General features: G+C 47.0%; 1 protein-coding gene across 1 annotated transcript; it reads right to left on the minus strand.

Annotated features, from left to right (window-relative positions):
• Window positions 1-12,905: 12,905 nt before the first annotated feature.
• LOC132763775 (carboxyl-terminal PDZ ligand of neuronal nitric oxide synthase protein-like) lies at window positions 12,906-54,115 on the minus strand. The gene is made up of 11 exons (XM_060757588.2): window positions 53,931-54,115; window positions 46,038-46,109; window positions 31,465-31,557; window positions 28,232-28,290; window positions 25,398-25,506; window positions 23,427-23,568; window positions 22,662-22,822; window positions 21,701-21,874; window positions 20,017-20,182; window positions 19,499-19,841; window positions 12,906-17,825 (listed from the first exon to the last, which is right to left on the minus strand). Exons 1-11 carry the CDS (start codon window positions 54,042-54,044, stop codon window positions 17,411-17,413), a joined length of 1,848 nt encoding a protein of 615 aa, XP_060613571.2. The 5' UTR covers window positions 54,045-54,115; the 3' UTR covers window positions 12,906-17,410.
• Between the last annotated feature and the right edge of the window lie 6,978 nt (window positions 54,116-61,093).

The raw sequence follows: 61,093 nt of genomic DNA on the forward strand, positions 1-61,093 counted from the left end.
AGAGATTCTCACTCCCTGGAGATGATTGGCAGACTGGAGAGCCGAGAAAAACCAAATTGTTTATACCCTAATGAATAGGATCTTGATTGCAACATCCCGTTTGGAAAATTACGGTGCCTGAATGGGAGCCGCACAATTACATCCCTCCAACGCTGCATATTCATTTCATCTGCTTTGCATAGAGATTAACAAGCGTGCCCCCGAAAGCAGACTCTGAAATTAAAGCCAGCGCCGATTGGAGTCGCAGGTTACAAACTAAGTGGCATTGTTGGGTGGGCAGGAATCTGGGTACCACCTGCGCACCAGATGATTGCCGGCCCAAAAAGGGAGGGAAGGCGGCGGCCGTGGAGGAAAACATCCCCCTCCAAGGATCCTCTCCGTCGCCAACGAAAGACGGATCGGGGCCAGTCGCATCAAGTAGAGTGTCTCGATCAGGCATGTTAGGAATTGTGGGAGTTGGAGTCCAAAACACCTGGAGGGAGGGCCAACGTTGGCCCATGCCCAGCCTAGACTGAAAGAAGTCATAGTCCCACGCTCCAATATGCTGATGATAACATAGCCTGTGCACATTCAGAAGAAGACCAACATCTATTATAGAACTCCAATATTATAGAACTCCAAGGAATTGTGGGAGTTGGAGTCCAAAACACCTGGAGGGAGGGCCAACGTTGGCCCATGCCCAGCCTAGATTGAAAGAAGTCATAGTCCCACGCTCCAATATGCTGATGATAACATAGTCTGTGCACATTCAGAAGATGACCAACATCTATTATAGAACTCTAATATTATAGAATTCCAAGGAATTGTGGGAGTTGAAGTCCAAAACACCTGGAGGGAGGGCCAACGTTGGCCCATGCCCAGCTTAGATTGAAAGAAGTCATAGTCCCACGCTCCAATATGCTGATGATAACATAGTCTGTGCACATTCAGAAGAAGACCAACATCTATTATAGAACTCCAATACTATAGAACTCCAAGGAATTGTGGGAGTTGAAGTCCAAAACACCTGGAGGGAGGGCCAACGTTGGCCCATGCCCAGCCTAGATTGAAAGAAGTCACACGCTCCAATATGCTGATGATAACATAGTCTGTGCACATTCAGAAGAAGACCAACATCTATTATAGAACTCCAATATGCTGATGATAATGTAGTCTGGGCTCATTCAGAGGAAGACCTACATTTGTTATAGAACTCCAATATGCTAATGATAACATACTCTGTCCACATTCAGAAGAAGTCCTACAACATCTGTTGTAAAACTCTGATATGCTAATGATAACGTAGGAAAAGGGCACCAAAACTCACGCCAAAATGGCCTTGGAGACCAGGGCCAAAAGGAGCCCAATGGACCTCAGCAGGCAGAAAGGTATAGTACGACACAATCAAAACACAGTGCAGAGATACAGGATGGGTGGCACACAAAGGGGATCTAGACCGCAAGCTGATACAGGATGGGTGGCACACCAAAGGGATCTAGACCACAAGCTGATTCGGGATGGGTGGCACGCAAAAGGGATCTAGACCACAAGCTGAACAGCATGATATGGCAGCTAAGAAAACCAACACAATAACGGGCAGCATCAAGTATAGTGTCTAGATCAGGCATGGGCCAATATGCTGATGATAACATAGTCTGTGCACATTAGGAGGAAGACCTACAACATCTGTTATAGAACTCCAATATGCTAATGATAATGTAGTCTGGGCTCATTCAGAATAAGACCTACAACATCTGTTATAGAACTCTGATATGCTGATGATAATGTAGTCAGGGCTCAGTCAGAAGATCTACAAAATCTGTTATAGAACTCCAATATGCTAATGATAATGTAGTCTGGGCTCATTCAGAAGAAGGCCTACAACATCTGTTATAGAACTCTGATATGCTGATGATAATGTAGTCAGGGCTCATTCAGAAGATCTACAAAATCTGTTATAGAACTCTGATATGCTGATGATAATGTAGTCTGGGCTCATTCAGAAGAAGGCCTACAACATCTGTTATAGAACTCTGATATGCTGATGATAATGTAGTCAGGGCTCAGTCAGAAGATCTACAAAATCTGTTATAGAACTCCAATATGCTAATGATAATGTAGTCTGGGCTCATTCAGAAGAAGGCCTACAACATCTGTTATAGAACTCTGATATGCTGATGATAATGTAGTCAGGGCTCATTCAGAAGATCTACAAAATCTGTTATAGAACTCTGATATGCTGATGATAATGTAGTCTGGGCTCATTCAGAAGAAGGCCTACAACATCTGTTATAGAACTCTGATATGCTGATGATAATGTAGTCTGGGCTCATTCAGAAGAAGATCTACAAAATCTGTTATAGAACTCTGATATGCTGATGATAATCTATTCTGGGCTCATTCAGAAGAAGACCTACAACATCTGTTATAGAACTCTGATATGCTGATGATAATGTAGTCTGGGCTCAGTCAGAAGAAGGCCTACAACATCGGCCAATAGGCCAATCAATAAAACGTATCTATCTTGCCTACAACATCTGTTGTACCCCTGGTTTTTGTTGCATGTTTCAGCACTATCTGATCCCTCTGGAATCCCTCTCCCATGGTACCCCATTTTGATCCCACTGAGAAAGATCTTGGAAAGAGCTGGATCTTGGCAGTTGTAGTTTTACAAGGTCTGTGGCCTTCTCTGCCAAAGAGGGATTGTGCCTCGCTAAACTACAATGCCCAGATTTCTATACCTTTTAGCCTCAGGGGTTGAGGTGGTGTCAACTTGAGATGTGTGTGTGCATGTGTGTGTGCACGTGTGCGCACGTGCTCATACACACAAAACAAAGGAGAAAGAAAGGAATGGAGAAGGAAGGAGGAAAGGAAGGAATTGAAAGGAAAGGAGAAAAGGTATGAGGGGAGAGAAGTGAAAAAAAGAAAAGGGAAGGAAGGAAGGAAGAAGGGAAATGGTATGAGAGCAGAGAAGGAAAGAATGAGAAAGAAGGGAAGGAAGAAGAAAGAGAAAGGAAACGGAGAAGGAAGGAGCGAAGGAAAAGGAAGGAAAGGAGAAAAAGTATGAGAGAAGGGAAGGGAAGACGAAGAGAGGAAAAAAGGGAAAAGAAAGGAAGGAAAGAAGGGATGAAGGAAGGGAGGGAAGAGAAGAAAAGAAGGGAGGAAGGGTTGCAGATATGAGGGAAGGGAAGGAAAGGAAGAGAAGGGATGAAGAAGGAGGGAAGAAAGATGGGAAAGAAAAGAAGGGAAGGAAAAAAGGAAGAGGTGAAGTGTATGAGTGAAAGCAAAGAAGGAAAGGAAGAAAAGGGAGAAGATGTATGAGGGAAACAGAAGAAGGAAAGGGAGAAGGAAGATGAAGGAAAGGAGAAAAAGTATGAGAGTAGGGAAGGGAAAAGAAAGGAAGGAAAGAAGGGATGAAGGGAGGGAGGGAAGAGAGGAAAAAAGGGAGTAGAAAGGAAGGAAGGAAGGAAGGAAGGAAGGAAGGAAGGAAGAGGAAGGGTTGCAGATATGAAGTGAGGAAAGGAAAGGAAGAGAAAAGGGATAAAGAAGGAAGGAAGAGAGATGGGAAAGAAAAGAAGAGAAGAAGGAAGAGGGGAAGTCTATGAGGGAAAGCAAAGAAGGAAAGGAAGAAAAGGGAGAAGATGTATGAGGGAAATAGAAGGAAAGGGAGAAGGAAGAGGAAGGAAAGGAGAAAAAGTATGATAGCAGGGAAGGAAAGAATGAGAAAGAAGGGAAGAGAAAGGAAGAGAGGAAGGAAGAGAGGAAAAGATGGGAGGAGAGAGGAAGGAAGGGGAAGGAATGCAGATATGAGGGGAGAAAAGGAAAGGAAGAGAAAGAAGGGAGGGAAAGAAAAGAAGGGAAGAAGGAAGAGGGGAAGTGTATGAGGGAAAGCAAAGAAGGAAAGGAAGAAAAGAGAGGGAGAAGATGTACGAGGGAAACAGAAGAAGGAAGAATGATCCAGGGATCTTGAGATCTGAGCGGTCAGCCTTCGCAGCGGGTTCTTCTCGTTGGGCACCCAATCTGTTTTTGCTCAGAATAAGAATCTTTGGGACAAAAGGGACGTGGTTCTGGATGTCACCAGACTTCGGTTCCTAGCGTTCTTCATCACCAACACCACTGGCTGGGGATTGTGGGCTTTGGAGTCCCAGGCTACCTATAGGAAGCCCTGACTCTCCTTCCCATTCAACCCAGAGCTTGGGAAAGGCCTTTCCTACTGAAGGCATGGAGAAAGATGGAGCAGCATTGCCCTCTCCTGGTTTTAGGAGAGAAGAGCCAGAGACTCCAGTATTTTGAACAGAACTCAAAAACCACTGGTTGAATTGACACCAAATTTGGACACAAGACACCCAACAACCCAATGCATGTCCTTCACTCAAAAAAAAAAAAGATTTTGTGATTTGGGAGTTGTAGTTGCTGGGATTTATAGTTCACCTACAATCAAAGAGCATTCTGAATTCCACCAATGACAAAATTGGGCCAAATTTAGCACAAAGGACTCCGATGACCAACAGAAAACACCGGAAGGGTTTGGTTGGCATTGACCTTGAGTTTGGGAGTTGTAGTTCACCTACATCCAGAGAGGACTGTGGACTCAAACAAGGATGGATCTGGACCAAACTTGGCACGAATATTCCATATGTCTAAATATAAACACAGATGGAGTTTGGGGGAAATAGACCTTGACATTTGGGAGTTGCAGTTACTGGGATTTATAGTTCACCTACAATCAAAGAGCATTTGGAATGCCACCAACAATGGAATTGAACCAAACTTGGCACACAGAACCTTGATGACCAACAGAAAATACTTAAGGCCATCCAGTCCAACTCCTTTCACCAGGGCAAGAAAACGTCATCAAAGCCCTCCTGACAAAGGGCCATCCAGCCATAGATATAGATAGTTATATATGATTCACACACAGATATACTATCATAGATTTGAAATGGACCCCTAAAAAAGGACAATAATATGTTCCATGTTCCAGAGTGGGCAAACCAGACACTCTCCACATCAACACTGGCAAAGAAACAGCAAGAAATATTGTTGACCCACAAGCAGAAAGAAATTACATATATTAGAAACCAACACTTTCTCATTACCTTATTTTCCAGATAACCAGACTGGGCCACAGCAACGCGTGGCAGGGGACGGCTAGTCATAGAATAATTGGAAGAGACCACATGGGGCATCTGGTCCAACCCGCTGCTGTCTTCATGCGGGAAAATCACAACCAAAGCACCCACGACAGATGGTCACCCAGCCTCTGTTTAAAAGCTTCCAAAACCGGAGCTTCCACCACATTCCAAGGCAGAGAGTTCCACTGATGAACAGTTCTTCTTACAGTCAAGAAGTTCTTCCTAATGGGTTGTTGTAGGTTTTTTTTGGGCTATGTGGCCATGATCTAGACTAGTTCTTCCTAATGTTCAGGTGGAATCTCCTTTCTTCTCATTTGAACCTATGGCTCTGTTGAGTCCCAGTCTCCAGGGCAGGAGAAAGGAACCTATTTATCCATGGCTCTCATGTCTCCTCACAACCTTCTCTTCTGAGGCTAAACAGACCCAGCTCTTTAAGACACTCCTCAGAGGGATCATTCATGGTCTCCAGACCTTTGATCCTTCGAATCTCTCTCTTCCTCTGGACGTCTTCCAGCTTAGAGTCCATCTCTCTTTTGAACTGTAGGGTCCAGAATTGGATTCCAGGTCAAGAGGCTTGACCAAAGCAGAAGAGTGAAGCACCAGGACTTCTTCCCTCGATCTGCACACTAGACTCCTTTGGATGCAGCCCAACATCCCATTGGCTTTTGGAGCTGCTGCGTCATATCCTTGGCTCATGTTCAACTTGTTCTCCACGAAGACTCCACGATCTTTCTCACATGGACTGTTGTCAAGCCAGGCATCACGCATCCTGTATCTTCTGCCTAAGTGTCGTATCTTACATTTGTCTTTGTTGAAATCCATGTTGTCGGTTTTGTTCAATCATCTCTCTAATCTGCAGAGGTCCTTTTGCATTCTGATCATGTCCTCTGGAGATCTAGCTCTCCCTCCCAATGGGGCCCCATCTACAACCTTGATAAGAAGCATCCAAGTGTCCAACTCTGGCAAGTGGTGCTCATTTCCATGTCTAAGCTGAAGAACCAGCGTTTTCCGCAGACATCTCCAAGGTCATGTGGCCATGGCCATGACTACATGGAGCGTCGTTACCTTCCCACCAGAGTGGTACCAAGTGTCCAACTCTGGCAGGTGGTGCTCATCTCCATGTCTAAGCTGAAGAACCAGCGTTGTCTGCAGACATCTCCAAGGTCATGTGGCCATGGGCATGACTACATGGAGCACCGTTACCTTCCCACTCTGGCAGGTGGTGCTCATCTCCATGTCTAAGCTGAAGAACCACCGTTGTCCACAGACATCTCCAAGGTCATGTGGCCATGGTCACGACTACATGGAGTGCCGTTACCTTCCCACCAGAGTGGTACCAAGTGACCAACTCTGGCAGGTGGTGCTCATCTCCATGTCTAAGCTGAACAACCAGTGTTGTCTACAGATATCTCCAAGGTCATGTAGCCATGGTCATGACTACATGGAGCGCCGTTACCTTCCCACCAGAGTGGTACCAAGTGTCCAACTCTGGCAGGTGGTGCTCATCTCCATGTCTAAGCTGAAGAACCAGTGTTGTCCGCAGACATCTCCAAGGTCATGTGGCCATGGGCATGACTACATGGAGCGCCATTACCTTCCCACCAGAGTGGTACCAATTGTCCAACTCTGGCAGGTGGTGCTCATCTCCATGTCTAAGCTGAAGAACCACCGTTGTCCACAGACATCTCCAAGGTCATGTGGCCATGGGCATGACTACATGGAGCGCCGTTACCTTCCCACCAGAGTGGTACCAATTGTCCAACTCTGGCAGGTGGTGTTCATCTCCATGTGTAAGCTGAAGAACCACTGTTGTCCACAGACATCTCCAAGGTCATGTGGCCATGGACATGACTACATGGAGCGCCATTACCTTCCCACCAGATTGGTACTAAGTGTCCAACTCTGGCAGGTGGTGCTCATCTCCATGTCTAAGCTGAAGAATCAGCGTTGTCCGCAGACATCTCCAAGGTCATGTGGCCATGGGCATGACTACATGGAGCGCCGTTACCTTCCCGCCAGAGCGGTACCAATTGATCTACTCACATCCAAGTCATGTTGAACAGAACTGAGACCCTCTTGATGGCACTCTACTGGTTACTTCTTCCCAGGATGAAGAAGAGGAACCAGTGGGGTTCAGTCGGTCAACCCATTATTGATCCACCTAAGAGTAGCCTTGCCTAGCCCACATTGGACTAGTTTGCTTGCAAGAAGGTCATGGGGGACTTTGTTGAAGGCCTTGCTGAAATCAAGATCTACTCCATTCACAGCATTCCCTGCATCTACTAAGCTTGTAACTCTATCAAAAAAAGAGATAATTTGGTCTGGCATGACTTGGTCGGTCATCCATGTTGACTTCATTGACAACAGCATTCCTTTCTAAGTGACTGCAGGCTGCCTCCAGCATCTTTCCTGGTTTTGATGTCAGGTGGACTGGACACTGGTAATTGTTTGGATCTTCTTTTCCCCCCTTCTTGAAGATAGATCAAGACAGCATTGACCCTCCTCTAGTCTTCTGCTGGGACTTCTCCTGTTCTCCAAGAATTCTCCAAGGATGGAGAAAGTTCTGAGAGTGCCTTGGACCGCCAGAAGATCCAACCAGTCCATCCTCCAGGAAAGAAAGCCTGACTGCTCATTGGAGGGAAGGAGATGAGAGGCCAAGATGAAGTCCTTTGGCCACGTCATGAGAAGAAAGGAAACCTTGGAGAAGACAGTGATGCTGGGGAATATGGAAGGAAAAAGGAAGAGGGGCCGACCCAGGGCAAGATGGGTGGATGGCATCCTTGAAGTGACTGGATTGACCTTGAAGGAGTTGGGGGTGGTGACGGCCGACAGGGAGCTCTGGTGTGGGCTGGTGCATGAGGTCACAAAGAGTTGGAAATGACTGAACGAATGAACAACAACAACAAAGCCCACTTCTTTGTGGACTGGTCAGTGAGGTCACAAAGAGTCGGAAACGACTGAACGAATGAACAACAACAACAAAGCCCACATCTTTACATCCAGTACAGAACAAAGTGGATTTATGTTCATAGGATGTAGTTACTTACTTAGGTGATCCCCTTTTTGAAGAGGGTGATGATGGTGGCATCCTTGAAATCTGCTAGGATTTTCTCGGTCACCCACACTTTTTCTATGAGCTGGTGGGATTTTTGTGTCAGCTCAGGTCCTCCCTCTTTAAAAATTTCAGCAGGGATCCCATCAGGTCCGCTGGCTTTGTAATTTCATGTTCATAGGGGTGGGTTTATATCAGGCATGAGCAAACTGTGGCCTTCCAGGTGTTTAGGAATTGTGGGAGTTGAAGTACAAAACACCTGGCGGGAGGGCTGAAGTTTGCCCATGCCTACGCTAGAGTCATTGTTTTAATGATTATTCCACCGTTTCTCTCTTGAAGAGAGGTAAAAATAATACATTCTTTAAAACCTAAAGGGTGGAATCAAAGCCAGCTCTATCTACAAATGAATAACTAAAACCCATTTATTTGGAGTGTATAATAGGGACCAAGGCCAGGGATTGGGCAGCCCTTCTGTTCCTGCCGCCAGAGGGCAGGGTAAGACTAAGCAAAAATACAGTCGGTTTTCTGAACACCCACCCCACCCTGCTCCAAATTTTTTTGGGGGGAGTGTGGATAAAACAATATTAATTTGACGGTATCTAATGCATTGTATGGCAGTGCAGATGGAGCCATTAGGCCAATCATTCAGTTTGATCAATTGGAGAAAGAAAAGTAGAACGTAGAAGTTTTAAATGTGTTTTGTGCTATTGTTCAATGTTTATGCTATTTGTGTATGAGATTTATTTTAATTGCTTTGTATTAGTATTTTGCTTCATATTGTAGTTGTTATTGCTTGTATTGATGTATTGTGGGCTCGGCCTCATGTAAGCCGCACCGAGTCCCTTGGGAGATGGTAGCAGGGTATAAATAAAGATTTATTATTATTATTATTATTATTACTTGCCGATTGGTATGTATGTATTTTAATTAATTTTCAATTATGTAACGGTTTTAACTATATTTATTTATTTATTTAGCACTCCTATGTTTAATTCTATTTCAGTGTTTACGTATTTTCAGATTTTTGTTTTATATTTTTGTATTTTTTATATTTTAACATTGTTAAAAGGTGGGATAATATATATTCCAACTATACACACACACACTCACACACGTGTGTGTGTATGTATATGTGTGTGTGTGTGTGTGTGTGTGTGTGTATATATATATATATATATATATATATATATATATATATGGAGCCCCTGGTGGCGCAATGGGTTAAACCGCTGAGCTGCCAAACTTGCTGACCAAAAGGTCAGCAGTTTGAATCTGGGTAGCAGGGTGAGCTCCCGCTGTTAGCCCCAGCTCATGCCAACTAGCAGTTCAAAAACATGCAAATGCAAGTAGATCAATAGGTACCGCTCTTGCGGGAAGGTAACAGCACTCCATGCAGTCATGCCCATGGCCACATGACCTTGGAAATGTCTGCGGACAACGCTGGTTCTTCAGCTTAGACATGGAGATGAGCACCACTTGCCAGAGTTGGACACAACTAGACTTAATGTCAAGGGGAAAGCCTTTACATTTACTAGATCAGTGGTTCCCAACCTGTGGGTCCCCAGGTGTTTTGGCCTACAACTCCCAGAAATCCCAGCCAGTTTATCAGCTGTTAGGATTTCTGGGAGTTGAAGGCCAAAACATCTGGAGACCCACAGGTTGAGAACCATTGTACTAGATAGATAGTTGTTGTTGTTTATTCGTTCAGTCTCTTCCAATTCTTGTGACCTCCTGGACCATTCCAGGCCAGTGCTCCCTGTCGGCCGTGGCCACCCGCAGCTCCTTCAAGGTCAAGCCAGTCCTTTCAAGGATACCATCCATCCATCTTGCCCTTGGCAGCCCCTTTTCCTTCCATTTATTTATAAATACAATATTTATTGACTCAATGCCATAGGCCACGGTATCCTTCTGGGCTGCCTCGCGAGGATGGATCTTGGAAACACTGTTCTGTAGTGACTCCGGTCCTTCCTGGTGGGTCATTCCCTGAAAGTATGATACTGAGGGACACCTGCTCGGCCCTGTAGACGTTGCTTTGTAGGGTCTTGCAAGGCTCAGTATTGTCCCCCATGCTGTTTAATATCTGCACGAAGCCGTTGGGAGAGACCCTCCTGCGTTTTGGAGTTCAGTGCCATCTGCATGCAGATGACATCCAATTCTACTACTCATTTCCACCTACTGCTAAGGAGGCTGACCAGGTCCTGAACCGGTGCTCGGCAGCTGTGACAGTCTGGATGAGGGCAAACAAATTGAAATTGAATCCCAACAAGATGGAGGTCCTCCTGGTCAGTCGAAAGGCCAAACAGGGCATAGGGTTACAGCCAGTGTTGGATGGGGTTACACTCCCTCTGAAGGTGTAGGTTTGCAATTTGGGAGTGAACCTGGATTCATAGCTGAGCCTGGAACTTCAGGTCTTGGTGATGGCCAGGGGGGCTTTCGTGCAATTAAAACTCGTACCTTGGGAAGCCAGTGCTCCACACTCTTGTTTACATCTCGAATAGACTACTGCAACATGCTCTACGTAGGCAGGAAGCCTTCAACATTGGCTAAAAACTTAATTCTTGTAGGACCTATGGAGGATCAATGTGCTTCTGGAAACTCACCTGAGAACTGGAGGTCACCTAGGAGCAGCAGAGCCTCAGGAAGACCTGAATCCAAGATGCAATTCATGCCGCCCAATCCAGGACACCTTGTTTATTACCGTTAGCTACTTTGAGTCAACAGAGGGTTATAAACAATATAAATAAATATGTATAAGTAAACAAATGAATATAAAAAAATGAAGCAGTGTATTTGAAAGAAAAAGGTAAATCGACGTATTCTGAAATGTTAGGCGATCCCTCGCTGTCAGAGTAGGATTGTCTTCCAAGATCGGTGTCCTGGTGACTGTGGAGCCCTCTTCTTGACCTGCATGTTCTCCCTCAGTGAGGGCATCGGTTTCCAGGTGGAAGGCGGTCCCGGTCGGGGTTGGCTTGCCATGCCTTCCTCTTGGCACGTTTTTCTCTTTCACCCTCCATTCGTGCCTCCTCAAATTCTGCAGCACTGTTGGTTACAGCTGACCTCCATTGAGAGTGCTCAAGGGCCAGAGCTATCAAGTTATCAGAGTCTATGCCAGAGTTTTTAAGGTTGGCTTTGAGCCCATCTTTCAATCTCTTTTCCTATCCTCCAACATTTCATTTTCCGTTCTTGAGTTCGGAGTAGAGCAACTGCTTTGGGAGACGGTGGTCGGTCATCCGGACAACGTGGCCGGTCCAGCAGAGTTGATGGCAGAGGACCATTGCTTCGATGCTGGTGGTCTTTGCTTCTTCCAGCACACTGACGTTTGTCCACTTGTCTTTCAAGAGATTTGCAGGAATTTTTAGAGGCAACGTTAATGGAAACGCTCCAGTTGTTGCATATGATGTCTGTAGACAGTCCACTTTTCACAGGCATATAGCAGAGTTGGGAGGACAATGACTTTATAAACAAGCACCTTAGTCTCCCGATGGATGTCCCGATCCTCAAACACTTTCTGCTTCATTCGGAAGAATGCTGCACTCGCAGAGCTCAGGCCGTGTTGTATTTCAGTATCAGTGTTGCCTTTGGTGGAGAGGTGGCTGCCAAGGGAGCGGAAATAGATTTATAGACAAGCCCCTTGGTCTCCCTACGGATGTCTCGGTCCTCAACTCTCTGCTTCATTCAGAAGAATGCGGTACTTGCAGAGTAGATTTATAAACAAGCCCCTTGGCCTCCCTAGGGATGTCCCGGCCCTCAAACACTCTCTGCTTCATTCGGAAGAATGCTGCACTCGCAGAGCTCAGGTGGTGTTGTATTTCAGTGTCAGTGTTGACTTTGGTGGAGAGGTGGCTGCCAAGGGAGCGGAAATAGATTTATAAACAAGCTCCTTGGTCTCCCTATGATGTCCCGGTCCTCAAACACTCTCTGCTTCATTCGGAAGAATGCTGCACTCGCAGAGCTCAGGCGGCGTTGTATTTCAGTGTCAGTGTTGACTTTGGTGGAGAGGTGGCTGCCAAGGGAGCAGAAATAGATTTATAGACAAGCCCCTTGGTCTCCCTACGGATGTCTCGGTCCTCAACTCTCTGCTTCATTCGGAAGAATGCGGTACTTGCAGAGTAGATTTATAAACAAGCCCCTTGGCCTCCCTAGGGATGTCCCGGCCCTCAAACACTCTCTGCTTCATTCGGAAGAATGCTGCACTCGCAGAGCTCAGGTGGTGTTGTATTTCAGTGTCAGTGTTGACTTTGGTGGAGAGGTGGCTGCCAAGGGAGCGGAAATAGATTGATAAACAAGCTCCTTGGTTTCCCTATGATGTCCCGGTCCTCAAACACTCTCTGCTTCATTCGGAAGAATGCTGCACTCGCAGAGCTCAGGCCGTGTTGTATTTCAGTATCAGTGTTGCCTTTGGTGGAGAGGTGGCTGCCAAGGGAGCGGAAATAGATTTATAAACAAGCCCCTTGGTTTCCCTACGGATGTCCCGGTCCTCAAACACTCTCTGCTTCATTCGGAAGAATGCTGCACTCGCAGAGCTCAGGCGGTGTTGTATTTCAATGTCAGTGTTGACTTTGGTGGATTTTTCAGAGGCAACGCTGATGGAATCGTTCCGAAATACAACCGTCTTAAAGGCCTCGATGGGTTTGTTAAGCTTGACTCCATTCGACACCCAGCTCCAAAGATGGAAAGCGAGCGAAATCTTCCCCGTGTTACCAAAACAAAAGCAACTTGTGGAAAAACCAGACAACAAGCCGAGGAGAAAGGAATCTGTAATTACACTCAAGTTCCCAACAACACTGAATATTTTCTATAATAAATAGGATTTCCACCCTTTTTGTCTCTGTTACAAAATTACAGAATACACTCGGAACACAACTTTGATTCTGATTCCTCTTATTTAGGTGTTTCTTTCCCCCTCTTGCAGGTACGGGCCAACTTGGGCCCTCTCTCCAGGTGTTTTGGACTGCGACTCCCACAATTCCTAGCAGACTATCGGGGAAGAGCAGGCCGCTGGGAGTGATGGTTGCTAGGCAACGCCAACAGGCTGCTGGGCCCAGTAATGCCAACCCACACAAACCCTCTCTCCCCCTCCCTTAAAGGGGTTGCTAGGCAACCCAACCCTCGCAAGTCTCTGTCTGTGTTCCTTCTCCAACACAAAACCCTCAAACACAACCCTTTCTTTCACACATTCTCAGCCTCCCGCTTCCCCTCAAAAAGGGGCCCGCCCTGGCCTAGCGAAGCCTACTGCGGGCTTTTCACACATCCTGAACCTCCATTTTTCAACTGGGGCAAACTATAACCCTGCTTTCCCTCAAGAATAAGGCAGTCAGGCCTAGTGAGGCCTACTGCAGGCTTTTCACACATTCCAAACTTCCATTGTTCACATGGGGAAAAGTGGAACCCCAATTTCCCTCAAAAAGGGGGTCTGTCAGGCCTGATGCGGCCTAGTGAGGCCTACTGTGGGTTTTACACACACTCTGAACCTCCATTGTTGAACTGGGACAAACTGGAGTCTCCATTTCCCTCAAAGCAAGAGCCAGTCAGGCCTGCTGCGGCCTAGTGAGGCCTACTGTCAGTTTCTCACAAATGCTGAACCCCCGTTGTTGAACTGGGGCAAACTGGAGCCTCCATTTCCCTCAAAGCAAGAATCAGTAGGCCTACTGCGGCCTTGTGAGGCCTACTGTGGAGCCAGTCAGGCCTATTGTCAATCTCTCACAAACTCTGAACCTACGTTGTTGAACTGGAGCAAACTGGAACCTCCATTTTCCCCAAAGCATGAGTCAGTCAGGCCTGATGTGGCCTAGTGAGGCCTACTGCGGGTTTTGCACACTCTGAACTGAGGCAAACTGGAGACCCAATTTCCCTCAAAAAGGAGCCAGTCAGGCCTACTGTTGGTTTCTCACAAACTCTGAACCCCCGTTGTTGAATTGGGACAACCTGGAGTTTTCATTTCCCCCAAAGCAGTAGCCAGTCAGGCCTATTGCGGCCTAGTGAGGCCTACTGCATGTTTTGCATACACTCCAACCCTCCATTGTTGAACTGGGGCAAACTGGAGCCTCCATTTCCCTCAAAGGATGAGTCAGTCAGGCCTGCTGCGGCCTAGTGAGGCCTACTGTAGGTTTTGCGCACACTCTGAGCCTCCATTGTTGAACTGGGGCAAACTGGAGACCCAATTTCCCTCAAAGCATGAGTCAGTCAGGCCTGCTGCGGCCTAGTGAGGCCTGCTGTGAAGCCAGTCAGGCCTACTGTCGGTTTCTCACAAACTGAAACCCCATTGTTGTATTGGGGCAAACTGGAGCCTCCATTTCCCTCAAAGCATGAGTCAGTCAAGCCTACTGTGGCCTAGTGAGGCCTACTGTGGTTTTTGCACACACTCTGTACCTCCATTGTTGAACTGGGGCAAACTGGAGACTCTATTTCCCTCAAAGTAGGAGTTAGTCAGGCCCACTGTCGTTTCCTCATAAACTCTCAACCTCCATTGTTGAACTGGGGCAAACTGGAGCCCCCATTTCCCTCAAAGCAAGAGCCAGTCAAACCTACTGTGTCCTAGTGAGGCCTACTGCGGGTTTTGCACACTCTGAACCTCCATTGTTGAACTGAGGCAAACTGGAGACCCAATTTCCCTCAAAAAGGAACCAGTCAGGCCTACTGTGGGTTTCTCACATACTCTGAACCTCCATTGTTGAACTATGGCAAACTGGAGCTTCCATTTCCCTCAAAGCAAGAGCCAGTCAGGCCTAGTGAGGCCTACTGTGGAGCCAGTCAGGCCTACCATCGGTTTCTCACAAACTCTGAACCTACGTTGTTGAGCTGGGGCAAACTGGAGCCTCCATTTCCCTCAAAGCAAGAGCCAGTCAAGCCTACTGCGGCGTAGTGAGGTCCACTGCGGGTTTTGCACACTCTCTGAACCTCCATTGTTGAACTGGGGCAAACTGGAGATCCAATTTCCCTCAAAGCAAGAGCCAGTCAGGCCTACTGTCATTTTCTCACAAACTCTCAACCTCCGTTGTTGAACTGGGGCAAACTGGAACCCCACTTTCTCTCAAGTAAGAGTCAGTCAGGCCAACTGCAGCCTAGTGAGGCCTTCTGCAGCTTTTTCTCACATTCCAAACCAGGCCCCAGACCCACACTCATTCCTATTCCCAGCCATTTCCCAACAATACTTCATTCTGCTCAGCGTTATCTTTCCTGACGGGATGTTTGCACGACAAACACACACACAAAACCCACCCAACCCCAAAATGGGAATCCTTTGTTTTGTGGCCGACTTATTTCTCGGTGTCCTTCAAATAGATAAAAACTTGTTTCGGCCCTTATTTCTTAATGAGGTAACCACGAGCTCTTTCCACAATGGCGATGCTTTCCTCTATCGTTTCAATCCCTCCGTCTTTCAGCCTTTGCTTTTGACACCTCAACATCTTTATAAAATCCTAGTTTCTCGGCAGCCATTTCCCAATCTTGTTGCCCACCCATACACCGGCATTTTGTGTCCAAAATATCTTTCTAAAGTGCATCTCAGCAATAATGAGGGGAAGATATATATACACACACACACGCTAAACCAGGCATGGGCCAACTTTGGCCCTCCCTCCAGGTGTTTTGGACTTCAACTCTCACAATTCCTAATAGCCTAATTCCCTTTCCTTAAGCGGCTGAATGGGGAAAGGAAAGGGTCTTAGGTTTTGTCATCTTGGAACTGGACCCTTCAGTGAATCACGGGAGTTGAACCAATTCACCTACATGGATCCCTGAATGATGGACAGAGAATGGAAGGGAATTGAGACAGAGCCCCACATCCCCCAGCAAATGCAATGAAAGGCAAGAGCTTCGCTGCAGCAAAGTTCCTCTCCATAAGGTTCTGGGCCCACGGAGAAGAAGACGGGAACCCTTGCACGGCACGCTGGTGACTTAAGAGGTGGCATTTCGGGGTTTTCCTGGACTCCGTGGCACAAAGGCCACTGCCTGGGAGATGCCTGGAAACTGTCAACGGACTGGGAACAAGCCACCGGGAACTGGGAACAAGCCCAGTGTCTGACCTCTGGAGGTGGCTCAATCCACACCCTCCCTGTCGCTCCATCTCTGCATATCTGGACAAGTGGCCCTTGGGTGCGTTTCCTATCCAAGCCTAGGTCCAGTCAGGTCAGAACCATGTCCTTGTTGCAGTGTTTATTTCTTGGGCTTCTAGGAGATTCACCACCAGAGGTTCAAGTCAGATAGAACAATGTCAGGCTCCTTCAAATGGTTTCCCAGTGTTTGTTGAAGACCCAAGTTCACGAAGAGATTGTCTTGGGGAAATCTGGAGCCTCCATGCAATCTTCTTTTGGAGAGCTTTTTTGAGACTTCGAACCATTTCCCGGTGTTTGTTGAAGACCCATGTTCATGCGGAGACAGTTTCAGAGATACCTGGAGACTCCATGCAATCCTCTTCTTCTAATGGAGAACTTCTTGTTATTTTGGAGGCTTCAGGCCATTTCCCGGTGTCTGTTGAAGACCCAAGCTCAGGTGGAAACAGTTTCAGAGATATCTGGAGACTCCATGTAATCCTCTTCTTCTAATGGAGAACTTCTTGTTTTTCTGGAGGCTTCAGGCAGTTTCCCAGTGTTTGTTGACAACCCAAGCTCATGTGGAGACTGTATCCAGGATATCTGGAGACTCCCATGCAATCCTCCCCTTCTTCTAATGGAGAAGACCCAAGCTCATGTGGAGACTGTCCCGGGTATATCTGGAATCTCTATGCAATCTTTTTCTTCTTCTGGAGAGCTTTTTGGAGGCTTTGGATAGTTTCACAGTGTATGTTTAAGGTCCAAGCTCATGTGGAGACTGTCCTGAAGACACCTGGAGATGCAATGCAGCCCTCTTCTTCTTCTAATAGAGAACTTGGATTTTTTTGGAGGCTTCAGGCCATTTCCCGGTGTTTATTGACAACACCAAGCTCATGCGGAGGCTGTCCTGAGGATCTCTGGAATCTCCATGCAGTATTTTTCTTCTTCTGGGGAACTTTCTGGAGACTTTGAACCATTTCCCGATGTTCGTTGAAGGCCCATGTCGCATGGAGACTGTCTCGGGGAAATCTGGAACCTCCTTGTGGTCTTCATCTCCTTCTTCTTCTGTTCCTTTTTCTGGTTTGATGCCTTGCACTTGGTGGACCCAACAGCCTCCAGCCACCGCCATTCCAGGACCCTCCGCTTTATAATCCATTTCCGTCCCCTTCCAGAAGAGGGGCGCCCAGTCCGCAGGTTTTCGCCCCAGGCGTGTTTCACGCGCGTGCGATCCCCGCCTTGTCCAGCTCGTCCTCCGAGAGGCTGATGTGCAAACGGGTTTCATTCCCGCCGCCAGCCCCTGAGGAGAAGGGCCATTTGAAGTCCAAGTTGCTGGCTGAGTCGCGCACCGAGCCCTGATCCAGGTGGGCCAAAAGGCTCTTGGCCAGTGGACCCCTCACCACCGCTCTGCCTCGCTCCTGGCTTGCATGCCCCCGGCTCAACTCGGCACGGCTTCCTGCTGTCCTGGCCTCGGATTCGGCACACGAGAGGGAGAGGACGGCGACACTGGTGAGTGTGGAGGTGCCGGGGCTGGTGGTGGTTTCTGCTTCCAGAGACGGGGAGGTGGTTTTGCTTGACCTCCTCCGCAGGGTCGGTGGGGGTGGGTTCAGCTTGGGGATGAATGGTTGGACCCTGAGGGGAGAAGATAGGAGAAAGGGTTAGGGCTAAGGCACTCGGAGCCATCGAATCTAGAGTTGGAAGGGGCCCACAAAGGCCATCCAGTCCAACCTCATTCTGCCCTGCAAGTAAAGTACAATCAAAGTACACCCTGTAGATGGCCACTCAGTCTCTGCTTAAAATCTCCAAAGAAGGAGCTTCCACCACACTCCAAGGCAGACAGTTGACATGCTTTCTGCTCCTTCTCCTTGCATGTTTGCAACGGGTAGAAGTTCAGAAGAACTCCGCAAATAATCTGTCCTTGCTTAATCTCGTGTTTATCTCGCCTGAGTTTTTAATTTGTTTTTACCCAGTTTTTCTTGTCCATTACATGTAGCTCGCCCATGTTATTGTGATCGTGTTTGTTGTAATTTTATATTGCTATGTTGTCTTTTGTTTTATGAAATTGCTTTATTATTGTTTATTATTTGTGTTTTCAGTTTTGTTTTATTTTATTTGTTGCTTTGGGCTTGGCCTCATGTAAGCCGCACCGAGTCCCCATCGGGGAGATTACTGCAACGCACTCTACGTGGGGTTGCCTTTGAAGACTGTTCGGAAACTTCAATTGGTCCAACAGGCGGTGGCCAGATTATTCACCGAAGCGTCATACAGGGAGCATACCACCCCCCTGTTGTGTCAGCTCCACTGGCTGCCGATCCAGTTCTGAGCACAATTCAAAGTGCTGTTTTTGACCTACAAAACCCTATACGGCTCCGGCCCAGTGTAGCTGTCCAAACGCATCTCCTTCTACATCCCGCCTCGGAGTTTAAGATCTTCTGGGGAGGCCCTGCTCTCAGCTCCACCTCTATCACAAGTGAGGTTGGTGGGGATGAGGAGCAGGGCCTTCTTGGTGGTGGCCCCTCGCCTGTGGAATTCGCTTCCCAGGGAAATTAGGTCATCGACATCCCTCCTCTCTTTTAGAAGGAAACTAAAAACATGGATATGGGACCACGCCTTTGGGTAATTTGGTAGACAGACAAAGGACAATGACGACTAGAACTGGCTAGGATTATGACAATGCGGAATGAACTTACGGATTTCGAGCTTGGCGAACGTTGATCACTAGTTTGGTTTTTATTAGTTGTATTGTATAATTGGATTGTTTTAATTATTTTATAATTGTTGCTGCTATGTATTTTATCTTACTATGTGTATTGCTGGCATCGAATTGTGCCTTTTGTAAGCCGCCCTGAGTTGAGTAGGGCGGGGTAGAAATGCTCGAAATAAATAAATAAATAAATGGAGCAGGGTACAAATAAAGATGATTATTATCATTATTACTATTATTATTATTATAAGTGATTTGAAAGGGAGTCTGAACAAACTGTCAGCTTCCTTTCTGCACCAACAGTGTTTTCTATGGAGAGATGCTTTGTTTCAAAGCTCTATCATCATAGACAAAACACCGAAGTTGTGCCGATACAAAAAAAAATTGGTACCCCCCCCTCATTATTTTATATACTACTATATAAAATAATGAATAAGCTTCTGCCTTCAAATTGCAAAGCCACCATTGCTGAAACCCAGTCTGGGCAATGTGCGCTGAATATGAACTTGGAAATGCCACCTTGGTTGGACAAGAGGCCCTCAGATGCCTCCTGCCAGCTATGGGAGCTACACTCCCTCACAGGCCTATTCCCAAACCCTACCTCTCCTCCTGCACCGGAGGGCTGGGTCCCTTGCCCTTTGGTGGCCCGGTCCCATTGGGCACGCTGCTGCTGTCGGTGGCCTCGGAGCCTTCCACGCTGCGGAGGCCCTCGGGCCCCTCCAGGGCCAGAAGGAGGTGCTCCTCGCTCCCCGTGCCGTTGGGCATCCCCTTGTCCAAGTTGGCCAGGTCCAGGTAGGAGCCACAGGCGTTCCGAAGGGCCACGGGGCTGCCCAGGACGCTGGCCGGCGTTGAGGCGGACGGCAGGCTGATTTCAAGGCTGTAGTGGTTCTTCAGGTTGAGAGAGAGGGACTGGGCCAGGGACAAGTTCTGTAGTGAACGGTCAACTAGGGAGAAAATGGGGAGAGGTGGAGTGGAGAAAGAAAAGGGGTTCAGCTTGGCACTTCACTCAAATGGACACAATGAGATCCCAATCTGACCTGATGTGGGAATGCTCAATCAACAGCGGTGACAAGAAAGTCCCGCTCTCCTGCCCCTCCGAAGACCTTCCCAAGTGCTCACCTGGATGCCGCAGCTGCACCTTGATCTCCAGCTCTTTGAGTTGCTTGACCAGCAAGGAGACGTGTTGAAGGAGGTCGCGGTTGGTCAGAAGCAGCTGCCGGACGCGGGCCTGAGCCTCAATTCGGGCCGTGGTCTCGGCGGACAGCTGGTCTTTCAGCAGCTGCACCTGATGGACAGCGGGTAAAGAGGAGACTTGAGCCAAAGAGGCCAAGAGAAGTCATGAAAACATCAGGTGAGGTTGAGGGAACCCACTTCAGCCCCCGTGGGAGTTGATTCCAATTTAAGGCAAAGGGATCTTTGAGTCTTAGTAGAGCACAAGCTGAAAGTGAGCCAACAGTGTGATGCGGCAGCGAAAACAGCCAATGCGATTCCAGGCTGTATCAAGTAGAGTCTATGGAGGGATGTCATAGTGCCTCTTTCTCCTGCTTTGGTCAAAATTCACCTGGAATAATCCAGTGTCCAGTTCTGGGCAAAACAATTCAAGAAGGAGATGGACAAGATGGAAGGTATCCAGAGAAGGGCAAGCCAAAGGGTCAAAGGTTTGGAAACCAAGCCCTATAAGGAATGGCTGAGGGAGCTGGGTCTGTTTAGCTTGAGATAAGAGAAGGCTGCGAGGAGACAGACGGGGCCCAGGGTGTATATTACACTTGGCATTACATAGGACAGGTCCAGCAATCAGGCTGACTTCCAAATGTCTCCTTCTCTGGATGTTTCCAAACAGAGGCTGGATGGCCATCCGTTGGAAGGGTTTGGGTTGTGTATTCCTGCATATGGTGGAAGGGGTTTGGACTGTATGGCCATCCGTCGGAAGGGTTTGGGTTGTGTATTCCTGCATATGGTGGAAGGGGGTTGGACTGGATGGCCATCCGTCGGAAGGGTTTGGGTTGTGTATTCCTGCATATGGTGGAAGGGGGTTGGACTGGATGGCCATCCGTCGGAAGGGTTTGGGTTGTGTATTCCTGCATATGGTGGAAGGGGGTTGGACTGGATGGCCATCCGTCGGAAGGGTTTGGGTTGTGTATTCCTGCATATGGTGGAAGGGGGTTGGACTGGATGGCCATCCGTTGGAAGGGTTTGGGTTGTGTATTCCTGCATATGGTGGAAGGGGGTTGGACTGGATGGCCATCAGTAGGAAGGGTTTGGGTTGTGTATTCCTGCATATGGTGAAAGGGGGTTGGACTGGATGGCCATCCGTCGGAAGGGTTTGGGTTGTGTATTCCTGCATATGGTGGAAGGGGGTTGGACTGGATGGCCATCCGTTGGAAGGGTTTGGGTTGTGTATTCCTGCATATGGTGGAAGGGGGTTGGACTGGATGACCATCTGTCGGAAGGGTTTGGGTTGTGTATTCCTGCATATGGTGGAAGGGGGTTGGACTGGATGGCCTTTGGGTATCCCTTTCAACTCTGGAAATCGGAGTGCGGTGGAGTCTCTTCTGGAGGTTTATGCTGGGATGGCCTGAATGGGGTCTTCCTCCATGTCTGAAGTATGAGATGACCCTTCCCACTTTAAGATCCCGAGTGTGTTTGGGTCTCCTTCTCTGGAGGTCTTTTAAAAGAGGCAGGAGTGCCTTGTGCCGGAAGTGCTTGAGACATGGATGGATTGGGCTGGATGACCCTTGGGGTCCCTTCCATCTCTGGATCTGTGACTGCATGAGTGCAAGGATCCAACATGATGCAGACTTACCTGGGCCACGGCCACCTGGGTCTGCTGCTGCTGTTGAAGGAGCTGGTGCTGGAGGAGCTGGAGGCAGTGCTGCGAGGCCAGTGGGGTGGCCCCCGAGGAGGAGGAGCAGGGGCTGGTGGGGCTGCCCAGGGGCTGTGCGGCCAGAGGGCGGAGGAGGGAGCCACCCTCAGTCTCCTGGGATCCCAAAGGGCAGGGAACACAAGGGAGCGGGTTAGAAATCCACCCCAGAAACTCCCTTTCCCCGTACATTCCCATGTAAACATGCACACATATTTGGGGAAACACCTTATTGGAATTTAGAACCACCACCCTGTAAGGTAGGGCATTTGGCATTTAACCAGCTCACAAGGAATCCTATGCAGCCTGGCTATTATATGTAGAGGAGGGGCAAACTTGACACAATGGAAAAATGGATTCAAGATCCAGGAAAGGAAATTCCATCTAAATATTAGGAAGAACATCTTGGCAATAAGACCTGTTTGCAATGGAAAATGCTGCCGGGGAGTGTGGTGGAGTCTCCTTCTCCAATGGTTCTAAAGCAGAGGCTGATGGCCATCTGTGAGGAGTGTTTCAATTGTGTTTTCGTGCATGGCAGAAGGGGGTAGGACTGGATGGCCTCTGGAGGTGCCTTCCGACAATACGTTTCTACAATTCTATAATATTCTGACTAAATCAATCAGGGGTACAGTTAAGGTTCAAGTGTCTTCTGACATTCCCCAAAAATTTGGGAACCACTGCCCTATAGGCCTAGCATAATCTATTGGTTGTCACTCGACTGCAACACCCATCACCCCCATCCAACTAAGGGAGGTGGTATCTGGAGTCTAGTGATGCCTAGCAGAATGGGGTCGGACTAGATGGCCCTTGGAAGTCTCTTCCAACTCTAGGATTCTGTGATATCCCAACTCTCTCCTGCTATGGGACCCAAAACAGCCAAGGCAAGCAAAGGCACTCCTCTTACCTGGCTGCTCCGGTCCTTCAGGTTTGGCCCCGGCAGAGAGACCCCCAATTCGGCCACTGCCAACGGTTGCTCAGAAGCCCTCCCGTCTGGCACTCCGGTCCCCTCCAAAATCACAGGAGCTCTTTCTCCATCCATCATGGCTGGACCAGCCAGATGCAGACCTTCAAAGGACAAAGGCAAAAGAGATGTGATGCTCCAACACAAAACTGGACTGGCAGAGCCATGTTTTTAGAATCCGCAGGAAAGCCTGAAGAGAGGGCTAATCTATTTTCCTTAGGGAAGGTATTCCAGAGCAGGGGAGCCACCACCGTGAAGGCCTCTCTCTCTCTCTCTTCCCCACCAACCATGCTTGAGACGGTGGTGGGACCAAAAGAAGGGCCTCCCCAGCAAATCTTAATGCCTGCGCTGGTTTGTAGAAGGAGATGTGGTTTTGAAGATAGGTTGGATCCAAAGCGTATAGAGCTTTATAGGTAATCACCTGCCCTTTGAATTGGGCCCGGAAACTTACCAGGAGCCAGTGGAGCTGCTTTAAAAGGGGGGTGGCATACACCCTAAAGCTCACCCCAGTTAATAATCTGGCTGCTGCTCTTTGTACTAGCTGCAGCTTCCGAGTCGTCCTCAAAGGCAGTCCCACGTAACTCAGGGACTGCACTTCTTTTAAAAACCCACTTTGTTATCAGCCATGACTTGGTTTAGCACACTATAAAGATAACAGAAGTGACCACAAAAGGCAAATCCTTGCAAGCGCGGCCCCAGTTTCCTCACCTTCTAGCTGTGGCTCCTCGGCCGAATTGTTGCTGGCCCCGTCGGCCTGGCCATCGGCGTTCTGCAGGGCGTGTTGGAGGCTGAGTTTGTGGCAGACCTCGAAGGCCTGGCCCACCGTCCGCACCACGCGCATGGCCTGGGTCTGGAAAGGAGAAGCTCAATTTCAGGAGACAGGGAGGAGAGGGGCCGGGAAAGGGGCCACCCAAAGAATGGTTGGAAGGCACCCCAAGGGCCATCCAGTCCAACCCCCTTCTGACAGGTAGATAGACACCATCCAAGGCCTCCCAACTCTCCAGGAGTTTCAAAACTCCTGGAGAAGGAAACTCCATCACACATATTGCCCTGCTGAACAGCTCTTACCATCAGGAAACCCTTCCTAATGTTAAGTATAATCACTTTTCCTGCAATTTGAACCCATTGCTCCATTGTGTCCTCGTCTCCGGAGCAGCAGAAAACAAGCTTTTCCACTTCTCAATGGTACATCCTTAATCATGGTTATCATGTCTCCTTCAGCCTGCTTTTCTCCAAGTTCCAAAGCTGTTTTTCAGAGGGATTAATGGCTTCTGGATCTTTGACCTATCTGGTCACCTTTCTCTGGACATATTTTGTCTTGTCCATCTACTTCTTGGGTTGCTTTGCCCAGAACTGGACACAGAGTTATTCCACGTCAACTCTGACCAAAATGGAACTGAGTGGTACTATGACTTCCCTTGATCTTATTTATGTATTTATTTATTATTTATTTAGAATTTTGTATACCAGTCTTCTCACCTCCGTGGAGGGACTCAGGCCGGTTTCCAACAACAATATCACAAGCAATCGTTTAAAAACATCACATTCCATAATACACTAACACATTAAAATACCAAAAATACAATCATATAATTATAATGGCCAAGTCGTCACAATAAAATCGTTGTTCATCACCATCCATCCATATAGCCACGAGTTATTGCCTCACTCGTCAAATGCCAGTTTTCCAAGCCAGGCTTTCACCTGTTTCCTAAAAGTCAGGAGAGAAGGGGCAGTTCTAATCTCCAGTGGGAGGGAGTTCCAGAGCCGAGGGGCAACCACCGAGAAGGCCCTGTCCCTCGTCCCCACCAGGCACGCTTGCGAGGCCGGTGGGACCGAGAGCAGGGCCCCTCCAGACGATCTTAACAATCTTGACACTATCCTCCAATGGATGCTGCCTAGAATCACATTGGCTTTTTAAACTGCTGCATCACACTCTTAATAATAATAATAATAATAATAATAATAATACTTTATTTATACCCCGCTACCATCTCCCAAGGGACTCGGTGCGGCTTACGTGAGGCCGAGCCCACAATACATCAATACAAGCAATAGCAATTACAATACGAAACAAAATACTAATACAAAGCAATTAAAATAAATCTCATACACAAAATAGCATAAACATTGAACAGTGGCACAAAACACGTTTAAAAACTATGGCTGGGCCAAATGTAATTAAGTTAAAAATAATGCTGGGCATGAACAAGATAGAGGAGGTGGGGCGTTGGGGGAAACGTACAAGCAGTCGTAAATCAGTATAAAGTGCTTTTGGAGGACATCATGCTAAGGGTTCATTATTCTGGGAAGGCACACTGGTACAACCACATCTTCAAGCTCTTCCTAAAGACTGCCAGAGTTGGGGCATGCCTGATGTCCTTAGGGAGTGAGTTCCAGAGTTGAGGGACCACCACCGAGAAGGCCCTCTCTCTCATCCCCACCAATCGCGCTTGCGATGCAGGTGGGAGCGTGAGTAGGGCCTCTCCAGATGATCGAAGAGATCGTGTGGGTTCGTACACAGAAATGCTGTCACGCAGGTAGGCAGGTCCCATATTCAAGGTGGCTTGTGGTTGACTAAGACTCCCAGATGCCTTTCATATTGACTGTTTTCAAGCCTGGTGTCACCTATCCTATCCAAGTGTAGTACCGTACACCTTTTCCCTGCGCCCCACTCACCTTTTTTTTGGATTTGAAGACGTTGCACCGGAAGGAGTTGTTGGTGCCATCCCTGGCGATGTAGCTGAAGATTTTCAGGTCTTGGGAGTCATGCGAGACGTAGAAAATCCTAAAAAGGAGGAGGGTGGGAAAGAGAAGAGAGGTGCACACTGAAAGTGAGGCATCATAGACACAATTTCCTCTATGTGGGGTGGTCTGAAGGACAAGAAACATGGAAAACCTGCCCACTGCCTCCTCAGTTCAAATCTCAGGTGCCACCATCTTTGGGAGTTCCCCATCTTTTTGGGCTTTAGAAATGAGAGAGTTTGGGCAGTCTGCTTTATTTTGGGAGGGAATGTATGTGAGGCAAATTACTCAGGAATGAAATGTGAAACTGTGGCACTGATGGGCTTCCTTCCAGGGCAAGTAGCTGGCCACTCAGGAGACTTCTTTGGACCCACTCAAAAGAATGGGAACTTGCTCGCCACCCCCTTTGTAAGTCCCACAGATTGCAATGTTGGGGATGGGGTTAATCCTACAGCTGAGATATTCAGAGTGGGAAATGGGAGGAAGAGGTGGGAAGCATCCAATGGAATGATCTATCTATCTAAAAGTCAGAGTATGTATGTATGCATGTTTATTTGTACTACAAGAGCCATTGATAGTTGAAGTAGACCTCTGTGGTGTCACTGGATTGGCTGTTGCTAGGTGAAGTGGCCCTCTGTGCTTTCCTGCATGGCAGAGGGTTGGACTAGAAGGTCCAACTCTATTATTCTATGACTAGCCATCCCCTGCCACGCGTTGCTGTGGCCCTGTCTGGTGATCTCGAAAATAAAGTAATGAGAAAGTGTTGGTTTCTAAAATATGCAATCTCTTGATTTATTTATTTTTTTGTCGTGTCAGGAGCAAGTCGCTTCTGGTGTGAGAGAATTGGCCGTCTGCAAGGACGTTGCCCAGGGGACGCCTGGATGATTTTGATGTTTTTATCATCCTTGTGGGAGGCTTCTCTCATGTCCCCGCATGAGAAGCTGGAGCTGATAGAGGGAGCTCATCCGCCTCTCCCGGATTCGAACCTGCGACCTGTCGGTTTTCAGTCCTGCTGGCACAGGGGGTTAACCCACTGCGCCACCGGGGCTCAATGTCTTGATGCTTGTGGATAAACGGTACTTCTTGTTGTTTCTTTGTCAGTGTTGACGTAGAGATCGTCTGGTTTGCCTACTCTGGAACTTGCAACATATCATTGTCCTTCTTTAGGAGTCCCTTTCAAATCTATGACACTATATCTCTCTCTGTGTGAATCAGATATATCTATATCTATGGCTGGATGGCCCTTTGTCAGGAGGGCTTTGTTTACGTTTCCTTGCCCTGATGAAGGGAGTTGGATTGGATGGCCTTAAGTATTTTCTAATGCTCATGGGGGTTCTGTGTGGGAAGTTTGCCCCAATTTTATCGCTGGTGGGATTCAGAATGCTCTTTGATTGTAGGTGAACTATAAATCCCAGTAACTACAACTCCCAAATGTCAAGGTCTATTTCCCCCCAAACTCCATCTGTGTTCATATTTGGGCATATGGAATATTCGTGCCAAGTTTGGTCCAGATCCATCATTGTTTGAGTCCACAATGCTCTCTGGATGTAGGTCTATGATGGCGAACCTATGACACGTGTGTCAGCACTGACACGTGTAGCCATTTTTGATGACACACAGCCGCATGCGGCCGCATACAGAGAAGATGGGGCCGCATCCCAAGAAGGACATTTCATCCTCGGCTCCTACACCAGCATTTTTCTATAATGCCAAGATATATGGCATTATAGAAAAAGCAGGTAAGTTAAATAATTAGTTTTTGGTTTATTAAATACAGTTATATATTACAATAATATATTTTTGTTATTAAACTATAAATATCATGAAATTATGGGGTTTTTCTCGAAGTGACACTCCACTCGAGTTATGCTCGGTTTTTTGGCGAGTATTGACACACCAAGCTCAAAAGGTTGCCCATCATTGATGTAGGTGAACTATAACTCCAAAAATCAAGGTCAATGCCCACCAAACCCTTTCGGGATTTTCTGTTGGTCTCGGGAGTTCTGTGTGCCACGTTTGGTTCAATTCCATCACTGGTGGAGTTCAGAATGCTCTTGGATTGTAGGTGAACGATAAATCCCAGCAACTACAACTCCCAAATGACAAAATCAATTTTTTTTAGTGATGGTCACTGCTTGGGTTAGTAGGTGTCTTGTGGCCCAATTTGGTGGCAATTCGTCCAGTGGTTTTTGAGTTATGTTAACCCCACAAATGAACATTAAATTTTTATTTATATGGATTCCGTGGTCTCACTGGGAAAGAAAGGTGGCATGTGGATAAGGTGAAAAGGGGAAGGAGCCACAGAAAGAGCCTGTCCACCATTGCCATGGGGACATAGTGAGGTGGGCCTCCTCAGAGCTGGAGAAGGGAGAAAGCAGGCAGGTAGTGGTTCCAATGACCCCGGGGAGATACATACACTATTGGTGGTATATTTTCCTGTTGCTCTTGTTATGTATCCTCAAGATGACTCTTAAGTTGTGGTGGTCCTAATGTAGGGTTTGCCTGGCAAGATGGACCTTTCAATGGTTGGGCATCATGGCCTCCCTCTGAGGCTGAGAGAGCATGACTTGCTTGAGACGACCCAATGGTTTTCCATGGCTGACCTGTGACTCGCATCCGAGTCCAGCACTGAAACTCCAACATTACAATGGCTGTTTGGAGAAAACGTGTAGCATGCGGACGCCCAAAGCAGCCGGATGCCCCAACATGTCAACATGTATTGGTTCGGCCATTTTTGCTCAAAGAGCCCAATGATTGCAGCAACTCACCTGTAAACAGGGTCGTGCATCACCAGCATCTTGCCCTCATCCCAAGTCCATTCTTTTCTCTAAAATGTAAATAAAGCACGTTTAAGAGTGGAAAAGCTGAGATCAACACTTCATTGAGATTTAACATTCATACCAGGCTTCAGAAGAGTGGACTGATGGTGGCTATGGCTTTGGAGGGTCTCCCTGCTTCCCTGGCTGGAATAACAGGACAACTGAGGTTTAAGAGTGATTGTCCCAGTCCCATCGCATTATACACCCGATAAAACACCTGCTACAAAACAGGAGCTTTTTTGTTGAGTTCCAGGGCCAGACAAGCAGATGGCGGAAACAGAAGAACGGCCTGCCTCAGGGGAGCGTGCTCACTCCATCCATGTTCAACATCTACACAAATGACCAGCCACTGCCAGAAGGGACAGAGAGATTCACCTATGCTGATGATCGTGCCATCACCGCTCAAGCAGGGAGCTTTGAGATGGTAGAACAGAAGCTTTCTGAAGCTCTAGGTGCTCTTACTGCCTATTACAGGGGAAACCAGCTGATCCCTAATCCATCCAAAACACAGACATGTGCCTTTCATCTCAAGAACAGAGAAGCATCCCGAGCTCTGAAGATCACCAGGGAAGGAATCCTACTGGAGCATTGTAGCGCACCCAAATACCTGGGAGTCACTCTGGATCGTGCCCTGACCTACAAGAAGCACTGCCTGAACATCAAGCAAAAAGTGGGCGCTAGAAACAATATCATACGAAAGCTGACTGGCACAACCTGGGGATCACAACCAGACACAGTGAAGACATCTGCCCTTGCGCTGTGCTACTCTGCTGCTGAGTATGCATGCCCAGTGTGGAACACATCTCACCACGCTAAAACAGTAGATGTGGCTCTTAATGAGACATGCCGCATTATCACGGGGTGCCTGTGTCCTACACCACGGGAGAAATCACACTGCTTAGCCGGTATTGCACCATCTGACATCTGACGGGAAGTAGCAGCCAATAGTGAAAGGACCAAGGCAGAGACATCTCCAGCCCATCCCTTGTTTGAGTATCAGCCAGCACATCAACGACTTAAATCTAGAAATAGTTTTCTAAGATCTACAGAGACACTCGCTGGAACACCTCAGCAAGCGAGAGTCCAAAAGTGGCAGGCTCAAACCCAGACCCTCGATCAATGGCTGATACCAAACAAGAGACTCCCCCCTGGGCACACAGAAAACTGGGCAACTTGGAAGGCGCTGAACAGACTGCACTCGGGCACCACGAGATGCAGTGCCAACCTCAAGAAATGGGGCCACAAAGTGGAATCCACGACATGCGAGTGTGGAGAAGAGCAAACTGCTGACCACCTGCTGCAACGCAACCTGAGCCCTTCTTCCACATGATGCACAAGGGAGGACCTTCTTGCGGCAACACCAGAGGCACTCCAAGGGGCCAGATATTGGTCAAAGGACATTTAATCAACTACCAAGCTTGCAAACTCTGTTTTGTCTGTTTGTTAAAAAATTGTTTAAAATGTAATACAGTTGTCTGGTTGATACTGACACGATAAATAAATACACCCGATAGAAATAGGAAACGGAGCTGCATTTTTGCTCCTCTGAGTTCTCAAAAAGATCCCAGGAGTTGTTGTCCGGAGAGCTTGCCGAGACTGTTAGTCTGAGTTTGACATTTTGGGCGGGAGGCGCGATTACGAAACCAGCTCAGACCTGCAGGTGTAAACCTGACCTGAATCCCGCGCTGTCCGTTGGAGCGTAACGTTCCCTGGGGCAGCTCTTGAGTCAAGGGAGAGGCACTCCTGTCGCCCCGGGAGGCCTTCTTGGAACGTTAATTATATGAGTGTTAATTATGCCAGCACCTGCTTCGCCAGGAAGCAACAAGAGAGAGGCTTTCTGTATCCTTGCCATCTCCACCCCATTGAAGCAACCGCCGCGGGGCAACATTAATTGTCTGTACTACTCAGGCGGTTCCTTTTCTCCATTCAATACGCCCATGTTTTTTTACAAATCTCAGCAGGTTGGCTGAGGACCGTTGCTTTCCGCTGTGCCGGGCAGGACGTCCCCATTTTAGAGGCATCGGAAGCAGTGTCAGCAACTGAGCCCAAGCCAAAAAATGCCCCTCACCAACTTAGGGACAAAGTGGAACATAGAATGCCAGAGTTGAGAGAGACCCAAAGGTCATCCAGTCCAACCTCCTTTCTGTCAGGCATAAAAAGCAAAATCAAAGCCCTCCCAACAGATGGCCATCCAAACATCGAAAGGAGGATCCTCCACCGGACTCTGAGGCAGTGAGTTCCACTGTTGAGCAGCTCCTAATGTTCTTCCTGATACTCAGCTTTCCTGTCATAGAATCCTAGAATCAAAGAGTTGGGAAGAGACCTCCTGGGCCATCATCCAGTCCCACCCCATTCTGCCAAGAAGCAGGAATATTGCATTCAAATCACCCCTGACAGATGGCCATCCAGCCTCTGTTTAAAAGCTTCCAAAGAAGGAGCCTCCACCACACTCCTCAAGGGGCAGAGAGTTCCACTGCTGAACGGCTCCCACAGTCAGGAAGTTCTTCCTCATGTTCAGATGGAATCTCCTCTCTTGTAGTTTGAAGCCATGGCTCCATTGCGTCCTAGTCTCCAAGGAAGCAGAAAGGAAGCTTGCTCCCTCCTCCTCCCTGTGGCTTCCTCTCACATATTTATGCATGGCTATCATATCTCCTCTCAGCCTTCTCTTCTTCATGCTAAACATGCCCAGCTCCTTAAGCCGCTCCTCATAGGGCTTGTTCTCCAGACCCTTGATCATTTGAGTCGCCCTCCTCTGGACACATTCCAGCTTAGAATCAATATCTCTCTTGAACTGTGGTGCCCAGAATTGGACACAATATTCCAGGTAAAGTGGTCTAACCAAGGCGAAATAGAGCATGGGGAGCAGGACTTCCCTAGGTCTAGACGCTATGCTCCTCTTAATGCACGCCAAAATCCCATTGGCATTTGAACCCACCCCTCTGAGTCTCTCCCAGGACCTTTCTGGCTCAAAGCAAGACATGGGATGAAATTGCAAGAAAGCCATTCACATTTTGGACTGGGAAAAGTGGGAGTTTATCCCCCGTTCCTCTCCCTCACTTTCATCCTGGGACAAAAAGCATCTGCTCAATGGACCGGGCCAGCCCCAGTGCCCCAATCTCTCTCAGCTTCGGCAACACATTCAAACCAATACGTGTCCCTCAATGCGACTCGTAACAACTCACCTTCTGTTTCTTCCAGAGGATGACTTTCACGCCGTCCACAGAGACAACAAGGTTAACCTTCTTCTTCTTGATGTTCTTGGCCTTGAATTCATACTGAGGGGAAGAAGGAGAGGAGAGGAGGAGTTTAGTGAGCTTGTCCATCAACACCATTTTGCCCTCACCCCAAGTCCATTCTTTCTCTCGGACAGGAATAAAACGGGTTCAAGAGGAGAAAAGTGTAAAGCAACTTTCCTCTGCTATTCAAGCTGGCCAACTGCAACAATTACACTTGCTTCAAACAAGGGTTCTTTCTCCTACCCTGGGCATTATTCCACAGGCATCTATACACTCCACTTGCCTCATTTCCAACAGACCTCTGAACAAACCCCTGAGGATGCCATGAGCCACAGATACAGGCAAAACGTCAGGAGAGAATGCTGCTGGAACATAGTCACACAAGCTGGAAAAACCCACAGCAGCCCAACATTCCATTGGCTCTTCACATTTATACCACGTTCCAGATGAGTGGACTGATGTTAGCTATTGCTCTGGAGGGGTTTCCTTGCTTCCCTGACTAGGAAATGGGCAGGATGTGTACGTTCAAGAGGCCGACATCCAGCCTCCCAAAAATGCTAGATAGATAGATAGATAGATAGATTTCAGATCCTGCCAAATTACTTAAAGCACACCACAAAACAAAATTGCAGCAATCCGGATTTGTCTCCTAATAATTCTCTCTCACAGGCAAAAATGTCCTTCTTCTATTGCTTTCCCACATACACCTTACTCCCTCTTCTTTCCTCCTTTCCTCCCTCTCTTCCTCTATTTTTCTCTTTCCCCCCTCTTCCCTTCTTTGTCCTCTTGCATGTTTTCACTTTCCCTTCCTTCTTTCTTTCCATGTGTTACCTCTACCTCCTCTCCCCTTCCTTCCTTCCTTCCTTCCTTCCTTCCTTCCTTTCTTCCGGGTTGTGTGTTCCATGTGTTACCGCCACCTCCTCTCTTCTCCCCTCCCTCCCTCCTTCTCTTCCTTCCTTCCTTCCTTCCTTCTGTGTTGTGTGTGCCATGTGTTACCATCACCTCCTCTTCTCCCCTCCCTCCCTTCTTCTCTTCCCTTCTCCTTCTTTCCTTCCTTCCTTCCTTCCTTCCTTCCTTCCTTCCTTCCTTCCTTCCGTGTTGTGTGCGCCATGTTTTACCGCCACCTCCTCTCTTCTCCCCTCCCTCCCTCCTTCTCTTCCTTCTCTTCCGTGTTGTGTGTGCCATGTGTTACCATCACCTCCTCTTCTCCCCTCCCTCCCTTCTTCTCTTCCCTTCTCCTTCTTCCCTTCTTTCCTTCCTTCTGTGTTGTGTGTGCCATGTGTTACCACCACCTCCTCTCCCCTCCCTCCCTCCTTCTCTTCCTTCTTCCCTTCCTTCCTTCTCTTCCTTCTTCCCTTCCTTCCTTCCTTCCTTCCTTCCTTCCTTCCTTCCTTCCTTCCTTCCGTGTTGTGTGTGCCATGTGTTACTGTCACCTCCTCTCTTCTCCCCTCCCTCCCTCCCTCCCTCCCTCCTTCTCTTCCTTCTTTCCTTCCTTCTGTGTTGTGTGTGCCATGTGTTACCATCACCTCCTCTTCTCCCCTCCCTCCCTTCTTCTCTTCCCTTCTCCTTCTTTCCTTCCTTCCTTCCTTCCTTCCTTCCTTCCTTCCTTCCTTCCGTGTTGTGTGCGCCATGTTTTACCGCCACCTCCTCTCTTCTCCCCTCCCTCCCTCCTTCTCTTCCTTCTCTTCCGTGTTGTGTGTGCCATGTGTTACCATCACCTCCTCTTCTCCCCTCCCTCCCTTCTTCTCTTCCCTTCTCCTTCTTCCCTTCTTTCCTTCCTTCTGTGTTGTGTGTGCCATGTGTTACCACCACCTCCTCTCCCCTCCCTCCCTCCTTCTCTTCCTTCTTCCCTTCCTTCCTTCTCTTCCTTCTTCCCTTCCTTCCTTCCTTCCTTCCTTCCTTCCTTCCTTCCTTCCTTCCTTCCTTCCGTGTTGTGTGTGCCATGTGTTACTGTCACCTCCTCTCTTCTCCCCTCCCTCCCTCCCTCCCTCCCTCCTTCTCTTCCTTCTTTCCTTCCTTCTGTGTTGTGTGTGCCATGTGTTACCACCACCTCCTCTCTTCTTCCCTCCCTCCCTCCCTCCTTCTCTTCCTTCTTCCCTTCCTTCCTTCCTTCCTTCCTTCCTTCCTTCCTTCCTTCCGTGTTGTGTGTGCCATGTGTTACCGCCACCTCCTCTCTTCTCCCCTCCCTCCCTCCTTCTCTTCCTTCCTTCCTTCCTTCCGTGTTGTGTGTGCCATGTGTTACCGCCACCTCCTCTCTTCTACTCTCCCTCCCTTCCCTTCCCTTCCCTTCCCTTCCCTTCCTTCCTTCCTTCCTTCCTTCCTTCCTTCCTTTCCTCCCTTCCTCCCTCCCTCCCTCCCTTCTCTATTAATTTCTTTCTCTTCTTTTTGCCTTCCCTTCTTTCCCACTCATACACATGTCACCTTTCCTTCCCAGTGGCATTACAGAGGGCCACCTCACCTAACCACAGCCTTTGTAGTCCAAACAGACAAATATATATACATACTTGGACTTTCAAATAGAAAGATGGATAGATGGATGGATAGATGAACGAATGGTGTTGGATCGGGCAGGACCCCCCAATGGCAAGTTATAGCTGTTCCTTCTGCCTCGAGAACAACCCCCAAACCCCACCACTGTGCCCTCTTGTGAACTTGGCCTGCGGCTCAGAACACGGGTGTCGCATGCAAACCACCTTCCACCTCCATATATACTTGAAGAACATAATTATAAGGTGGAACAGAGAGAAGCGGGCAGGCGAGGGTGAAGGAACCCGTCAACCGTGTGGGCAAGTGAAGCAGAAAGGGAACGGCTCACAACCCCCAGAGCACAGTGCGGGGGGGGGGGGGGGAAGCTCCTTTGGGAGATAACTCATTTGGAATGGAGCGGTTGGAAAGGGCAGGAGGGTTGCATTCCTTGCATTTTGGGACAAGGGACCCCAAGTCACCAAATCTGATCCCCAATGCGTGCTACCCATTTGCCTGTTCGAGAGAACCGTTGTTGTTTTGTGTTATCTTTTTGTGGGTTGAATAATATCCCTTATCCAAAACGATAAGTGTGGTGGAGGCTCCTTCTTTGGAAGCTTTGAAACAGAGGCTGGATGGCCATCTGTCAGGGGTGATTTGAAAGTAATATTCCTGCTTCTTGGCAGAATGGGGTTGGACTGGATGGCCCTTCTGGTCGATCGTAAACCTGACTGGGGTATAGGGTGGCAACCTGTGTTGGATGGGGTTACACTCCCCCTGAAGCCACAGGTCCGCAGTCTGGGAGTCCTCTCGGATTCATCGCTTACGCTTGAGGCTCGGGCGTCGGCGGTGTCTGGGAGGGCTTTCGCACAATTGAGACTCATGCGCCAACTGCGACCGTACCTCGCGAAGGCTGATCTGGCAGGGGTGGTCCATGCCTTGGTCACCTCTAGATTGGACTACTGTAATGCGCTCTACGTGGGGCTGCCCTTGAAAACGGCTCGGAAATTTCAACTGGTCCAACGGGCGGCCACCAGGATGTTAACTGATGCGCCTTACAGAGAGAGGTCAACCCTTCTGTTCAAGGAGCTCCACTGGCTGCCATTTATTTTCCGAGCCCAATTCAAGGTGCAGGTGCTGACCTACAAAGCCCTGAACGGTTTGGGACCACCCTACCTGCGTGACCGCATCTCCGTTTATGAACCCACGCGTTCACTTTGTTCATCCGGAGAGGCCCTGTTCGTGATCCCACCTGCGCGTTTGGTGGGGATGCGAGACAGGGCCTTTTCTGTGGTGGCCCCCCGACTCTGGAACACCCTCCCCAAAGATCTTAGACAGGCCCCTACATTGGCAGTCTTTAGAAAGAACTTGAAGACCTGGCTGTTCTGATGTGCCTTCCCAGAATAGGAAATCTCCAATACCAAGTCGCATAAGCACTTTATTAGAACTAAGATTGCTGCACACCGCACACTGCACTTACCCTATAATCCTTATATACCACCTGTCACATCAGCACTTTTAACCTTGTACCCATTACTCTGGCCCGGCCCAGTTTTACTTTGTTTTGGTGCATTGTTTATTGTTTGTTGTTTAATATTGCTTTAATTGTTTTTAATTTGCTTTAGGTTTTGTATTGTTATGTTGTGTATTCAGGCCTTGGCCTTTGTAAGCTGCATCGAGTCCTTCGGGAGATGCTAGTGGGGTACAAATAAAGATAATAATAATAATAATAATAATAATAATAATAATAATAATAATAATAATAATGAGGTCTCTTCCAAGTCTTTGATTCTATGATTGAGGCTAGAATTGCTTTGGATTTTGAAATACATCCATAATGAGATCTCTTGGAGATGAGACTCAAGCCTAAACATGTGTTCATTGCAGTTTCATAGGCACCTTATAAATCCATAGCCGGAAGGCACGTTTATATACAGCGTTCTAAATAATTGCATGCCTGAAACCAAGTTTGTGTAGGTTGAGTCATCGGAAAGGAAAAGTGTGACTTCTGAAGCATTCTGCAAGTTGCTTTCCACGTAGAAGGAACTTTTCCAAGCTCTGCTCTTGACCCAGTGCTGTGGTCAGCCTAAGAAAGGAGGGACGTTGAGTGAGCCCCCTCCCAGCAGAGCCCTTGTCGCAGGGACACTGCGGGTGGATGTGGGCAAAGCCCTTCAGAGCTACTAAATAATGCAAGGACCTTTCCCCCGTCTCCCATCAATAGCTATTTTGGGCTGCGGCACACCCCCCAAAGCCTCCCTGCACCAAAACTTCTTCCTCTGCTTCATGCTGCTGCAAAACTCCAAGAAAGAGAGAAGCCTATCAGCCTATGGGATGCCCCCCTCCATTCGTTGGGGGCTGCAGGGAATCCATTTCCAGCCATGCTGAGCTGGGAATTTCCCTCCTCTACCATTACTACCTCTGGCATTACTACCTGGTGCAAGTGCGGCGGCAAAAAGGCACCCAGAGAGACCCCACAGGGGATGCACCATCCCTCCACTCTCCTCTATCATTACTGTTATTATTACCATTACTATTGCTGCTGCTGCTAATACTCTGACAAAGCAGGGTGCCGTTGGCCTTTGCGGCGGTAAAGATAAGGCTTTCCCACTCCAGAATTATGTAAAACATATGCAAATCTTGATTTAAATAACTCAAGGAACTGAGCTCGGGTCACGCTGGCAAGGAAACGTTTCCTTACCACGCAGAAGTGTCGCCTATATAATATTTTAATATCTTTCTCCCTCTGAAATGCAGAGCAAAGAGAAGAGCTTGGAGGGAGAAGACGTGTAAATATTAGGAAGGATGTCCCATTGTGCTTGCAAAGGCTCGGAGGACACCGTGGAGCAAAAGTCCAAATGGCAGGAGAAGAGAGATCCAAGCATTAGGAGACTTGATTGAATGCAGGCTGCAGAGCTTGTCCGGGCGCCAAGGACAAAGGAGTGGCGCTGGCAACGGCGTCCTCCGCCCTCCTCGCTTGGCTGCCTGCGCATTAATGCGCTCCGGTCTCATGCCCTTTGATTGCAGGACCAGCGCCATTCCCTCTGCCGTTCTTCTGTGGGCAAGTCCTGAGTGGACAAGGTCCCACGGCGGGCAGTGTTTCTCCCTAGCCAGGGCAGGCGCATCCACATTGCAAAACACACTCAAACCATACGTTAGGTTTTGCCGCAGGCTGATATAATAATCCCGAGAACGCCCTTGTCGTTATGTTAAGCAGGTGTTGAGAAAGCCTGCCGACATCTAGCACCTGGGAGAAGGGCGTGAGGAGGCTTTTGGGGAGACAGAGGGTGCATCCACAACTTTGGCCCTCCTTCCAGGTGTTTTGGACTTCAATTCCCATCGTTCCTAACAGCCTGTGATCTACACTATCAAATCAATGCAAATTGACATTTTCCCCCCAGTGCCATGGAATCCGAGGATTTGTAGCTTGCTGAAAGTTTGAAGGAGCAGCTTAACTTGCAATGAATCATTGAGTGTGTTTTTGGATAGTTTTACTATCTTTTACTACAGCGGTCCCTCCCCACTTCTGTGGTTTTGATTTGTGTGAGTTTGATTTAAAATGTTCTAAGAATCTAAGAATCCTTAGATCCTCCAGTGCAACCATAGACCTTCTCCCTCTCTTTTTTTCCTTTTTCCTTTCCTTCTTCCCTTGCATTTCCTCATACACCTCCCTCTCTTCTTTCTTTTTCTTTCGTTCATCTTTCTTCCCCTCCTTTCTATCCTTCTATTCTCTGTCCCTTAATCTGTCCTTTCTTTTTCTCTTTCCTTCTTTCCCTCCTTCTTCATTCCTCTTTCTTTCTTTCTTTCTTTCTTTCTTTCTTTCTTTCCTCCCTTTCTTTCCTCCCTCCCTCCTCCATTCCCTTCTTTTCCTTCTTTCTTTTTCTTTCTTCCTTTCCTTTCTATCTTTCTTCTCTCCTCCATTCCTTCTCTGTTCCTTTCTTTTTTCTTCCCCCCTTCTCTGTTCCTTTTTTGCTTTCCTCCCTCTCCCCTCCATTCCTTTCTCTTCTTTTTTTTTCTTTTTCTTCCTTCCTTTCTTCCTTTTCTTTCCTTTCCTTCTTCTGTCCTCCATCACTAATTTGGTCCTTTCTTCCTTCTTTCTTTCTTTCTTTCTTTCTTTCTTTCTGTCTGTCTGTCTTTCCTCACTTCTCAATTCCTTTTTCCTTTCTTGCCTCCCTCCCTCCTCCAGTCCCTTCTTTTCCTTCTTTCTTTCTTTCCTTTCTATCTTTCTTCTCTCCTCCATTCCTTCTCTGTTCCTTTCTTTTCTTCCTTTTCTTTTTTCTTCCCTCCCTTCTCCATTCCTTTTTTCTTTTTCTTTCCTCCCTCCCTCCTCCATTCCTTTCTTTTCCTTTTTTCTTTTTCTTCCTTCCTTTTCTTCTTCTATCCTACCTCACTTCTTTGGTCCTTTCTTTTTCTCTTTCTTTCTTTCTTTCTTTCCTCCCTTCTCCATTCCTTTTTCCTTTCTTGCCTCCCTCCCTCCTCCATTCCCTTCTTTATTTTTCTTTCTTCCTTTCCTTTCTATCTTTCTTCTATCCTCCATCCCTTCTGTTTCTTTCTTTTCCTTCTTCTTTCTTTTCTTTCTTCCCTCTCTCCCTTACACATATAACCTTTCTTTCACAGTGACATCACAGAGGGCCACTTCACCTAGCAGCAGCCTTTGTAGTACAAACAGACACACAAAATTGCATACTTTGACTTAGATAGATAGATAGATAGATAGATAGATAGATAGATGGATGGGTGGGTGGGTGAGTAGAAGGGTAAGTGGGTGGGTGGATGAATGGATAGATAGATGATAGATAGATAGTAGATAGATAGATAGATAGATAGATAGATAGATAGATAGATGGATGGGTGGGTGAGTAGAAGGGTAAGTGGGTGGGTGGATGAATGGATAGATAGATGATAGATAGATAGTAGATAGATAGATAGATAGATAGATAGATAGATAGATGGATGGGTGGGTGAGTAGAAGGGTAAGTGGGTGGGTGGATGAATGGATAGATAGATGATAGATAGATAGATGATAGATAGATAGATAGATAGATAGATAGATAGATAGATGGATGGGTGGGTGGGTGAGTAGAAGGGTAAGTGGGTGGGTGGATGAATGGATAGATAGATGATAGATAGATAGATGATAGATAGATAGATAGATAGATAGATAGATGGATGGGTGGGTGAGTAGAAGGGTAAGTGGGTGGGTGGATGAATGGATAGATAGATGATAGATAGATAGATGATAGATAGATAGATAGATAGATAGATAGATAGATAGATGGATGGGTGGGTGGATGAATGGATAGATAGATGATAGATAGATAGATGATAGATAGATAGATAGATAGATAGATAGATAGATAGATAGATAGATGAGTAGATGGGTGGATCAATGAATGGATGGATGGATAAACAGATAGATGGATAGATAGGTGGATGGGTGGATGGATGGATAGATAGATAGATAGATAGATAGATAGTATATTGAAGGCACAAGCAAGATAGATAGATAGATAGATAGATAGATAGATAGATAGATAGATAGATAGATAGCATATTGAAGGCACAAGCATTCACTCTGGAGGGACCATCCCTGCTGCAGGGGGGAAACAAACTTGGCCAGACTTGCTGTGGCTGATGGGAGTCAGAGTCCAAAGGCAATCAAAGAGCCACTCATTGGTTTCCAAAACCTGCTTCTGAGGGGCTCTTTGGCAAGAGAGCAATCCCTTCCACATTGGAGGACGCTTCTGCCTTTTGGTGGCAGCTGTTTGGGGGCTCTCTGAGTGCCGGAATATTTCGAATTCTGGTCACAGAAACAAGGGGATATTTTTAGCCCTGAATTCCCCCGTTGCTGCTGCGGCTGCCGCTTCTCCATCTACCTGCCGCGTTTGAGATAATGAATCAAAGGGGCTCAAGAGAGAGAGAGAGAGAGAGGACAGAGTCGGAGGGGGATTTAATGTCGCCAACACTATTGCCAACACTTGGGACCAGTCCAGTGTGCAGCAACTGACGAGGAGAGCGCTATGGAACCAGGCACCCCAAAGTACGGTTCAGCTCTATCTCCCCGGAGCAGCAGAACACAAGCTTTGCCCCTTCCTCCTCAATGGGGGACCCTTCCCGATCTTTAAACCCTGCTTAATATTCCAGAAGAGCAGCGTCGCTGTCAAAGTCAAGGAAAGGGGGGCTCGGAGGGCGGAAAGGATTAATCCTGGCTCCGCTCCGAGCAAAACCGGCATAATAATAATCATAATAGTAACGGCAACGAGGATGTTCCAATGGGAGAACTTGCTATTTGGTGAGAAAAGGAATGATTAAATTTGGGCTTAACGTCGCCTTGATGACAAGAGCGTCGTCGTCGTCCCCCCCCCCCCCCCCCCGCAGCCTGCCTCCTGACAAAATTGACATTCAGCTCCAGGCGCAGAGCAACTTCTCCTTGGTTCTTTAAAGAGGACGTTTCAGGAAGAAAGCAGCCCAAGGGAGCGAGGGAGACGTTCCTGTGCCCTTTCCCTGCATGAGATAAACAGATAGATAGATAGATAGATAGATAGATAGATAGATAGATAGATGGAAAAGGCTTTCTAGTTTCCAAGGTCTCCACCGAATAGACACAGATTTAAATTGCAACTCATCTCCCCTCCTGGTTTCCAAGCCCTCCTTTCAATTTCCATGCCATGAAAAGTCTAGGAGAAAGAAATAGCTGAGATCTACACTAGTTTTTTGTTTCCCTTTCCTTTTAAAGGGAGGGCTATGTTGTAGCTCAGCCTGAGACTGATGGGTTCACTGATGTTTTAGAGAGGATTGTGGGATTGCCTGTGGGATTTCCTGGGCCACAAAGTGATGAAGATTCAAGACAGGGGAATGATGCTTCTCTCTGTGAGAAATCTGACTCAGAAAGTGCAGGGCTTCAAGTTCAGCGAGAGGAGCCAAAAACAGCAACATTAGATAAGGAGTCGGGCAAAGAATTAAGTGATACAGAAAGCTCCTGGGGAAAAACACCTGGAGCAGTGGAAAAAAAGCCTCAGTCTGTAATTGGGCTTCAAGGTCTGCAAAAGGAGCCAAAAACTGCAACATTAGATAAGGAGTCGGGCGAAGAATTAAGTGATACAGAAGGCTCCTGGGGAAAAACACCTGGAGCTGCGGAGATCAACACAGCCTAAGGTAGCCACAGTTGTTGTATCTCAGGCCCTGATTTTCACGGGGCCATATCATCTGCCCTACAGGCATCGCTACAGTTGAGGTGTACAGCTTTGTTCCCATTCAGCAAAGTCTTAAGGCTCGTTGTTGTTGTCGTCTATATTCATGTTGCTTCCAACTGATGGCATCCCTAAGGTGAGCTTCTCAGGGGTTTCCATGGCCAGGTTTGTTCAGAGAGGCTTTGCCTTGGCCTTCTTCCGAGATGGGGAGCATGTGAGGCACCTATGGTGACACAGTGGGATCCCATGAAGCTGAATCCAACCCTTGGGCAGAAAGAGGTTCCTCACTCTTCGTTCTAGGCTTCCTGCTTTGGAGGAAGGAGATCCAGCACAGCTGGAAAAAAGCCTTGGTCTGTAATTGGGCTTCAAGTTCTGTGAGAGGAGCCAAAAACTGCAACATTAGATAAGGAATCAGATGAAGAATTAAGTGATACAGAAGGCTCCTGGGAAAAAACACCTGGAGCTGCGGAGATCAACATAGCCCAAAGTAGCCACAGTTGTATCTTAGACCCTGGTTTTCACTGGGCCGTATCATCTATAGCATCGCTACAGTTAGGGTGTATAGCTTCGTTCCCATTCAGCAAAGTCCTAAAGCTTGTTGTTGTTGTTGTCGTCATCCGCATTCATGTTGTTTCCAACTGATGGCATCCCTAAAGGAAGCCTCTCAGGGGTTTTCATGACCAGGTTTGTTCAGAGGGGCTTTGCCTTGGCCTTCGTCCGAGATGGGGAGCATGTGAGGCACCTATGGTGACACAGTGGGAGCCCATGAAGCTGAATCCAACCCTTGGGCAGAAAGAGATTCCTCACTCTTCATTATAGGCTTCCTGCTTTGAAGGAAGGAGATCCAGCACAGCTGGAAAAAAACCTCAATCTGTAATTGGGCTTCAAGTTCTGCGAAAGGAGCCAAAAACTGCAACATTAGATAAGGAGTCAGGTGAAGAATTAAGTGATACAGAAGGCTCCTCAGAAAAAACACCTGGAGCTGCGGAGATCAACACAGCCCAAGGTATCCACAGTTGTTGTATCTCAGGCCCTGATTTTCACAGGGCCATATCATCTACGGCATCGCTACAGTTGGGGTGTACAGCTTTGTTCCCATTCGGCAAAGTCCTAAGGCTCGTTGTTGTTGTTGTCGTCATCTGCATTCATGTTGCTTCCAACTGGTGAGCCTCTCAGGGGTTTCCATGGCCAGGTTTGTTCAGAGAGCCCCTCTGAGATGGGGAGCATGCGAGGCGCCTATGGTGACACAGTGGGAGCCCATGAAGCTGAATCCAACCCTTGGGCAGAAAAGAGTTCCTCACTCTTCATTCCTTTGGAGGAAGAAGATCCAGCACAGTTGGAGAAAAGCCTCGGGCTGGAATTGGGCCTATTTTGGGAGCATGTGAGGTGCTTATGGTGACACAGTGGGATCCCAAGAAGCTGAATCCACCCTTTGGGCAGAAAGGGGTTCCTCATTCTTCGTTCTAGGCTTCCTGCTTTGGAGGAAGGAGATCCAGCACAGCTGGAAAAAAGCCTTGGTCTGTAATTGGGCTTCAAGTTCTGTGAGAGGAGCCAAAAACTGCAACATTAGATAAGGAGTCAGGCGAAGAATGGCAGGAGTAAAACCAGAATTCGGGCCCTTCTGTTTTTGCAAGGAACAAGAAGCCAAAGTTGTATATTGCCCACACTCCTTTCTTCCTTTGTCTTTGGACACTTCAACCCTGCTTCTAAATTCTCAGCTGAAGTTGCAAGTTGGGGAGGAAAAGTTCACTTATTTTGACTGTTTTCCAATGTTTACATCCTTCGCTTCCAGGACATTTCTCCTTCTGCTCCTTGTTTTGATCTTCTTGATAACCCTGTGAAGTTGGCCGGGCTGAGAGAGGACGGCCACTGCTTTTGGGTGGGACTAGCATAGACCAAAGGCTGGCAAACTTCCCCACTTTTTGGGGGGACATGGGAACGCATTTGCCTGCCTCTCCTCCTCCATTGTGCCCCACTTAACACCCTCCTTTGCGTCTTCCCTTGTTCAGGGGCAATTGGCAAAGAGCAGGCCTCCTCTGGTTCCACTTGGCTGGGGAATGCGGCTGTCTCTCGGAAAGGCCTTTCATGAAAGGAAGCAAAGAGGGAGTGAGGAAGGAAGGAAGCTAGGGAAGAGCTGGCCCTCGACACAAGAGGCAGGCGGCTGCTTCACAAAGCTGGGAGGCGCAGTCGTGAGCGGATTAAGCGGAGAAGAGTGACGGAGCCCAAAGAAAAGACAGGAAGCGGGCGGGCAGGGGGGCTCAGAAAGCCCTGAAAGGAGCCGCAGCCCTTGGCCACAAAGGCATCTTCTCTGTGCCGCCCCACACAGGCTCCGCTCTCATCAATGGCACCCCAACTGTGGTACGGAAAATGGGATAGTGGGCAAAAAGACAAGCACGGCATAGAATCCTAGAGGCGGAAGAGACCCCAAGGGCCATCCAGTCCAACCCCCTTCTGCATTGCAGGAAGACACAATCCAAGCTCTACTAACTGAAGGCCATCCAGAGAAGGAAGGAGACTTCTATTCCACCATCGAACAGCTCTGACCATCTAATGTTGTGGCATCTCCTTTCTTGCAATCTGAATCTATTGCATCCCACAAAACCAGCTTGCCCGCCATCCTCAATGGAATCTCCTTTCTGATATTGAGACCTGGCTCTCATGTCCCTTTTCTTTAAGCTAAACAGATCCAACTCCCTAAGCCTCATGAGGATGGATGATTTCCATGTTTTGGGACTCTTTATAGTTGCCCTTCTCTGGAAACATTCCATCTTGGCCGTATCCATAGCTTGCATTTTTGTGCCCAGAACGAGACCCTGCTATTCCGGGATGAGCTCTGACCAAGCAGAACCGAGGCAGGGTATGGTTTCCCTGAGTTGCAACACTAGACTCGTCTTGATTTAGCTGAAAATGGCATTGAAAAAGCACTGGTGACTTTCTCCTGTTGTGCTCTAGAGAGTGGCCTAATCTACTGGACCTGTGCACAGTTTGGTAGCTGCAGAGTCGCAGGCAGGAAGGTGCTCCAAAGGGTCCCCCCTTCTGCACAGAGAAGCATGGGTTGCCCTCTTTCTCCCCTCTTTGGAAGGACTTTATAAGTCTTGCAACCTTAAGAAAGCTCAGAGCATTCTTGGGGATCCAGCTCACCCAAAATATTGAATTATTGCCACCTGGCAGATGGTACAGGGTGACAAAGGCAAGGACAAACAGACTGAGAGGCAGTCTGTTATGCTAGAGCTGTGGCTATGTTGAACTCCATGGTTTTGCACTGATGTGGCAATGGGGGCTGTGTGGTGGTGGGAGTGCGTTGTTTTGGTGGTGTGCGCAGGGGTTGTTGTTGTTGTTCATTTGTTCAGTCGTCTCCGACTCTTCGTGACCTCATGGACCAGCCCACGCCAGTGCTCCCTGTCGGCCATCACCACCCCCAGCTCCTTCAAGGTCAGTCCAGTCGCTTCAAGGATGCCATCCATCCATCTTGCCCTTGGTCGGCCCCTCTTCCTTTTGCCTTCCACTTTCCCCAGCATCATTCCCTTCTCCAGGCTTTGCTGTCTCCTCATGATGTGGCATTCAAAGGACTTCCGCTTTCCCTCTCGTCTCCTTCCCTCCAGTGAGCAGCCGGGCTTTATTTCCTGGAGGATGGACTGGTTGGATCTTCTCGCAGTCCAAGGCACTCTCAGCACTTTCCTCCAGCACCACAGCTCAAAAGCATCTCTCTTCCTTGGCTCAGCCTTCCCTAAGGTCCAGCTCTCACATCCGTAGGTTACTACTATGGGGAAGACCATGGCTTTGACTAGGCAATGGATCTTGGTTGCCAGTCTCTACTCTTTACTATTTTGTCGAGACTGGACCTTGCTCTCCTCCCAAGAAGGAAGCGTCTCCTGATTTCCTGGCCACAGTCTGCATCTACAGTCATCTTTGCCCCTAGAAATACAAACCCTGTCACGGCCTCCACGATTTCTCCCTCTATTTTCCAGTTGTCAATCATTCTTGTTGCCATAATCTTGGTTTTTTTGACGTTTAGCTGCAACCTGGCTTTTGCGCTTTCTTCTTCCACCTTGATTAGAAGGCTCCATAGTATAGTACTAGTAAGAGTTATATCTATATACTCACACAGGGGAAGGCATGCAATTTCGTTGTGCAATAGCACAATGACAGTAAAGCTATTCCATTGTATTCACTGGTTTTTTGAGCTGCTGCATTGCACTCTTGGCTTGTGTCCAGATTGTGGTCTAGGAAGACCACGAAACCTTTGTGCATGCAGCTGGTTCCTGGCCCTGACGCTTATGTCCATATTGTGGTCTAGGAAGACCACGAACCCCTTGCGCATGGAGCCTGTTCCTGTCTCCGACACCTGTGTCCAGAGTGTGGTCTAGGAAGACCACGAGCCCCTTATGCATGGAGCCGGTTCCTGGCCCCAAGACTAGTGTCCAAATTGTGGTCTAGGAAGACCACAAACCCCTTGCGCATGGAGCCGGTTCTTGACCCCGACGCTTGTGTCCAGAATGTGGTCTAGGAAGACCATGAACCCCTTGCGCATGGAGTCGGCTCCTAGCCCCGACACTTATGTTCAGAGTGTGGTCTAGGAAGACCACGAACCCCTTGCGCATGGAGCCGTTTCCTGGCTGTTGCAGAAGGCTTCTGTTCTGGAACGGACTCTGCGGCGGAGCATTGCCAGGAGTCCTTCTGGAGCAAAGGAAGCTCGGAGAAGGGAGGCGGAGGTGGCATTTGAGGCAGGCAGAACAGGAACATAATGTCACCAGCCCATCTCCTGTTTTCTGACAAACTGAGCAGAAGATGCTCCTGGGCAAAGAGGGGTGGTGGGCGAAGGAAGGAAGGAAGGAAAGACGGATGGAAGGAGTGTGCAAGCTGACTCACCCGGATCCTCCTCATCGCCGCCACAATCTCCACGCGGCTGTTGGGTCTTGGCACGTCCAAGCTGCCGATGTACTAAAGGAAGAGAGAGAAAGAGAGAGAAGGGGGAAAGAGGCATCACAATCAGCCACAGTCAGGACAAGGCCGGGTCCAGCTGGACTCCCCAGGAAGGAGGTATCCACGCACCCAGGAGCCCCTCTTCCCTTCCGGACCGAAGGCTGCTCTGTGCATTGATTCAGGATGCAACGTGCGGGGTTGCACGCTTAGCCTTGGACCCCTCTTCAACAGCCCCAATGGGGCAGCTTTGGATAATGCCCCAGAGGACAGGGCCAGAATCCGAAATGACAGAGCCAAAACGCACAAAATAAATCCAACAGGATACGACGCTTAGGCAGGAAAAGAAAACCCAAAACCAAGGCAGAAGAGAGTGGGGCTATTATTTCCCTCGATCTAGATCAGGCCTGGGTTGTTTTGGACTTCAACTCCCATAATTACTAACAGCCTCAGGCCCTTTCCTTTCCCCCCTCAGTCACTTAAGCTTTTCTCCTCATTGAAATGAATTAATTTCCATTCGCTTTGAGATTATCCTGCTGACCGTCCACTTGTTGCTCAGCCTGGCTTGAGGGTTGTTGTGTAGCAAAGAAGGAGGAGAACCACAACCTCTGCCTTGAGGGACAGGAGGAAAAGCAGCCCACCTGCTTCACCCCACCTGTGGCTAGGGGACACTGATGCCACTGGATTGGCTCTTGCTAGGTGAAGTGAAAAAGATCTTGGAGTCCTCGTGGACAACAAGTTAAACATGAGCCAACAATGTGATGTGGCAGCAAAAAAAGCCAATGGGATTTTGGCCTGCATTAATAGGAGCCTAGTGTCTAGATCTAAGGAAGTAATGCTCCCCATGCTCTATTCTGCTTTGGTTAGACCACATCTGGAATACTGTGTCCAATTCTGGGCACCACAATTCAATAGAGATATTGACAAGCTGGAATGTGTCCAGAGGAGGGCGACTAAAATGATCAAGGGTCTGGAGAACAAGCCCTATGAGGAGCGGCTTAGGGAACTGGGCATGTTTAGCCTGAAGAAGAGAAGGCTGAGAGGAGATATGATAGCCATGTATAAATATGTGAGAGGAAGCCACAGGGAGGAGGAGGGAGCAAGCTTGTTTTCTGCTTCCTTGGAGACTAGGACGCAATGGAACAATGGCTTCAAACTACAAGAGAGGAGATTCCATCTGAACATTAGGAAGAACTTCCTGACTGTGAGAGCCGTTCAGCAGTGGAACTCTCTGCCCCGGAGGGAGTGTGGTGGAGGCTCCTTCTTTGGAAGCTTTTAAGCAGAGGCTGGATGGCCATCTGTCAGGGGTGATTTGAATGCAATATTCCTGCTTCTTGGCAGAATGGGGTTGGACTGGATGGCCCATGAGGTCTCTTCCAACTCTTTGATTCTATGATTCTAAGTGGTCCCTCGGTGATGTCACAGGGAAAGAAAGCCGGCATGTGTAAGGGGAAGCGGGGAAGGAAGGAAGAAAAGAAAGAGGAAAAGAAAACAGAAGGAAGGAAGAGCGGGAGAAAGAAAGAGAAAGGAGTGAAGGAAGGGACGCAAAGGATAAAGGTAGAAAGGAAGAAAGAGAAAGAAGGGAAGGGTTGTTGTAGGTTTTTTTCAGGCTATATGGCCATGTTCTAGAAGCATTCTCTCCTGACGTTTCACCTGCATCTATGGCAAGCATCCTCAGAGGTTGTGAGGTCTATTGGAACTAGGAAAAAGGGTTTATATATCTGTGGAATGACCAGGGTGGGACAAAGGACTCTTGTCTGCTGGAGCTAGGTGGGAATGTCTCAACTGACCACCTTGATTAGCATTTGATGGCCTGGCAGTGCCTGGGGCAATCTTTTGTTGAGAGGTGATTAGTTGACCCAGATTGTTTCCCCTTTGTTGTTTTGCTGTTGTAATTTTAAGAAGGGAAGGGAACAGAAAAAGAAAAGATGAAGGGAGGAAGAGAAAAGGAGAAGGAAAGGAAGATGGGGGGGGGGGAGAAAAAGGAGTAGAGGGAGGGAGGGAGGGAGAAAAGGAAGGAAGACAAAGGAAAGTGGGAAAAGGTATGAGGGGAGGAAAGAAAGGGAACGAGGGAAAGGAAGAAAGGAAAAAATGAAAGGAGAAGAGAAACAATGAAAGAAAGAAAAAGGAGTGGAGGAAGGGAGACAAAGAACAAAGGTAGAAAGGAAGAAAGAGAAAGAAGGAAAGGGGGAGGGAAGAGAGAAGGGAAGGGAAAAATAAGAGATGAAGGGAGGAAGAGAAAAAGGAGAAGGAAGGAAGGGATGACAGGAGGAAAAAAGAAAAAGGAGTGAAGGAAGGAAGAAAAAGGAAAGTGGGAAAAGGTATGAGGGGAGGAAAGAAAGGGAAAGAGGGAAAGAGAAAGGAAGGAGGAAAGGAAAAAATGAAAGGAGAAGAGAGGGAATGAAGGAAAGAAAAAGGAGGCAAGGAAGACAAAGGAGGAAAGGGTATGGGCGGAAATAAGAGAAAGAAGGAAAGATGTGATTTTTTAAAATATTTATATTCCTATTGTAATGCACTTGTTATGTTGTAATTGTGTGGTGTCCTCCTTGGTGTTGGCCTCCTTGAATCCCCAGAATCAGGAGAAATAAGAGTAAATAATAATAAAAAAATAAACAAACAGGAGAGGGTCACCATAGGGATGCAGACTGGAATCCTGGACCATAATTCCAAGAGTTTGCATCCTTGCTCTGGGTGACACTCTCTCAGCCTCAAGAGGAAGACGAGATTTGAAAAGCCTCTGTCAGGAGTGATTTGAAGGCACACAGACAATGAAACGTGGCCCTAAAGGGTCTATTTGAAACCTTCTCTCGAGGGACTTAAAGGATCAGTCGCTTAAGGATCCTTTAAACCGGCACTCAAGGTGATGAAAACAGGAAGGGAAAGAGGTCCTTTGGAGGTGAAGGGAGGGGGCTAATCCAGCCGGAAGATTAAGTCGGAAGGGACCCCCAAGGGCCATCCAATCTGGCCCCCTTCTGCCAGGCAGGAAGGCATCACTGAAGCCCTCTCAACAGATGGCCAGCCAGCCATAGGATAGATATGATTGTGTTAGAGATATGCATATGATAGATAGAATCCTTCCACTGCAGGAGAGGGGATTTCACTTCAACATTAGGAAGAACCTCCTGATATTCGGAGCTGTTTGGCATAATAATAATAATAATAATAATAATAATAATAATAATATACTTTTGAATGGTGCACGCAGATCCATAACACAGTCCTAGACGCTTGGGAAGTGTTCGACTTGTGATTTTGTGATACAAAATCCAGCACAGCGATCTTGTTTGCTGTGACATACTGCGTTTTTGTGTCAGTAAAATAATATACTTTATTTATATTCTGCCCATGCCTTTGGAACTGGGCACTTCAGTCAATCTAGGGGTCATCTGCATACCCATGTTGTGGGAGTTGGAGTCCAAAACACTTGAAGGGAGGGCCCAAGTTGGCCCATGCCTTTGTCCTCTTGGAACTGGACCCTTCAGTCAATCAAGGGATCACCTGCATACACACAGTGTGGGAGCTGGAGTCCAAAACACCTGGAGAGAGGGCCCAAGTTGGTCCATACCTTTGTCCTCTTGGAATGGGACCCTTCAGTCAATCACACTAAAACAGTAGATGTGGCTCTTAATGAGACATGCCGCATTATCACAGGGTGTCTGCGCCCCACACCTCTGGAGAAATTACACTGCTTAGCCGGTATTGCACCACCTGACATCTGCCAGGAAGTAGCAGCCAATAGTGAAAGGACCAAGGCAGAGACATCTCCAGCTCATCCCTTGTTTGGGCATCAGCCAGCATGCCAACGACTTAAATCAAGGAATAGTTTTCTAAGATCTACAGAGACACTAGCTGGAACACCCCAGCAAGCGAGAGTCCAAAAGTGGCAGGCCCAAACCCAGCACCTCAATCTATGGGTGATATCAGATGAGAGACTCCCCCCTGGGCACTCAGAAGATGGGGCGACTTGGAAGGCGCTGAACAGACTGTGCTCTGGCACCACGAGATGCAGAGCCAACCTCATGAAATGGGGCCACAAAGTGGAATCCACGACATGTGAGTGTGGAGAAGAAGAGCAAACCACTGACCACCTGCTGCAATGCACCCTGAGCCCTGCCACATGATGCACAAGGGAACCCCAGAGGCACTCCAAGTGGCCAGATACTGGTCAAAGGACATTTAACCAACTACCAGATTTGCAAAATCTGTGTGTGTTTTTTTCTTTTTCTTTTTAATCTGTGTGTTTGTTTTGCTCTGTTAGAATTGTAATACAATGGTATGGTTGCTGATGACACGATAAATAAATAGTCAATCAGGGGATCATCTGCATACCCATGTTGTGGGAGTTGGAGTCCAAAACACCTGGAGGAAGGGCTCAAGTTGGCCCATGCCTTTGTCCTCTTGGAACTGGACCCGTCAGTCAATCAAGGGGTCATCTGCATACCCACGTTGTGGGCGTTGGAGTCCAAAACACCTGGAGGGAGGGCCCAAGTTGGCCCATGCCTTTGTCCTCTAGGAACTGGACACTTCAGTCCATCAAGGGTCATCTGCATACCCACATTGTGGGAGTTGGAGTCCAAAACACCTGGAGGGAGGGCTCAAGTTGGCCCATGCCTTTGTCCTCTTGGAACTGGACCCTTCAGTCCATCAAGGGTCATCTGCATACCCACATTGTGGGAGTTGGAGTCCAAAACACCTGGAGGGAGGGCCCAAGTTGGCCCATGCCTTTGTCCTCTAGGAACTGGACACTTCAGTCCATCAAGGGTCATCTGCATACCCACATTGTGGGAGTTGGAGTCCAAAACACCTGGAGGGAGGGCTCAAGTTGGCCCATGCCTTTGTCCTCTTGGAACTGGACCCTTCAGTCCATCAACGGGTCATCTGCATACCCACATTGTGGGCGTTGGAGTCCAAAACACCTGGAGGGAGGGCCCAAGTTTTCTTAGGCCTGTCCTATACCCTACTACATATTATTTACAAGCTAAATAACTGGGTGAAGGAACAAGGCTGTGGCTTTGCTTAGGAACGTCTGGACAAATTCCCTTTGGCTCCGGAACCTGGCATCGCTTTCCTGGCGAAGGCAGCACGAACAGAAAGGAGAAGGGCATGGCTGGGAAACAGATCAGTTTTGATACCAAAGCCACTAGCGCTGTTCTATGAGAATTAAGTGGATGTCTGCATATCCACGGCCTCGGCACATATAGCTAGGCCGAGTCCCCAATTAGATCTCGCAGGAAAAAACGTCCCACTCGGGACAAACAACCAAGATTAAAATCGTAATTAGTAAAAGAAATAAATAAAAAGTCTATGCAACAGGACAAACTGGTTTACACTAAGGACGAAACGCAGAGTGACCTTTCCAAGTCCTGCTTGCTGCCCAGGGGATAATCATTGGCCACAATGCTTTTTATGATGCCCCCCCCCCCTCTCCTTCAACTTCCAGACCGTTTGAGACAAACCTGTCTTGACCGCTAAGCTCAGGCCCAGCGGGGGAGACGCCAAGCGCTTTGGGAAATCCGCAGGAAACAAGCTGCCCCAAAAGGAGGAGAGCGGCCCAGTTCAAGTCCTGCTCACAAAGGCTTAGCTGGGCCTCTGTCTGGGAACCGGTTGCGAGTTGCGTTATTATTCACCAGTGCGTGCGGGAGTTGCAGCCCGGCCTTTCAAACGGCTTGGCTGGGAACTCTATTGTTGAGAAACTCTATTTTTTTTAATTATTATATATTTGTGCGTGGTACTAATTTTCAATCTGTGCCTCCTTTACATCTTTCTAAGTGGCTTTGTTGCGTTGCTATATTCCTAATTTTTCCAAATATATATATATATATATATATATATATATATATATATATATTGTGCAATACAAATTTGCAATCAGCGCACCCCTTTGAACATTTCTAACTGCCTTTGTTGTGTTGCTATATTCCTAATTTTTGAATATATGTATATATATTTATTTTTGTGCAACATAAATTCTGCCCCCCTTTTAAACCCTTCCGAGTCGTTTGTCAAAGGCTTTCATGTCCGGAAGCACTGAGTTGCTGTGAATTGTTTTCCAGGCTGCCTGGCCATGTTCCAGAAGCATTCTCTCCTGATGTTTTGTCTACATCTATAGCAGGCATCCTCAGAGGTTGTAAGGTCTGTTGGAAACTAAACAAGGAAGGGTTATATATCTGTGGAATTATGTCCCACTCTTGTCTGCTTGAGGCAAGTGTCAATGCTGCACTGAATAACCTTGCAGCTTCAAAGCCTGGCTGCTTCCCACCTGGGGGAATCCTTTGTTGGGAGGCATTAGCTGGCCCTGATGTTTTCCTGCCTGGAATTCCCCAGTTTTTTTTAGCGTTTCTCTTTGTTTACTGCCCTGATGTTAGAGTTTTTTTTCAATACTGGGGGACAGATTGTGTTCATTTTCATGGTTTCCTCCTTTCAGCACAGAAATGCTGGACCACTCTGACAATCACCATGTCAGACGACACAGGGAAGCCACTGAAATCCACAAGCGTGTAGACAATTTCAACGGAAAGGAGGAAACCATGAAATAAATAAAGAGCAACACTCAAAAAAAAAAAAAGAGGGGGGGGGGAAATCCAGACAAGACACAATCAGGGCCAGCTAACACCTCCCAACAAAGGATTCCTCCAGGTAGGAAGCAACCAGGCTGGCCTGACATGATGACTGTGAGAGCGGTCCAGCATTTCTGTGCTCTCAAATCCTATTCTGTGTCCAGGTTGAGTCTTCAAGAGCTCTGCTATAGTTAACTTCTCTAGCTGATTTAGTCTGCAGTGCCTTCCATGTTCCAGGGCCAACTAACAACTCCCAACAAAGGATTCCCTCAGGCAGGAAGCAGCCAGGCTTTGAAGCTGCAAAGCTATTCAATGCTAATCAAGCTGGCTGATTGCAACATTCACACTTGCCTTCAACAGACAAGGGTTCTTTCTCCCATCCTGGATATACATACATATATATATATATATGTATATGTATATCGATATATACACTCCACTTACCCCTGGACATATATATATATGCAGTCCACTTGCCCCTAGAGATATATATGTGTGTGTGTGTGTATATATATATGTGTGTGTGTGTATATGTATATATGTATATGTATATGTATATCGATATATACAGTCCACTTGCCCCTGGAGATATATATGTGTGTGTGTGTGTGTGTGTATGAGGCCACTTGCCCCTGGAAAAATATGTGTGTGTGTGTGTGTGTGTGTGTATGTATATATATATATGTATATGTATATATGGATATGGATATATATATATATATATGCAGTCCACTTTCTCCTGGACACACACACATATATATGTGTGTGTGTGTGTGTGTGGATGTACAGTCCACTTGTCCCTTTTCCAACAGACTTCTATGCAGATACCCTCGCTGATTGACTTTGCAGGTGCAAGGCTATTCAATGCAACATTCCTAATTAGTTGCAATATTCCTAATTAGTTAAATATATATTTCTAATGGTTGTATTAGTAATAATAATAATAATAAATAATGAAATAATAATGATAACGGTATAGAACGGGTCTGGGCCAACTTGGGCCCTTCAGGTGTTTTGGACTGCAACTCCCACAATTCCTAACAGCCTACCGGCTGTTAGGAATTGTGGGAGTTGTAGTCCAAAACACCTGAAGGGCCCAAGTTGGCCCTAGACTCATTCTAGAGGGACAACAATGCCAAAGCACTCCCTCCAAGTCCCTGGACATATCAAACCCTGCACGGCATCTGGAGCAATGGCACCCCCTGATCTGGGACTCTGCCCATGCTCAGGGGACCCCTGGCCACCCCCCAAAAGAGGGAAAAGGGGGGGGGGTCTCCCTGCTCACCTTGGCCTGGAAGACGATGCCATGCTGGAAGGCTTCCTCGCTGTGCAGGGCGGCCCCCCGCGCCTCCCCGGCCTCCTCCACCAGGTTGTAGCGGTTCTGGAGCCTGGCCGGCATCTTTCCCGGGGGGCAGGAGCCCCAAAATCCCCGCGCCTGGGCCAGGGAAGCAGCAGGCCCCGCCCACCGCCGGTGACGACACACGCCCCGCCCACCGCCGGTGACGCGCCATGCCACAGGGTGGGCGGGGCCTTCTCCCTAGGCTCCGCCCTCTTCCTAGAATAATAATAACAACAACAACAATAATAATAATGATGATGATGATGATGATGATAATAATGATAATAATAATAATAATAATAATAATAATGATAATGATAATAATGATCATAATATTGATCATAATGATGATAATAATAATAATGATGATAATGATGATGATAATAATAATGATAATAATAATGATGATAATGATGATAATGATAATAATGATAATGATAATAATGATCATAATATTGATCATAATGATAATGATAATAATAATAATGATGATAATAATGATAATGATAATGATAATAATGATAATGATGATGATAATAATAATAATAATGATAATAATAATGATGATAATGATAATAATGATAATGATAATAATGATAATAATAATAATAATACACTTTATGCTACAGTTAATCCCATAGATAATATGTGTATAGGATAGATAGAGATTCCTTCAGTCTTAAAGGGAGCTCAGAAGGCCCTCCAGTCCAGTTCCCTTCTGCAAAAAGGAAGGCACCATCCAAGCCCTCCCAACAGATGGTCAGCCAACCATAGATATGATATATATGTGTCATAAGACGTGTGTGTATATATATATATATATTCCTACAGTCTTAAGGGGAACTTCAAAGGCAGTCAAGTCCTTCTCCCTTCTGCCAAAACAGCACCATCCAAGCCCTCCCAACAGATGGCCAGTTGGCTATAGATATGATAGATATGTGTGATAAGACGCATCTATATGTTGTATATATAGATTTTTACAGTCTTAAAGGGAGCTCCTAAAGGCCATCCAGTCCTACCCCCTTCTGCCAGAAAGGAAGGCACCATCTAAGCCCTCCTGACAGATGGCCAGTCAGCCATAGATTTGATTGCGATAGACATATGTATATGATACATACAGATAGATAGGTTACTACAGTCTTAAAGGGAGCTCTAAAGCCCATCCAGTCCAACCCTCTTCTGCCAGAAAGGAAGGCACCATCTAAGCCCTCCCGACAGATGGCCAGCCAGCCATAGATATGATAGATATGTGTGATAAGTCGTGTATGTGTGTGTATTCCTACAGTCTTAAAGGGAGCTTTAAAAGCAGTCAAGTCCTTCTCCCTTCTGCCAAAACAGGAGGGCACCATCCAAGCCCTCCCAACAGATGGCCAACCATATTATAATTATATATTTATATTACATGTAATATTACTAATAATATTATAGTATAATTGATGTAGGGCAATATAGCAATATTTAAAACTGATATTGTACTATGTTAATAATATATTGTATGTATATATACCTTGTAAGCCACTCTGAGTCCCCTTCGGGGTGAGAAGGGCAGCATAGAAATGTCGTAAATAAATAAATAAACCAGCCATAGATATGATAATATGTGTGATAAGACATATGTATATGATGGCTGTATAGAATCCTACAGTCTTAAAAGGAGCTGTAAAGGTCATCCATTCCACCTCCATTCTGCCAGAAAGGAAGGCACCATCAAAGCCCTTCCAACAGATGGCCAGCCAGACATAATTATGATAAGATTTATATAGTTGCTTTGAGCCCTTTTTGGAGAGAAAAAGGAGAGTATAAAGCAGGCATGGGCCAACTTGGGCCCTCCCTCCAGGTGTTTTGGACTCCAACTCCCATAATTCCTAACAGCCGGTAGGCTGTTAGGAATTGTGGGAGTTGGAGTCCAAAACACCTGGAGGGAGGGCCCAAGTTGGCCCATGCATAGCTTAGAGGAAGTGCTTTGTACAAAGGCTTTAATGCGGTGGGGAGAACAACACAAGCCCTTTCCCCAAACCCAGAGAGAAGGGTGTGAAAGGAGGAGTGTGCAGGCACAGACAAGATGCGCCACTCAAGGTGTGATGGACACCCGGATTTGAATCCCTGCTCCGCCAAGGAATTCCCATTGGGTGAAGAAGGGCATCACATGCTCTCAGCCCCAGAAAAAGGACCAGTTATTAAACCGCTGCATCTCAGTAGTGCAGACACACCTTTCTCCCCACAAAGGACTTTGTGAGTTAGTTGGAAGTCACAAATTGCAAATATGCAGCACCACCTGCAGGCCTTTGGGATTATTTCCATCCTCACAGTTTATGAGGAAGACACAGGGAGCATTCCAAGGTTTCCTTTGATAGATTGAATATTGGTGGGTTCGGAGGGTGTGGGGGTGGGGGTGTGATGTTGTCATTTGAGAGTTTTAGTTGCTGGGATTGATAGTTCATCTACCACCAAAGAGCATTCTGAATTCCACCAACAATGGAATTGAACCAAACTTGGCACACAGAACTCCCATGGTCAACAGAAAATACTGAAAGGGTTTGGTGGGCATTGACCTTGAGTTTGGGAGCTGTAGTTCACCTACATCCAGAGAGTACTGTGGACTCAAACAATGATGGATCTGGACCAAATTTGGCACAAGCACTCAGTACGTGCAAATATGAACACAGATGGAGTTTGGAGGAAATAGACCTTGACATTTGGTATTTGGGATCACTGGGATTCACAGTTCACCTACAATCAAAGAGCATTCTGAACCCCACGAACGACAGAATCGGGGCAAACTTCCCACACAGAACCCCCAAGACCAACAGAAGATACTTAAGGCCATCCAATCCAACTCCCTTCATCAGGGCAAGAAAATGTAATCAAAGCCCTCCTGACAAAGGGTCATCCAGATATAGATATAGATATAGATAGATATGACTTACACACAGAGAGAGATATAGTATCATAGATTGGAAAGGGACCCCTAAAGAAGGACAATGATATATTGCATGTTCCAGGATGGGCAAACCAGACACTCTCCACATCCACACTGACAAAGAAACAGCAAGAAATACTGTTTACCCACAAGCAGAAAGACATCACAGATATTAGAAACCAACACTTTCTCATTACTTTATTTTCCAGATCAACAGACTGGGCCACAGCAACGCCTGGCAGGGGACAGCTAGTATACATATGTGTGTGAATCATATCTATCTATTTCTATCTATGGCTGGATGGCTCTTTGTCAGGAGGGCTTTGATTATGTTTTCTTGCCCTGCTGAAGGGAGTTGGACTGGATGGCCGTAAGGCAACATTTCTCAACCTGGGGTTTGGGTCCCCTGTGGGATCATGAAGGGGGTGTCAGAGGGGTCGCCAAAGACCACCAGAAACACATTATTTTCTGTTCGTCATGGGGGTCCTGTGTGGGAAGTTTGGCCCAGTTCTCTCATTGGTGGGGTTCAGAATGCTCTTTGATTGTAGGTGAACTATAAATCCCAGTAACTACAACTCAAAATGTCAAGGTCTATTTTCCCCAAACTCCATCTGTGTATACTGTATATACTCGAGTATAAGCCTAGTTTTTCAGCCCCCTTTTTAGGCTGAAAAAGTTCCCCTCGGCTTATACTCAAGTCAAGGTTATTTATTACTTTACTTTGTTATTAGTATAATTTTATTACATGAATTATTTTAATATATTTATTATTATTATTATTATATTTACATTATTTTACTCTACAGTATTATTATTTTATTATTTATTATTTTACTCTATTTATTATCAGTATTATTATTTATTTAGTCTTTATTATTATTACATTTATTATTTTACTTTATTTTTATTGTTACTGCATTTATAATTTTACTCTTGTTATTACTGTTATTACATTTCCATGACTTTACTCTATTATTATTATTATTATTATTATTCTGACAGAAAAACACAGTATGACACAGCAAATGAGACATATATGCTGGATTTCATTATTATTACTATTATTATTATTATTATTTTACTCTCTTTATTATTATTGGAGGGAAACATAGAAAAATACAGTATGACATAGCAAATGAGGTATATATGCTGGATTTCATTATTATTACTATTATTATTATTTTACTCTCTTTATTATTACTGGAGGGATACATAAGCACATTTACACTGAAGATTAGAATAATGATTTAATCAGAGCTGGGCAATCTTATCTTAAATTACAGTTTTATGTAAATATTCAAAAACATTTAATCTACTGATGCCTCAATTAATGTAATTTTATTGATATCTATTTTTATTTTGAAATTTACCAGTAGCTGCTGCATTTCCCACCCTTGGCTTATACTCGAATCAATAAGTTTTCCCAGTTTTTTGTGGTAAAAATAGTGCTTCGGCTTATATTCGGGTCGGCTTATACTCGAGTATATATGGTATATTTGGGCATATGGAGTAGCCATACCAAGTTTGGTCCAGATCCTTCATTGATTGAGTACACAGTGCTCTCTGGATGTAGGTGAACTACAACTCCCAAACTCAAGGTCAATGCCCACCAAACCATTCCAGTATTTCCTATTGGTCATCAGAGTTCTGTGTGCCGAGTTTGGTTCAATTCCATCATTGGTGGAGTTCAGAATGATCTTTGATTGTACGTTAACTATAAATCCCGACAGCTACAACTCCCAAATGACAAAATCAATTTTTTTGAGTGATGGTCACTCCTTCGGTTAGTAGGTGTCTTATGGCCAAATTTGGTGTCAATTTGTCCAGTGGTTTTTGAGTTATGTTAATCCCACAAACGAATATTACATCCAAATGATCTATCCGTGTCACCCAACTACTGCCTGGCCAGGTCTGCCTTGTTTTGCTTGCCCATTGTGACTCCCGGGGAGCCCTGCCTGAGCTGATTGACCAACATTCCCCCACATGACCCTCATCCAATCAGAAGGAGAGGCAGTGTTGAGGTGGGAACGAACCTTCACACAGGAAATAGGGTTGATTGGCACGTGGAACAGCCAATCAGGCTGAGCGGGGAATCAAACTCTCATAAAGACAACTTAACATTTTAAAAAACTATTTGAATTTTTCCAATCAGAACCTAAAGCACTTGAAACCCACCAGAGGAGGCTTAATTATGCGACTTAATGAGAAGTAATTTATGTAAATAGTAATAATTTTGCAAAATTTGTTACATTGTGGCTTGAAACAAAGGCAGGATATAAGTTTGATACATAACAATAAAGTAAATGGCATGTGATTTATAGGGGAGTCTAGATATTTGCATGTGTTTGTTATATGTGTGCTTGTGAACTTTTATGTCTGATACAGAAAATACATTGGTTGGACTTAGGGAGCCAAAAGTTTCCATGACGCCGTTGCTGTTATTGTTGTTGTGTGGTCAACCTTTCTGACTTATGGAGACCACAATATAGAAAAGTGGTGTGGAGCATAGACAGCCTGTGATAATGCAGCATTTCTCATTAAGAGCCCACACCCACTATTGTAACATGGTGAGATGTGTTCCACACTGGGCATTCATACTCAGCAGCAGAGTAGCCAAGTGCAAGGGCAGATGCCTTCACGTCAATACCAGCTTCAGGGAGCTTCTGTTCAGCCATTTCTAAAGCTCCCTGCTTGGGTGGTGATGGCACCATCGTCAGCGTAGATGAAACTCTCTGTCCCTCCTGGCAGTGGCTGGTCATTTGTGTAAATGTTCAACATGGATGGAGCAACCTGGTTTTTCTTTTAGAAGGCAGTAAGAGCACCTCAAGCTTCGGAGAGCTTCTGTTCAGCCATTTCTAAAGCTCCCTGCTTGGGCGGTGATGGCACGATCGTCAGCATAGAGGAAACTCTTTATCTCTTCTGGCAGTGGCTGGTGATTGGTGTAAATGTTCAACACGGATGGAGCAATCTGGTTTTCCTTTTAGAACGCAGTAAGAGCACCTCAAGCTTCAGAGAGCTTCTGTTCAACCATTTCTAAATCTCCCTGCTTGGGTGGTGATGGCACAATCGTCAGCATAGAGGAAACTCTCTATCTCTTCTGGCAGTGGCTGGTGATGGGTGTAAATGTTTAACATAGATGGAGCAACCTGGTTTTCCTTTTAGAAGGCAGTAAGAGCACCTAAAACTTCAGAGATCTTCTGTTTAACCATTTCCAAGCTCCCTGCTTGGGTGGTGATGGCACGATTGTCAGCATAGAGGAATCTCTCTATCTCTTCTAGCAGTGGCTGGTCATTTGTGTAAATGTTAAACATGGATGGAGCAACCTGGTTTTCCTTTTAGAAGGCAGTAAGAGCACCACAAGCTTCAGAGAGCTTCTGTTCAGCCATTTCTAAAGCTCCCTGCTTAGGTGGTGATGGCACAATCGTCAGCATAAAGGAAACTCTCTCCTCCTTCTGGTGTAGATGTTAAACATGGATGGAGCAAGCTGGCTTTCCCCGTAATAGGCAGTAAGAGCACCTCAAGCTTGAGAGAGCTTCTGTTCAGCTATTTCAAAGCTCCCTGCTTGGGCAGTGATGGCACGATCGTCAGCATAGAGGAAACTCTCTGTCCCTCCTGGCAGTAGCTGGTCATTTGTGTACATGTTAAATAGGGATGGAGTAAGCTGGCTTTCTCTGTAATAGGCAGTCAGAGCACCTCAAGCTTGAGAGAGCTTCTGTTCAACCATTTCAAAGCTCCCTGCTTGGGCGGTGATGGCACGATCGTCAGCATAGAGGAAACTCTCTGTCCCTCCTGGCAGTGGCTGGTCATTTGTGTCAATGTTGAATATGGATGGAGTAAGCTGGCCTTCCCCGTAATAGGCAGTAAGAGCACTTCAAGCTTCAGAGAGCTTCTGTTCAACTATTTCAAAGCTCCCTGCTTGGGCGGTGATGGCACGATCGTCAGCGTAGAGGAAACTCTCTCCTCCTTCTGGTGTAGATGTTAAACATGGATGGAGCAAGCTGGCTTTCCCTGTAATAGGCAGTAAGAGCACCTCAAGATTCAGAGAACTTCTGTTCAACCATTCCTAAAGTTCCCTGCTTGGGTGGTGATGGCACGATCGTCAGCGTAGAGGAAACTCTCTCCTCCTTCTGGTGTAGATGTTAAACATGGATGGAGCAAGCTGGCCTTCCCCATAATAGGCAGTAAGAGC

The sequence above is a fragment of the Anolis sagrei genome, chromosome 11 (genome assembly GCF_037176765.1).
Source record: "Anolis sagrei isolate rAnoSag1 chromosome 11, rAnoSag1.mat, whole genome shotgun sequence".
Lineage (NCBI taxonomy): Eukaryota > Metazoa > Chordata > Lepidosauria > Squamata > Dactyloidae > Anolis > Anolis sagrei.

What these genes read in the sequence shown, in the direction of transcription:
- LOC132763775 (XM_060757588.2), bottom strand. Translation starts at nt 54,044, where the DNA reads ATGCCGGCCAGGCTCCAGAACCGCTACAACCTGGTGGAGGAGGCCGGG. An exon ending in TGAAGGACCGGAGCAGCCAG is followed by an intron (nt 21,875 to 22,661) that starts GTAAGAGGAGTG and finishes TTGGGATCCCAG; the next exon opens with GAGACTGAGGGTGGCTCCCT. An exon ending in CCTCCGGTGCAGGAGGAGAG is followed by an intron (nt 17,826 to 19,498) that starts GTAGGGTTTGGG and finishes TTCTCCCCTCAG; the next exon opens with GGTCCAACCATTCATCCCCA.